Genomic DNA, 71,710 nt, shown 5'->3' with positions numbered 1-71,710 from the left:
GGGGTAACAGAAGCTAAGTGTCCACGCAAAGGATGGTGGAAGCAGGCTAACTGTCCGAAGACAGGGTCTGACTCTCCCAGAAGGTACAGGATGAGGGAGGTGGGACCCAGGCTCCCAACAAGGAACTGATCCAGGTTCTGTGAGTGACTCTGCAATGTTCTTATTCTCACTGTGGGGCAGGAGACTCCAGGAAACCATCATAAACCTGGCTGTGGACTGAGGGCGCAGGGTGCTGGGTGGAAGCATCCACAAAGCTTTTCAACTGGATGCAAGAGAGAGGGAACAAAACAAAAAGCCTCCCGTATAAAGTGAGCCTGCAAACTTTCCAGAATATACATAGGAAGTGAGTGCTAAGAAAAACAATCAACAAAATCAATAATTCACGCCAACTGAAAATAATTTTACAAAGCAGTCTGATGAAGGCTTAAATAGAAAGTTTAAGATAATCAAAGAGACGAAAAAGAAATTTCATTCATTAAAAATAAACAATTTAAGATAATAAGAATTCATAATTCTGTACTTGCAGTTGGATTAAAGGCAACAACTGAAAGCAGAGATTATCAAAATGAATGAGAGAGAAAGAGAAAGAGATCCAGCCATATACTAGTGACTGGAAAAATACACCTAAAACAGTATCAGTCCAAAAGACTGAAAACAAAGAGTGGGCAAGAGAGAAGATAGATCATTCAAATTCCAAAAGAATGTTGAGCAGCAATATTAATATTAGACAAAATGGAATTTATAGCAAAAAAAATGAGGAAAAAGAGAGACACCATATAGTACAAAATGAATCATCTGCCAAGATGATGTAGCAACCATGACTTTGCACACACTGAGCAACATGACTTCAAATGATACAAAAGGGGGAAACTGATCATTCTATACAAATAATAGATTTTTAACATTCTTCCAATAGAAAATGATGAATTGTAAAAAAAACCTTGTAAGACTGTAGAATATTGAAGAAAATATATGTAAATTTATTTAACAGCTTTATACAGAACACCCACACACAGTAAATAAAGATTATAATTGATTTTCATGTTAACATGGAACATTTGCAGACTTGATCATGTCACAAAGAAGATTTTAACAATTTTCCAAGAATTTATATCATACATATTTTCTGATCACTATGCAATTAAATTCCATACCTACAAGCCAGGGAAAGAGGTTTTTGTTTTGTTTTTGTTTTTGTTTTTAGTAAGTGGAGAAAAAAGCATGTCTGGTAGCTTAAAAATGCTCTCCTAAATAACTTTTGGGTTCAAGAAGAAATCATAAAGTCCAAAATAATTTAAACTAAGAAAAAGGGAAAGGATTACATAAACACATGTGATGCAGTTAGTGTAGACTTATAAGGTTCAATTAAGACCTAAATTTAATTTATAAAAAGAAAGAAAGGTAAAAAGTAAATGAGTCTATAGTCAATCCAAGAAGCAAGGGGGGTAAAAAACAGGAAGACCCTAAAAAGAGAAGGAAGGAAAAAATAAGGGTGAGCTAGAAATCTAACAATACAAAAGATCGATAAAATCAAAATTTGATTTTTTGAATAAAAGAAAAAGTTCTAGTACGCATAATAAAGAAAAAGGCACGAATAAACAATACCAAGAACAAAAAGGGGAACAGAACTATATTGCCTTAGAAGGGAGATTAAACAGATCGTAAGAGAAAATGATACATTTATGCAAATAAAATTGAAAATTAAGAAGAAAGGATTAAGATTTTTTTTTACAATGGAATAAAGGGAGAATGAATACCAGGGTGAAATTAGCAGTCTCAGCCATACTTTCTAGGCCTAGTTTATTAAGTTTTTTAAAAATTCGTTAAGTCAATGATAAATTTTATTGAATGTTTTTTCTTCATCCCTTGAGAAAAGCATACAATTTTACCCTTTACATTCAGACGGCGGTACAGCATAATAAGAAGAACCTGGATCTCTGAGATGTCCCCAACGGACTGGGTTTCTTGAGCATGAAAAATAAATTTCTATCTTGTTTAACCCACTGCCATTTAGTCGTTTTGTGTTACCCTCAGCCAAGCCTAATCCTAACTGATAGGAAAAAGGAACACGTTAACCTAGTAAAGAGTATTTATTAAGATATATTACAAAATCGCATCTAGTGACAAAGTAATGTGAGCTGGGCCCCTGGAGTTTTGCCTTGCAGGGGTCCTGAGAAGTGAAACTCAGTAAGCACCCATGTCCAAGTCAGGAGGAAACAGAACCGCTCACTCTAACTGCTTCTTTTCAGCCCTGTGCCAGAAGTCTTAGCTAATACAGTCAGATAAAGAATTTAAAAGGAAAACGGTCTTTATTAGCAGGTGATGTGATAGTCTTAAGAAATGTTATAGATAAACTTTTGGAATGAATAAGAGTGATCACTAAGCTGGATGTAAGGCCAAGAAACAAATCAGTAGCCTTCCTTAATCACCAGTCTTAGACAATTAGGAATGTAATTTTTTTTAAATGTCTTATTCGCAAAACTGAAGAAGGTGCTTGTGGAGAAGCAGATGGAATATTATTGAAGGAAATGATAAAAGACATGGTATATTAATTAGGATGCTTTCACATGCAAGTAACACATGCCGACCAGAAATGCCTTAGCTATGAGAATATTTATCATTTGGTGTAACAAGAAGTCCAGCACAGGCAGGTGCGGGTTAGTCCTGCGACGCAAAGACGTCATCAGACGCCCAGGATCTTTCCATCTTTCTGCGGCAGGGCTTCTACCCTCAGATTTGTCCTCTCATGGCTGTAGGTTGGCTGTATTAGCTACAGTCTAGGTGTAAAGTCCCCTTCGTACAGCCTCATTCTGAAGGAAGTAAAAGAAGTATCTCTTCACACATCCGTGTTTATCAAACTGTTCTCATAGAATGTCACCTCTAGTCGCACTCCCCGGGATTAAGTTGTGAGGTCATGCCTACCGGCAAGGGAGGCTGAGAAAGCATCTCATATTTTCAGTCTCTATCGTGGGAAGTATGTTCTTCCAGTAAGAAAGGGGGTGGGGTGGAGCAGGTTACTGAGGAAGAGGCCACCCCCAAATAAACGGACGGAGAGACCCGATAGCATTACTGCTCCTCCAATTTAAGTCTATGAATTCAGGGCAATTACAATCAAAATGGAAATGAGTTTTTTTCCCAGGCACTTGAAAAGCTTATACAAAAATTAATATGGGAGGGAAAAAAGGGCCGAGAATAGCTCAGACAATTTTGGAAGGGAACAAAATTGGGGACACGTGCCCAACTAGAGATCGAAATACCTTGTAAAGCCATAATAACTAAAGGCGAGAACACTTATGACAACACCCACTTCACAAAACTGTTACAAGAATCACGTTATAAGGCCTACGTGAAAAAGGCTTTGTTGACTGTAAAATGCTGTCTAGATGTGAGACGGTACAGAGGACAAAGGTGTATATTGCATCTCTGAGCTACAACGCTTCCTCCAGCAGTAAAATTAATGACATCGACTTCTTTACTCCCTACCTGCCATAAATTCTTCCTGTGAGTGGGCTCAAAGGAGGGTAAGAAAGAAGCACGAAATCTTCCAGTTGGAGGGAATCTTGGAGGTTATTATTTCAGTCTCCCACTCAGCGGAGGAATCCTATCTACAAATTCCGGCCCCAGGTGGCCATCCTGTCTTGGCTTGAACACTTTCTGTGATGGAAGGGTTACTCCCTCTCAAAGCATCTCGGTCCTCGGGCAGGCAGCAGTGACAGTTAGAGATGGAGCTGAAATCAGACTCCCTCCAACCTTTTTCCACTTGTCTTAGTTCAACCTTCGGGAACAACACAAAACGAATTCACTCCCTTCCACCCTTGACAGCAAATCAAGGGTTTGAAGAAGGCCATCAGGGCCTTTCCCTGGGATAAACATTCTCAGCTTTTTAACTGTCCCTCTAAGACCTTTCCCTAAACAGGCTGGCCTCCCCGGGGTGCCCACTCCTTGGTCAATATCCTTTTCAAAGCTGGTGGTACCTCCCTGCCACTGCCTCCAAATGGAAACAGCTTAAATGTCCACGAGTGAGTCACTTTAAACAAATTAAGGTATATGCATATGATAATGGATGGTGTGACTATTAAAACTGTGTTTTCAAAGAATATATAATGAGTTGGGGGGAGGAATTCAGGATATGATGTTAATTTCAAAAAAAAAAAAAAAATTTTCCCTCCATATTCCTCCGTCTCACACACAAAAAAGACTTGAAGGACACATACCAAAACGATACCAGTAGTTATCACTAAATGGTGACAGTTAGATCATTTTTGTTTTCTTTTTTTCACCTTTCTACATTTGTAGGTTTTCTACCATGACTATACTTTTCTTTTGTAATTAAAAAAAAAAAAATTACAGAGGCCCACAAAGCTGAATGTGAAGGAGAAACATGGTGCCTGGAACAGACCCGGATGCTCTGATGCGGGCAGCCAACGGGGTGCTCACCATCTTGGTGTGACCATGACAAGCATTAGTTTTTTGGAGCCATGTCAGAAATTTGTCAGAAAATTGAGCTTTTTGTTAACTAAAATCCTCAAGACTTTTTTTTTCACATGAACTCTCGTCAATAGTTTGAATAACTGAGTCTTTTTTTTTTTAATCAAAATGAAAATCTTTCATTTTCCCCCATTAAATTCCATGTGTTTGTTTTGGCTCCTTGCTTAGCAAACCATATCCTGTTTCTGCCATGCTGTGTATTACTTATACGTTTCCATTTTGTGTCAGCCCTCATTTATATGTTGGCCTACCGTTCACGTCATTGAAAGATATTTAACAGAACCGGTCCCCACAGAAGGACCAGAGGCATCTTGTACTGTACACCTTTATTTGGATGACTTGGCTCAATCATTCAGTGCTTTCTGGGTACAGTGGGTTGCCTAGTTGTGCCTTTACCCAGCTGGACATCATCTCTTCCTTATCTATTCATCTTACCATGAGAAATTTTGCCCAAATCCCTGCTGAAAGATTCAGTACCTCTGGGACAACCTGGTGATTTTTGATAACCTTTCAAGAAAGAAAAGAATATGAAATGATGTTAGTATGATGTGGTTTGTTGTACACAAACTTGTGCTGGCTTTTTGAGATTTCTGCTTCCTTTTTGAAGCGATTTCAATCTAACTCTTTAATAACCCAGGTTAAGGTTTGCTGGGGATCAAAGTTAAACTCAATGGTGCAAACTCTCCGGAAGCTACATATTCCCCCTTTTGATAACTCGGACCGTTTCCCATCACTAATCCTTTGGCATCACTCCTGAGATCCCTGAAAGATTACCGACAATGGTTCTGTGATGAAACCTACAAGTTCTATGGTCCCCGGGGATGAGATTTGTCAGGACCTGGAGACCTGAGCTTATTTAAAGAGGCCAGGTATTTACTTCCTGCAGAGCTTCACACCTAGGGCTGTAGTTTCCTTTTAACCATGTTGAAGATCCTTCTTGGAGATAGAGGAGATGACAGCTACTTAGGAGTGGAGCAACTCTGCTTTGTATCTGTCATCTTCTAGCGTAACACCGTCTGCCCCTGGCCCTTCCCTATTCTCCCAGGTCAAAGCACGCTCACACAAAGCTCTGTTAGCTGTTCTGGAGCATTTTTTTGCAAGTCTCAGCTAGATTCTGAGCCCCAGCCTTGCTAACACGATGGCTGCAAACCCATGACACTCTTTGCTGTTCTCCTCTTGTTCTGTGCTCCTCCCTTGCGCTGTTATAAAGGCTCTTGGAGAACCTGAGGCTGCTGGAGGGCTTCCTTTGCTGGCTCTGGGTCTTCCCTTTGCTCCATTGTCGGGATCGTGGGAGATTGTACTGTCAGAATTTAATTTCGGGAAGAATTTTTTTTTAAGTTGAAGGATAGTTGATTTACAATGCTGTGTTAGTTTCAGGTGTACAGCAAAGTGATTCAGTTATAATATATATGTATATATATACATATATGTATTCTTTTTCAGATTCTTTTCCATTATAGTTTATTATAAGGTATTGAATACAGCTCCCTGTGCTATGCAATAGGACCTTGTTGTTTATTTATTTTATATACAGCAGTGTGAATCTGCTAATCCCAAACTCCTAATTTATCCTTCCGGATCCCCTTTCCCCTTTGGTAACCGTAAATTTGTTTTCTATGTCTGTGAGTCTATTTCTGTTTTATAAATAAGTTCACTTGTGTCATTATTTTAGATTCCACATATAAGTGATATCATATGATATCTGTCTTTCTCTGACTTACATCACTTAGTATGAAAACCTCTAGGCCCATCCATGTTGCTGCAAATGGCATTATTTCATTCTTTTTTATGTATATACAGTAGTATTCCACTGTATATACATCTTCTTTATCCATTCACCTGTCGATGGATTTTTAGATTGCAGGAAGAATGTTTCTTTAACACATCCTCTGTCCTCTTACCTTTAAACAACAAAACACCAACATAATAAAATAAAACACAATAACAACGGCAACCAAAAAGCTCCCCTTTAGGCTTGCTTCTCATCACGGATGCAAACGAGGTCTGATAAGACGCTGGAAGTGGGCATTTAGGCTCCTCGTGGTACATTTTCTTAGAAAAACATATGACAAATGATGAAAAATGTTGCTTAACTTGCTTCAAATACTAATGTGGAGGAGCTATTCTTTCCTGTTTATTGTGCAGTGGTAAAGACGGGAGAGGAGTGATGGAGAAACAAGGGAAATTAGTATTGAGTACCAACCACGTGGTTTCATTTAATCTTCATATCAATCCTGGAAGCACCGTCCCAATTTTAAAGGTGGAAAAAAATGAAGCTCAGGCTTAAGTAACTTGAAATAACTTTGTCTGTGGTCCAAAAGGTAGAGCCAAGCGTTGAACTCAGAATCAGTATGATTCTGCCGTTCATGCTTTTTTCTACATAACAGGTTGTAGGTAAGCAGCTCACAGGACAATCCAGTCCAGAGATGTGTTTTTTTGGACCACCCTGTATTTTAAAATTTTTGAATATATTGCCAACATTTACAATGTAGGAGATTTTACATCAAATTCCAGATTTCCAGCTTCTTTTGAAAATCTCTGGACCCACATTTCTCCCCATGGTGACCACTGGCCAAGCTGAATAATGGCGATCCCTTTAGAGAGACCATGCCCCCTCCAGGTTGCCATGATCTCCGATCCTATCCTCATTTACATCCTCTACTTGGTCCTGCTGGTATTTGCATTTGCAATGCCCTAGGCCATGCTGATGCTCTACTGGTTTTCCTGGTTTCAGAGAGAAAGACTGCTGCCGTATGCAAAAGAAGGGAGCAAAGGATACAAAAATCACAGATATGTCTCTTACACTCAATTCAGCCTCATTATTGCCCTGGAAAGGGGGCTCCCAGAAACTCAAGATGTCCCCAAAAGAATGTGCTTGTTTGTCCCAGGCTCCTCTGTTCCCAGTTATGTACTCAACTCTCTGTACTCTTTCTTAAACCACAGCGTCTAGTAAGAGTATCATTTAAGACTTTGTAACCTCCGACAATGGGCAAAAGAGTTTGTTCCTATGACTGTTTAAACGGAGGTCTCAGGCATGATCAAACTCTGTGCTGTCCCAGAATCTCTGGCTAAGAGATCTCTCCATCCACAGCTGGATGCTACGGACAGAACAGTAAAAAATGTACGTAGGCTAAATAGGCCAGACAGTGGGGATATAAATAGGCCAGACAGTGGGGAACCAGGCTGGGGATCAGGAACCCGTTTCCTGCTCTTGGTCCTGTTCTTATAAGGACACCAGAGCGTAGGACATTACAGCGATACAGACCTGAAGAGGCAAGTCCGAAACTGGGGCTAGTAAGTTTGAATGACAAATGCAGGGAGAAATATGAAAATCATTTTGAAGGGAGAGATTCATTCATTCAGTCAGTCATTTGACACATATGTATTATGTGTCCACTACATGTCAGACACATTTTAGGCCGTGAGGATTCAGAAGTGAATGAGACACACAGAAGTTCCTGCCATCATGGAGCTTACTTTTTTATAGGGAAAGACAGACCGTAAACAACCAAACAAACAAGACTAAAAAGGAAATATATATAATGTCAGTTGATGATAAGGCTGTGGAAAAACTCAAGCAGGGCAAGGGAGTTAGGGAGCTTTTTCTGAACGCTCGTGAGGCAGATCCAGTGGAGCCTGGGGTGGGGGGAGGGGAGAACTGCTGGGCCAGTGAGTGAATTTGAGGGCTGGGACCCCGCACACGCGTGGGGGAGCAGGCCAGCCCATCCCTGGGGATGGTATAAAGGCAGAGACAGATAGGCTGGTACACGGGGTGACCGGAGCTTCTATAGCCAGGCTGGTCACCAGGCTGAACACGGGGCCTGAAGGGAGGGGACAACTCAGGAGCCGGGACCAAAGGCCCACGGAGAGGTCGGTAAGGGGAGACGTCTTTAGTTCCAGTAACTGAATCTAGAGGACAGACCTTTAAACCATGAGACACAGGAGAGCTGGGAGTCACAAGGAAATGAAGACCGTGGAAGCTTCCATCAGAGCCTGAAAACCGGGGAAGGGGTGAACCCTCTAAGAAAGAGGGGATCAGAGAGAGGAGCCCGGGCCAAGGGGGCGCCTTGCAGGAGCCCCCACTCAGGGAGGCGTGTGTGTGTGTGCGCACGCACTGGGGTGGAAGAGGAAGCAAAGAGCCTTGCTTTGTCAGTCGGTTCAGACCTACTTTCTTGCCTGAAGAAGTGGAGACAACGGAACCTGCAAAGGAGTGGAGAGCCTCGCTTGAAGGAAGGAAGGAGGCGCCAGCCGGGCCACCAGCCTCGGGAGGCCACGCAGAGGGGGATGGTGGCTTAGAAAGTCTCCAGACTGAGAAGAGGAAGGTCCCCGGCTTTCGAGGGAACAGCTGCAGTAGAGGAAGGTGGGCAGATGCCAGTCGCGGGGGCTTAAGATGTTGATTAAAGGACGAAGTGGAGCCAGCACGTGGGTGGGAGGTTCCACATGTTGAAGTGGTGTCCCTACCAAATGAACAAACAGAGGAAAAGCCATACGGTGCCTCCAAGGACCAAGCAAAACATTTTAAGGGAGTTGGAGGATGACATCAGGAAAGGGACCCTTGGAGAGGGCGGGATGGTGGAGACGGTGGTCACCACGCCCACACGCGGCCCGGGGTGTTTCTGTCTGGGCTTCCTCCCAGCAGATCCGGCAGCTGCAGGACATGTCCAGACCCTTCACTTGTCTCCGAGCCTCCTGGCAAGATGGTGCACAACAAGGACATGGGAAAAAGGAGAAGCACGGTGTCCTAATATCTCCCAGATCTGTCTGGATGGGAACCTCCACGGCTGGCACGAGATAGCGTGAAGCAGAAGGTGTAGGTATCGGTCTTGTGTTGCTTTCCTCATTCTCTTTTTGACTTATTTCCCCACTTGTCCCTAAGTCTGGATGCAAACGTGTGTCTCTGGGGAGCGTTCTAACAGAGCTCTATTCAACATGAGAAGTCCGACGGTTTCCTCTTGCGGATGGTGACTTCAGGGCTGGACCCTGCCTCATTTGGGAAATAATAACACACTGTGCTTTGGGTCCCAAAACATCCTCCTAGAACCACCTTACGAAGGCCTTCATGGACACGCATAGCCAAAACCTTCAGCCACAGTAGAGCAGGACCGCTTCACACCCCCCTTCTGCTATGTACTCCTCTTACGCTCTTAGAGAAGGTCTTATTAAACCTTTTAGAGCTAACGCACCAGTGAAAATGTTTACTCTGGGAAAGAACTTCTGTTCTTCTTATATTTTAAAGATACATGTACTTATTTTTTGATGCATTGATTAATTTATTCATCAATACGTTAAAGTGCAGAAAATAAAGTTTAAAAAAGATCGCCTCTCCACTTAAGGGAACAGCCATTTTCATGTAATAAAACAGATACTACTGATAGTACGTGAAACATGCCAATCCTGGGCCCCGTGTCTCATGTGCGTGATCAGATTTAATCTTCAGAACAAATTGATGAGGGACGTAATTACTGTCCCTATTTTATAAATGCGGAAAAGGAGGCTCAGAGACATTCACCGGACCAAGAACTGGTAAAGGGCAGAGCCAGGGCCCCATGCCCCATCTGCTCCCCTGAACGCATGTTTCTACATCATTGGGATCCCCTGATGGGGTTTAATGAGCATTTGTTCACCGCCGCGGTGATGAGGGGCTTCCCCGTGGGAGGAAATCCTGCAACCCATCCCTTCTCATCCTGCCCTAGTGATGCCCTGGTTCCAAGAGGACCTGGACTACCTCCATTCCTGTCTCAGGAGAGCCTCTGGGGGTGGAAAGAGGCAGGAATGGAGCCTCCTGCTGGTGGGAGGCCGGCTGTGTAGATGCTCAGGGGCTCACAAAGCAGCCCCGTCCTGTCCCGGGACCCCTGGAAGCCTGACCTTGCCCTTCACTTGCTCAGGAGGAAGGAGGGGCTGATCTTACCCTCCTCCCTTGAAAGATCCAGCAGGGGAGTGGGAAGTATCAGAGACCAAGCTGGAAGGGAAGGGGAAAGACCGGCACAGCAGGGGTCCAGGCAATAACCCGCCTGGAATTTGCAACCTGGAATGCTGGGGGGACGAGGGTCAGGGGTTCAGGCACGGGAGGGATAAGGCTGGCTTCCCAGGCGTAGGATTTCCCAGGGAAAGTACTTCCTTAGCTCCTAGTGACAAGCTTTGGCAACAGCAGGAGCTGTGGCTTAGGTGGTGTCATTTCTGGATGATCATTACATGAAAGGGAGCCAGGGTGCAGGAGTTTATGTTCCCACGTCTGACGATCCATCCAGCAACACATGTGGCTGGGCTGTTCCTTCACACACTTTTACTTTTGCTTTCCTGGAAGGAGTTCCAGTGTTATCATTATGTTTAACAGTTATAAACACTCCCATCTATTACGAGCTTACTAAGCACCGGTTTCACTTCTCTTTGCCTGGGAAATTTGTGTTTATCACCCCCAACCAGGGCAATGAAAGCACTGTACAAACACTGCTTTACAAGCTGGGAGTGACTTGTTAGTCTGCAGCTTCATTATAGCAAGTAAGCGATGCGGCCTCTCCGTCCCTGACTTCTCCTGGAGATGGAAGACTCCCCCTAAGTCAGAGGTAGTGACCCCAGGGAGCTGAGAGAGCCTCTTCTGCCCTGTGTGGGGAGGTCTTAGGAGCGGGGAGAAGGTGTTTGCTAGTGTGGCCCAGGGCACTCCCCACAGGAAGAGAGATGTTCACTTCCTCCTAAGTTCTGGGCTGTAGTCTCACTGCTCACTGTCACAGCTCTTCTCATATCACAGTTTTTTGGCAGCCTCTCCCCCAAGACTGTGAACTTCTTGTAAGCAAAGTCTCTGTATTTTTTCTGTATCTCTGCATCCCTAGCGCCATGTCTGCAGCAGGGTCTGGTCCCTGGGGAATGCCCAGTGCATGTGTTTCTGACATGCTCAGGAAGCATGTGAGTAGCTTATTTTTGGAAAGACTTGACTTTTCCTTTGTTACAGTCTCATCACAAGTCTTTCCTCACAACTCTAGTACTTTTGTGACAGTGGTGTGATCCTGAAGTGTCCTGTTAAGATTACTCACTACAGTTTACAACTTACTACGGACAAGTGTCTCACAAATGGGGTGCGGGGGAGAGCCCGTCCTGCCTTTCCATGCGCTAATGTCTTTGCGTGTGTACACCTGGTACTGATGTAGGACACACAGAAGCAGTTCTCCCTTACTAAGAAATGTAACTATACTATTTATTAGGTAAGTATAAACCTGGCCTCCGACCCAAAGCTTTAGGTATAGGAAAGGTTGGACTAGCATAGGCACCAATGAGTCAGGCTCCATCCTGAACCAATTAGTAATTTTGTACATTCAGCAACTTTTCTCCAATCCTTAATCTGCACTGGCTTCCAGAAGAAAGTGAGCCAGTTTGGGCTTCATTATCAACTGTGTTAGAGTCCCTTTTTTGTCTTGAAATATATCAAGAGGTCAAGAGTTCAACTACTGGAGCTTACCTTTCCTTGACTCCTAAGATGAAAAAGGCACTTCCTGGTGTTAGGGAATTACCTCGATGTTCTTTTTTTTTTTTACAGCATAGAGATTTTTTTTTTTTTTTTGGTTTAAAAAAAATTTTTTAACATCTTTATTGGAGTATAATTGCTTTACAATGGTGTGTTAGTTGCTGCTTTATAACAAAGTGAATCAGTTATACATATACATATATCCCCATCTCTCCTCCCTCTTGCATCTTCCTCCCACCCTCCCTATCCCACCCCTCTAGGTGGTCACAAAGCACCGAGCTGATGTCCCTGTGCTATGCGGCTGCTTCCCACTAGCTATCTATTTTACGTTTGGTAGTGTATATACATCCATGCCACTCTCTCACTTCGTCCCAGCTTACCCTTCCCACTCCCTGTGTCCTCAAGTCCATTCTGTATGCCTGCATCTTTATTCCTGTCCAGCCCCTTGGTTCTTCATAACCATTTTTTTTTAAGATTCCATATATATGTGTTAGCATACGGTATTTGTTTTTCTTTCTGACTTACTTCACTCTGTATGACAAACTCTAGGTCCATCCACCTCACTACAAACAACTCAATTTTGTTTCTTTTTCTGACAGAGTAATATTCCATTGTATATATGTGCCACATCTTCTTTATCCATTCATCTGTCGATGGGCACTTAGGTTGCTTCCATGTCCTGGCTATTGTAAATAGAACTGCAGTGAACATTGTGGTACGTGACTCTTTTTGAATTATGGTTTTCTCAGGGTATATGCCCAGTAGTGGGATTGCTGGGTCGTATGGTAGTTCTATTTTTAGTTTTCTAAGGAATCTCCATAGTGTTCTCCATAGTGGCTGTACCAATTTACATTCCCACCAGCAGTGCAGGAGGGTTCCGTTTTCTCCACACCCTCTCCAGCATTTATTGTTTGTAGATTTTTTGATGATGGCCATTCTGACCAGTGTGAGGTGATACCTCATTGTAGTTTTGTTTTGCATTTCTCTAATGATTAGTGATGTTGAGCATTCTTTCTTGTGTTTGTTGGGGATGATAATGGCCTGGAATTCATTCAACATCCAGGAGGGTTTATTGAGCACCCCGGGAGTGATGCGGAAACACTTCCCAAGGGAATTGGTAATGGGAACTGGGTCTTAAAGGAGGAGTAGAATCTGACTGAGTGAGGTGGCTGGGAATAATAGTCCACCTTGGGGAAGTGACCTTAGGCCGGGGAAGAGCCCACACACACTGAAAAGTGGGCATGTCCATCTGAATGGAGAGAAGGCTGGTACCTGGGGAACATGGGTGGGATGGAATGTCAGGCCAGGTATGTTGGCTCTGAGTGGCACACTGAGGTGTTTGGATTCTAAACCAAAATGTATCCTCAAAACAAAAAAAGGAGGACCTACTTACAGCACAGGGAACTCTACTCAATATTTTGTAATAACCTATAAGGGGAAAGAATCTGAAAATATATATATGTATATACATATATATACACATGTATATATATCTCTGAATCGCTGTACACCTGGAACTAACACGACATTGTAAATCGACTCTACTTCAATTAAAAGAAAAAGGTAGAACAATTTTACTGAGAGGACACTGAAAGCCAAGATAAATGAGAACAGTTAGTTAGAAAATGTTAGCTGGCTCGAGATGTAGAACAGAGACCATCAGACCTTGAAGGGGCCTTCAACTTCATCTGGTCCAAATGCCTATTTCCCAGATGGGGAAATTACAGCTGAAATAAAATCAAAACCTGCCCGCGTGCGCTCAGCGGATAAAGCCAGAGCTAGAAACTAGTGTGGTGTTTTTTCCCCGCCCCTGCCCCCTTAATAAATTCAAATCTCCAGACTTAGACAAATCACATCCCAGGTTGCTCAAAGAACTCCCAGAACCCTTGTCAATAATGTTTGAAAAAGCATGGAGAATAGCGGAACTGTTAACAGACAAGAGAAGAACAAAGTTGTCCCGATTCTCAAAAAAGGGGGAAAGGGGCACATTATAAAAACGAAAAGCCAGTCAGCTTGACAATTATCCCTGGCAGAATATTCTAGAACAGAATTTTAAAAAGCTATTTACTCCACGACCATTATTATAATGATAGAAACGAAGGGGGAAATAACCCACAATTTGACCACTTTAACCCATCAACTGAACAGATTATTAAGTAGACTCTTTGTAAGTCTTTAGAAAAGCAGAGATCGCTCAGAGCCAACCCGAAATCTCAGAAAACAAAACACGTCTTCATTTATTCCTTTTTTGATGGGGATGTTGGACTAGTAGAAAGCAGTGGCGTCAAAACCATACTTGCTTTTAGCACGGCGCTTGACAAGATCCATCATAATCTCCTTGTGGCTAAGACGTGAACTGGCTCACAGCCAGTGGGAACAGCCATGGCTGGTGTAAGAATTGCACCTAAAGGCTGCTGATCAGTGCGTATATCAGCCTGAAAGGACGCTACGGTGGTGAGCCATGGAGGTCTCTCTTTACTCTTCCCTGAGAGTATTTTTGTCTTACAGGGGATGCTTATCAGATTTTCACATGACACGGCCAAGGAGGAATAGCTAATATGAAGGACCCTTGCTGTGTTCTGTGAATTATGTTAAATATACTTTTCCCACAAAATTACCACGCTTAAATCGTACCACCCTGGGAGGCAGGTAGGAATGTTATCTCCATTTTAGAGATGAGGAAATTGATGACTTGAGGCGAATCGGTTGCTTAAGACGACACATCTCAGGAGGGGAGGGAACAAAATTTTGAATCCAGGTTTTTGTCTGGCACCAGAGTCGGAATGAAAAGATCGTGTGTAATTTGGACAGACCACAGCTATGAGCTTAAATCCACATTGTGTCACAGAGCTTAACACCTGCATTTTAATTCTAAAAATCAATTGCATATCCAAGGATTGGGCCGATCTGACCTACCACACCCATGGGAATGACCTGGGGGTTTTAGTTGCCCACAGGCTCCATCGAAAAAAAAAAAACACACAAAAAAAAACAACAGTGAAGAGAGTTAACCCAAATTTCGATAGTGTTTAAATCAAGGCAGCTAAGGGTCCTGCTGGCTATGTGATCAAAACATATTTGAAGATAAATCAGAGAAAAGTAACCAAGAGAGATGCAGAAACTATGTTGTATGAAAAATGGTTGAAGAAGCTGATACTATTCTAGGCTGAGAAGGCCGAAATCATCACAAATTCAATGAGGAGTCATATAAAAAAAAACAGCAGAACGGGATCCGGGAGTAGAAGTTATGAAGGGCCAGGCTTTGGCGCAATCTGAGGACGAACTTTCTAACTGTTGGAACTGTCTGGAAATATAAGACAGTGGTCAGTTTGCAGTTACCATGAGAGTTTAAGCAGACTGGAGAGCCCTCGTTAATGCGGAAGTGGTTACCGTGGGAGCTGAGAGGGAGACAGAGGCCACATATTCTTCCCTCCAAACCCAAAATCCCGACCCCGCTTAGATGTTCGCTTATCGGAACTTGGTTAGTCGTTAGAGTTCAAATAGTGAATTATTCATCAACTGACCCTTCAAATAATCCTCACACAGCTCCAGATTTGTTAAAACAATATGGTTTCTTGGGAAGTAGGAGAGTTCCTACTGTAATTCCTAATTTCATTTGGGGCTACCCGAATTCAGGTCAGCATCATCTCACTGGCAAAGACCCATCCGTATCAGAATAAGAATCTAAACCTTATCACCAACTCCGTTTTTGGGCACTACTTAGTTAAGAGATTTATAGTTCTTTACTAATACTTTTACCCCGAAGTATTTATACTGCTTTCATGCAGTCCGGACCATTTCGCTGATTTAGGGTAAAACAGTAGTTAGATCGTCGCTACTCCAGAAAGCTATTCTGACATGTGCCTGACAAAAGCTGATCTTGGTTATCCAGAAACAAAGGAATTCTCTGGTTTATTAGGAAGTTTGTGCTCACATTTTAACATCAGAGCCATTCTTGCCTGTCTGCCAGCGCCATCTAGTGATGCAATGAGCACATTTTTCCAGCCTGGGAGTAACAACCCAGCTTTGAATAATCTATGAGGGACCACCCTCCTTTTCTGGACCCCAGAATATTTGGATTGGAAGAAACCTCTTGGGGCCAAATGTTTAATACCCGTGTATCATCCAGGCAAGCCTTCCCCAAGATCCCACCCAGAGATATCAATTTCTAGTCTAGCCTCCAGAATGAGTATTAATCCAGGAGGCCAGAGCTCCCAGGAAGAGTGAAAATGAACAAATTGAATGGGAGAGATCATAGTGATTTTTCTCATCTATTTCCTTTTCATTTCAATTTTTTTAGAACTCAGGGCAGGTTAAGACTTGATGCAAAGGCTTGTGACCGGACACTTGCAGAGATGTTGCAGAAACAGCCCCGGAGAGTAGGTGGCACTAGATAGGAAAATGCACAAATATCTTACAAAGTGGTGTAAGAACTTAATTTTTTTTCAGGGAACTGATTTTTGAGAAGTGGTTGCTGGGCAGATATTGTTCAAGTCTATGCCAATGACAAGACTCGTCTTAAACCATTTCTTATTTAACCCACTGGGCTTTGAAGAGAAGCATATTATGTGCATTCCTGTTCTTGTTTCAGGATTATTCAGGATCAAGGATAATGTTGAGGATATTCTATCAAATTATTATAAGCACAAGACAAGCATCCTCCCAAGTGCTAAATGGAGATGGAGGTGTTTGGATTGGATGATGCTAAGATCCCTTTTCTCCTCTGAGAGTTTCTTATTTGGTGATTTGAGGCCATCCACAAGATCAATAAGGTGTGCCTTTGTATTAGGGACACCCAGCCCATGAGATCCAGGACTCGGCAGGGTAAGAGCCTCCTTGTTGCTTTAGGTGCACAGGTGAGTCAAAGCAAGGTGAACTGGACCAGAGATCTGATCACCCCTGATTCTCAGCTACTTCCTGTCCCTTGCATTCTTCACATGGTTTATCTTATATCTTTGTCAAGTCTTACATGTGGCTCTCTTTTTAGTGTCCTCCAGTAAATGAAAAGTTCCTCAAAGGCACAGAGTGTATCTTTTGCTTCCTGTATCTCTTGCCTGACATATCTGACCCCAGCATCTCCTTATGGCATCAAATCATGGGCTGTGAGAGCTGGCAGCCACCCTGGAGATTACCTGGTCCACTTATCTCATCAGATGAGAAACACAGGCCCCAAAAGGGATGTGACTTGCTTAACACCATTCAGCTCATCAGAACCAGAACTTGGATCAGCCCCTGAATCTCCTGACTGTCCTAGACATTAACATGGCACATCCCATAGTGGCAGAGAGGCAGGACGCCTCCCCACCCCCAGCTGGGAGCAGCTAACCACGAGCAAGAAACTGCTCCAAACCCTCATGTATGTGAATATTGCCTTCTACTCCATAATATGTCCGTGTTTGTTTTAACATTAAAATGTTAGAATTATTTTTTCTCGTAAGGAAAATTGATACTGAAGTTATAATGGGAAAGAGCCGTTTGTCTTCCTTGGCATAAAGCTGTAACCCTCAGAGTCAAAACAAAGTTGTAACTTTTGTGCTTGGAGCTGAGGAACCGTGAACATCTTTCCGAGTGTGGCTCTGGGTCCCTGAGGATAGAGGTCAGGAGGAGGCGAAACCAGGGAGGGGAAAGCCAAGATCCTATCTTTTTAAAAAATTGATTGTTTTAACAGCCTTATTGAGCTATAACTCACATACCGTACAATTCCTCCATTTAAATTGCATAATTCAGTGGGTTTTGGTATAAAGGTGCTTTGTCTTGAGTGAACAGCTACAAACACACATCCCCACACAGTGCCTGATGGAGTAGAAGGAAAGGCGAGATCTAGTTTTTAAATGCAATTTACGCTCCACCCTGCCTCCTCAAGATCTGTAGGGCATTCTTAATCCACAGAAGCACCCCTTCACTGCTCCCCAACTCCCCTTCCCAAGCTGAACAGAAGCTCTATCCATAGACAATTATTTAATTTTCTGGGCAGAAGCAATGGACCACAGTGATGAGCTTGCAGGAGAGGCAGTTCTAGGGTTGGTAGAGAAGGGAGCAAAGGGCCAGGGAGAGGGTTGTAGGTGATAAAGCAGGGAACAACACTGCTTTTTAAAAAAGAACATAAATTTGTCCTAGCGGAGTACTTGAATTCCAATTGCGATTGGGTGACGGGGCTGGTTGTAGAAGGGGATGGCTGGAAACCACGCAGAGTAGTGATTGGGAACACAGGTTCTGAGGCCAGGAACCGAGGTTCAGATTCTTGTGTTTGGACAGGTTCAATCATATCTCGGTGCCTCAGTTTCTTTTCAGGTAGAAGGGGTTAAAGAGAGTACCTACTTTACAGGGTTGCTGTGAGAATTCTATTTGTTAATTACATAAAGAGCTTATAACAGTGTCAGGCCCTAAGTTCGTGTTATACCAGGCCCTGTTCCACCTGCACACCTTCTCCTCAAACACATACACACACAAACACACATACTCTTTCTCTCTCTCTCTCTCTTAGGAACTCTGACCAGCTGTTCCCTCTGCAAGGAATCCTCTTTGCCCAGATATCACTCAGCTTGCTCCCTTACTTCCTCAAATCTTAGCTTCTCAATGAGGACCATCTTGAATACTCTCAACGTCCCTTACCCGTATCTGTGTTTTTTCTATAGCTCTTATCACCTTACAGCATACTATACAATGTGCTTGTTTATTACATCACGTTATCTGTGTCCATCCCCCCACACCCAAGCCCCAAGCCTGCCCCACCTCACCTTCCCCAGCACGTAAATTCCACAAGGGTAGGGATTTTCCTCTATTTTGTTCACTGATACAGCCTAGGAAGCTAGGGACAGTGCCTGGAACATTGAAGGAGCTTGCTAAATATTTGCTGAATGAAGAACCAAAGAGCAACTCATATTAGATAATCCGCTGTGGTTTCCTGACCTCCCTGGATGTGATTCTTAGGAATGTCTACAGTGACCCAAGCGCAAGCGGGACACCCTCCAGCCACCCTTTCCACCACTCAGGGCTTGTACTTGCCTCCCTGTCTCCTAATTTTAAAAATGATATCCTATTGACGCGCTTTCCTGCTTCCCGCTTCTCACCTTGAAGATTCTCACATGCTAAGTCGTTTCTGTTCTCTCTTTCCAGATCATTCCTATTAAGTCCTTTTGGACAATGCGATGACCAAAACCCTAGAGTGGCATTCCTGGAAGGAAAGCACCAGCCAGGAATGTCACAGCCCGAGAGCCTTTTCAGAATTCTGCGTCCTCTAATTAGGATGGCCACACATCTCAGCTGCCGCTTTGGACTGTGCTGTGAGCTGCATGTTGATGTCCACATCTTCCCCCCCCGCCCCCCCACCCAGCAGCAAAAACGAATCATCAGTGGTATTCGCAAGAGAGCCTTTCCGTTCAGTGTGAGTGAGTTATTTAGCACTTCATTTTTTTTTTCAGTTGAATTTAATTCCTTGTCCTGTTTCCTAATTAGGAAGATTTACAGGATTCATTCTGATTTTTTGAAAAAAAAAATTCCTTCCTAGGGACGCTTATCTCGGCTTCAGCAAATGTTTCATCTGCTTATCTCACCTCTTAATTCCTGCTGGAGTTGTTAACTGTCAGACTCCAGCAGCAGGGCTGATTCTGGCGCTGCCTCACTGTTGGCTCTTTTTCAGACTGAGGCTGGGTCTTTATATTCAGGGCCGATGGGCACAAATGCAGCTTTTTCTCCCTCACTCCTGGACCCTCTCGCGGCCCCTCATCTCTCCCTGTGCCTCTTCCCGTCTCCTGCTTCCCCCTTTCTGTCGAAAACAGCCTGTCCCCCATATACATTCCTAGCTAGCCCCCTCCATTTCTGGCTGTCCATGTGGCCGTCAAAAATAAAAACAATTATGAAAATAACATTTAAATAATAGATAATACTATATAATGCATCTCACCAGTTACTTGGTTCTTTTTTCTCTTTCTGTTGTCTTAGGGGAGGTAGATTCCCCCCCACCACAAATTGACCTTGCCATTCTCTTCCTTCATCTGCCTGTTTTCTCCATCTGATTATTTTCTTGCTTTCCAGACATAAGATAGGTCTCCTCTGCTCCATTTCCCCCCCTCTCCTTTAGTCCAGGGGTCACAAACAGAGCTAATTTCCCCCCCTCTCCTTTCCCCTTGGGCAATTCCTCCCTGCTCTCCTAGCATTCCAAGATCTAATCAACTCAACCAGGTGCGAGGGAGGCTGCCACCCCTCAGGATCCCTGGGCTGGGTTTAGCGTAGTTTAAGATATCATCACCCAGAACACACATAGGACACATGAAAGATAAAGGAAAATGTCTTCTATTTGTCTGGCTTTCCTGAGAAAACTAGTGACCGTGGTCAGAATGCATAGTTTCTACAGCTGTGGCACTTAGCCTGGAACGATGATGCAGAGGGAAGCGTCCCAGCCCCAGACCGTGTCACAGAGAGTCATCTCTTGGAAGACCATGAGAGGCTGAGCCCCATGTCTGAACCCTCCCTGGAAAAAGTTATGGGAAAGTGTATAACATTGTTTCCTATGAGAACAGTTTAGAAAGTCCCAGAAACATTCCACTTCTTCAGCAAAGTAAGAGGTGGATTATCATCAGTTATGAACCCAAATACCTAAGGGGCCCAGGAAGGTAATTTAAACGAGGAAAAGAGACACAGGTCAGGTAACTCAGGTAAAGCTAAGAACCCATTCCCAGTCCAAAGGGGTCAGTATGACCAGTCGTTGGCACAGGAGAATGGTGTGTAAGGGAAGCTGGAGAAACACATTATTTAATGTGAAATCTCCCAGTTTTAAAATGGTGGGCACTTATCAAAACTTTTAAAATACTTTGTGGGCTAAAGCTCATTAGCTCTGTTTGTGACCCCTGGACTAAAGGATCTAAGGTCCCTTCCCACACTTGCTCTCTAACAGTGGTCATAAATCCAGAATAATAAGAATAAAGATAATTACCAGACTTTTCACAGCTCTTTTCAGTTTATGAAATGTGTTCTCTTCATATTAGGGATATGGCAGTATATTTTAAAAACATAGCCACCTGAGATATATATCCACATCAGTTGTGTTCTCTCCATCTCCCTCTCTGACCACCAGCCCAGGCAACCCCAAGGCTTCAAGGAAATGAAGTATAGCTCCAACCCCCCCAAAAAGTCAAGGACTTCATCCTAATCTTTCCAATTAAACTTGCTTTGTAGAAATCCACTCCACCTTCGAAGAAGAGCTAGTTCCTAAATTATTTAAATTGCTTCTGTTCACTTTGCAAAACTTAAAGACAATCACCAAAACCCACCGATAACAATGGATCAATTTCATGACTTATAAATAAATTTTATTCCTAAATAAAAGATTAACAAATTGAATGCAGCAGTTTTTTCAAAGAATAATGAATATGTGACTAAGCAGAGTTTATTTCAAGAAGGTAAGGATGGGTTGAACATTAGAAAACCTACTAGTATAGTTCATTATATTAATGAGTCAGAATAAAAAAGGAATATAGTGATAGAGCTCAAGAGACAGTTGATAAATTTAACATCCTTTCCCAATTAAAAGCTTATAGTGAACTAGGAATAGAAAGGAATTTTTTTAAAGATGATAGTGTATTTAAAGAATATCTAGGGGCTTCCCTGGTGGTGCAGTGGTTAAGAGTCCGCCTGCCAATGCAGGGAACACGGGTTCAAGCCCTGGTCTGGGAAGATCCCACATGCTGCGGAGCAACTAAGCCTGTGCGCCACAACTACTGAGCCTGTGCTCTAGAGCCCACGAGCCACAACTACTGAGTCCTAGTGGCCACAACTACTGAAGCCCGCATGCCTAGAGCCTGTGCTCTTCAAGAAGAGAAGCCACAGCAATGAGAAGCCCGCGCAATGAAGAGTAGCCCCGGCTCACCGCAACAAGAGAAAACCCGCGCAGCAACAAAGACCCTACACAGCCAAAAAAAAAATATATATATATATATCTAGCACCAACCAGGGGCAAACGTTTGCCATACCTAACTAAAAACTGAATGCTCATTACCTCGTCCTGTATTCTTCAAAAATTTTCTGAAATTTTGGCCAATGCAATACTAAGAGTGAAAACTGCATTATTTGTAGGTGATGTGATTGTTAACATAGAAATTGCAGAGAGATTGGCTGACAAGCTATTAAAACTAATAAGACGTTTTCAGCGTGGTAGGATGTAAGATACATACACGTAGCATTTCATAGCTTGTACGCATGTTACACACATATACACTTGAAATAATCCACTGTGATAGTTAAGTAGTTTTCAATTTTTTACTATTCCAAAAAATACAGCAATAAACATTCTTGTACAGATTATTGTGTACATTTGTCTATTTACCTCCTTGAAATTAGTTCCTAGAAATGGAATTGTTTAATAAAAGATTATGGAAATTTCAAATTTTGATACATAATGCCAAACTAGACTCAAGAATAGTGTGTGTTGGGCTTCCCTGGTGGCGCAGTGGTTGAGAGTCCGCCTGCCGATGCAGTGGACACGGGTTCGTGTCCCGGTCCGGGAAGATCCCACATGCTGCGGAGCGGCTGGGCCCGTGAGCCATGGCCGCTGAGCCTGTGCGTCCGGAGCCTGTGCTCCGCAACGGGAGAGGCCACAACGGTGAGAGGCCCTGCGTACCGCAAAAAAAAAAAAAAAAAATAGTTCGTGAGCAACTAAGACCTAACACAGCCAAAAATAAATCAAAAATAAATCTTTAAAGAAAAATAATTTGCACTCTCTAATTTATTCTGGTAAATGGATTGGGATAGGGATCTTCACTTTACCTTTTTTTTTTTCCCCTCTTTAATTTTTGCCAAATGCTAAACCAGTTGCCCTATTATCACTTCTCGAATAATCCTTTCTTTCCCCACTACTTTGAAATAGAATTACTTTACATATTGGAATGAAGGATATCTATATCATAGTAGATGAAAAAATCTGTAGGTATTCTTTGATCAAGTAAAAAAATTTTAATGTGTGGAGGCATAGAAAAATTCAGAAGGAGCTTAAACTGTTCCTTTTTCATTTCCTATGGGTATATGGTGCTTCTTTGCCTGGAAGATTCTTCCCCTCTTGTAGCTCAGGTAACTTCAATAGGAGGGCATCCTTGAAGCTTTGGCTTAAACCTCTTGGTGGGGGGGTTGGATTGGGGGGCGGCAGACACCCTGTCCTAGGTAGGCACCCTCTCAAAGAACCCTGTACTTGCCATACTACCTGTAGACCATCCTGCACCTTTTAATTTTATCTAAATTACTTCTTACTTTTTTCTCTAGACTCTAAGCTCCATGAGGACTGCATATGGGTCACTTGCTCATTGCAGAGCCTAGCACAGTGTCAGTATCTGGCAAATAACCGTCACTCATTGAGCACTTACTGTATACCAAACACCATGCTAGGTGCCTTCAATGAGCACACTACACGCTTAGATACTATTATTATCACCTCTGAGCACGAGGAAACCGAGTCGGAAGCTTGTCCCACAGGCTATTAATTCCCAGGCCTGTCTGCCTCTTGGCCACTACACTCCCTATGCGGTGATCAATAAATATCGGAGGTCATCAATAAATATCGAGGCTTGAGGATCACTTGGAGGGGACTTTGCTGAAGGGATGCAGCCCTGGAGGGTGGCTGGGCTGGTAGCCCTTTAACAACCGCATTACAGGCCCCGCCCACTCCGCGCCAAGGCCGGAAGGGAGAGGCACTGGTGGGGGCGAGCTTCCGGGGGCGGGGCGGGGCGGGGCTGGCGCTGGTTGGCCGGCTTCGGCCGGAAGTCGGGAGGTTCGAGGGGGGTCCGAAGACGCCGGCTTATGACGGGGAGGCTTGCGTGGAGGTTGTCTCTGCGTTCTTTCGCTCCCTGGGCCCTCGGGAAAAACCCAGCACCCCGACCCCGTGGCCAGCCCCTTCCGCCAGGCTCTCTCCGCTCGATTTCGCCACCGTTATGTGGGAAGCGAATCCGGTGAGTAGCCGGGCGGGACGGGGCGGACCGATGGGCGGGGTTGATGGGAGAGGGCGGGAGGGTTTCCCGGGAACTACGCCCTCCCCCCCAGGCCGCGCAGACCGGCTGGTGAGTTCCGGGGACGCGAAGGCCCCGGCCCCGGCCCCGGCGGCTCGGGCAGTCGCCTTGCGAGCAGTGGAGACGGCTCGGTGGGTTCCCAGCGCCGTGCGGCTGTCCCGTCCCACTGATTGGACTCGCTGTGGTTTCTCCGCCCCCGTCCCTCCACCGTCTTTGTAAACTTGGCGTTTTGCTCTCTGGCTGGAGTTCCTGGGCTTCGGACCTGTGACTGACTGAGGCTCAGGTGTACTGCCAGCCCCACCCCCATCCCCGTCCAAAGCGAGGGGACTCGCCCTCCGGGTCCTGAAATGGGCCTAAGGGGGACCGCCGGGGCTCCTTTTCCCTTCCTGGTGGACAGCCATGGAAAACTGGGGTGGTCGAGCGTGTGTTCTAAGCCTCTAGATGGTGAGGTTCTTAGATTTTTTTTCTTCCCAGTGGACAGAAACTGATGACCTGGAGCTTTTCCACTGCAAGTCTTGTGTCTCCCTCCGGTATTTGCATTGTGTCTGCATGCGTTTTTGTTTACCTTGCTTTTGTACATTTATTTATTTAATATGCCGCCCTCAAAGAGTGGAATCCGCTTGCCAAGAGTATTCCATTAATCTGTTAGGATTGAAATCGCCTAGTTACACGGCAGATAGACACTGTTTACGCCTTTGCGTTGACTGGAAAAATGGCAGAATCACGTATCAGCAAATTGTTGGCCTAAATATGTGCAACTACCCCACGTGCTGAGATAACTTCCTAAATTTAGTTTAATAACCCTGTTTCCATATTTGCAGTAACTCCTTTGCTGTAATCATTACTTCTTTTTTTTTCCCATTCCTGGCATATATTTCCAGATAAGTTAGAGAGTTTGTCCGTAAATTTGCTTCTGTTTTTACACTTTTACCCGGTAGAAACTACTCTGTTGGTCTGGATCTTTTTGGCTGCGTATCATGGTTACATCCCAGGCCATCGAAGAGCGATGATCATTATCTAAGACCCCCCCCCTTTTTTTTTTTTTTTTGGTTCAAACATACAATCCTTTAAGGCTACATCAGAGGAAAGTAATTGCTGGGTTTCGATTTTAGCAAAGATAATTTCAAATTGTGAGAATGTGCTCTCTCCTCACATATTCAGTGTCACTTAAGCTTCACTTTCTGTTATTATGTGTGTGTTTGTGTCGTATGCAGTTTTTACTGGCAGTCCTCCTCCTTCCTGGCTTCCCCGTAAGACACCCTTTAGTCGTCCAAGTACATGTCTTGCCCAAAGTCACATGTCTTAAATCCTTCACCATGTTAGAAGCTTCATATGGGCAGAGACTTTTGTCTGTTTTGTTTACTGCGATATCCTCAGACTAGGGAACAGAGCCTGACATATAGTAGGCACTCAGTAAATATCCACTGAATTAACAAAGCGGTTGCACCAGTACTAGAAAGAGTCCTTTGCTCCCGTTGTTCATTCTCCCTCCTCCATCACATATACATCAGAACTGGCTACTGGGTCACTCGTGTGTTTGTGAGGATTATAAAGGCATTAATGAGTATCTCATATATTTGCTTTGTTACAGCATTATCTCACTTCTTTGGAAGGAAGGCTTGGTTTTCTCTGAAATCTCCCTAATGATTTTGCTTGATTTCAGTAGAGCAGACTGACTTTTGTTAATAGTGGTGAACCTTCCACCTCCAAGCCCACATTCTTCTTTTGACCCTTATCATGCTGCTCTGATAGATCTTAATGCTCCTGTGTTTTCTTACCGGTCCTGTTTTTCTTCCTCTGAGCATATGAATGTTGTCAATAAGGACAGTTTCATTTTGTAAAAGTACAGTGAACATTCTGCATGTGGATTTCCTCTTGTAATTTGTTAGTTTCTTTCACTAGAAGAGGCATCTGAATAGTCTGTCCAGCTGTGCTTGTGGGATGGAAATTAATTTTAATGTTTCTCTAAGCCAAACACAATTGGAAAGATGAAAACAAAACCCACAGTGCATCCTAAAGATAAACACAGATGACTTTTGTATTACCCACCAATTTAAATTATTGTTTACCATTTCTTCCCATTGAATGATACAATAAATTCTGCTTTGTGGAGGAAGGCCATAGAGAGCTGCTTTAACTGAAGACTTCTGCTAGTTTCTCCCTGTATTTTTTTAGTAGCTTCCATGACTTTGATATGCCACCTGTGATCTGCAAATTTATCTCCTCTTGCAAATACGCCTTCAGTGTGATACTGTATTCCGCTTGCAAGTGTTTTGAGGATATACTACACTGACTCTGGCCATGATAATGCTCAGAAGCAGTCGCCCCTTCTACGTGGAAAGTCTCCATGACATGCTTTGAGTATGGAAAATCACCGTTGAACTTGGAACATTTTCTTGGGCGGATAACCAAGGAGCTATAAATAAACTTTATCTCAGTACACCATTTTATTTTATTTTTCAAGACAGTCATGAGGTCAGTGATGATTCTGTTCAAGCCTGTCACCGACCAGGCCCCTTGAGGTCCCTGCCGAGGCAGAAGCAGGTTGACAGGGCTCAGGCACTCAGTTTTGGTGTGAGATCCTGGCAGTTCTCCACCCACCTGGGGGGGTGGGGGCATGGCCCTGGACTGATGTCCCCCAGTGTAGGAAAATGGCAGATCTGTAGGAAGGAGTTGGAGGGGATGCCATCACTGCCTTGACTCTGTGTACCCTGACTTTGCCCTGCCTTTTTCTGTATCTTTGCCGCTGTCTTCCCCCTCTTTGCAGGAAACGGAGTCAGTATCAGCATTACATAGGAGGGAGTTTCAGTTTCTCTCTGACGACAGAAAATGAAAAATGACAAACATCTGTTACGATAACAAATCATCTGTTGCAGTGATAGGACCTTACTTTGTAAAGAGTGACAAACTCTTCAGAATTCCTTTTCGCTTATTAATTCATACGATTAGAACAATCTAATGAGTTAGCTAAGGGAGAAGGAGGTGAATTCCCCAAGATCTCGCAGGTGGGTGAGCCACAGAGTCGTTTAGCACCCGTGTCCTCTCTGCCACCACCCTGCCGCTCGGTTGGGGCAGTGATGACGTTTGTAAATCGGTCCAGCGCTTTACCCGCTGAGCCTCCCTTTTCTCTGTTATTTTATATTCACAGCTGCTTCCACGCTCGCTTGGCACTGTGATTCTCTCCTTACTCTGTCCAGCCTCTTGAGAGAATAGTCTTATACTTCTTGTCCTTCGTACTCAGACCTCAGCCCCCCCAGCCCCGCCTCTGCCCCAGCACCTGACTTGCTAGGGGGTCACCGAGTGTTTCCGAATCACCACGCACAGCGGCCACCTGCACACCTCACTCTCTTCTGTCATTTTGCAACAGTAATGCCACTGGAGGTGTTTCTCAAAACTCTCTTTTTTTGATTTCCCGGGACTGTATTCCTTTGGATTTCTCCTTTCTATGATTCATCCTTGAATCATAATCTTGGGTGAGCTGCACTGCCGCCTTCTGCCCCTGAAATGTGCCACCTTAGCCTTTTTCTTCTCTCGGCACATCCTTTTTTGGTGAGCCCCAAGGCTTCAGATATCTCTTTAGTGACTCTACCTGCCAAATGGACGTCTTTAGTCCTGACCCCCTTTCTGAACTGGGTGATGGACAGCTCTACTGGTTGTCCCTCCGGGAGTTCAAAGTCAGCATGTCTAAATCCAGCTCCCTCAGTCACTGAGTCGTCATTTCACGCAGTCAGTCAACAAACACGGAATAAACATCTATTGTCTGGAAAACACCATTCCAGGCACTAGGAAGGGGCAGGGCAAACCTGGACCAAGTCAGAGCCTGCCCTCCAGGGCCTGGAGATACAGTTTGAGTGGGGACAGTGTTACCAGAGGGCATCTGGGGACCTGGGAAGGTTTGTTGAAGCAAGTTACACTTGAGCTAGGTGTCCAAGTCCCAGGAGTGGTCTTGTGGGAAGGGCAGAGGAAGCAGCATGGCCAAAGGCCACGGAAGTGAGAGAGAGAATGGCCGCTACAGCTTGGATGGAGGAGTGACGTGGACAAAGCGCATGTCCTGTGGTCGTCTCGGTGAGGACATCGCGAGAGGAGGGTGGGGCGCTGCGAGGACAGCAGCTGGCATCTGTGGGACATCCTGGCTGAAGAGGCAGCATATGCTATAGACGTACCTTCGGGCTGGAGGGGGACAGAGGTAGGATGTGTTCCTGGCAGTGAAAGTTCTAGAGAATGTAGTGTCTGTGAAGGTGTGTTCTTAGGGTCAGCGTACGCTCACAGGTTCATAACCGACAGCTTCATCTTCGTGGCATTCTTTGTAATTGTTCTAGCAGTGGGTTGGGCTGAGCTGACAGAGGAGTGTCGCGTGCCAGTGTTTGGCGGCTGGGGGCAGTCTAAATAGCGCATGGGGTCTTCCAGTACCTCTGAGGTGGGGATTTATAAATGATGGTTCTCTTTTTTAGTGATGAGACTAAGGCTCAAAGTTGGTGCACTTTCTGAATGAGGACAGCCAGGTTCTAAACCCAGAACTTTCTGGCTCCAGAACAGGTACTCTTCCCAGTCCAACTTAGGATCTGGGCTTTAAAGTGAGTAGAAAAGACCCTGTGGGAGAGTCACAGGGACTCAGAGCTAAAGGAAGGGCTCTCGAACTGCAGGAAACCTTGACATTTCTGGGACACCAGCTCCTGTGCGCCTGGACCTTTGCTAGTGACGCAGCCCATGAGCAGGAGAGAAGTACTGTGGCCTCTTCCCAGGAGTGGCACGGCAGATGCTGCACAGGCTAAGGAATGAGTCTAATAGTTTTTGGTATCAGGGGAGAAAACAGAGTTTGGGAAGCAGGCTGGAGGCACGTGTTTGTGGTCGAGGCCTGAGGGATGGGGTGAGGCAGTTTGCCCATTGTGACCCACCTGGTCTGATGTTCAAGCAGGGTGCCGAGGTCTTTGGCTCATGCAGCTCCCCCTCTAAGAGTTAGACCTGCTTTGGAAATAATGTCTGAGGGCAATACAATACTCATGTATTTATTTAGCACCTACTATAAGCCAGTCAGCTCTAAATCCCAGGGTTTACAGTGGTGAGCAGCACAGAACAGGCCCAGCCCACACTGATTTGCAGTCTGTGCAGGGTGGCGACGTTAAGCCGATAATCACACAGTACCATTGAGCTCCAATTGTAGTAGAAGCTCTGAAAGAAAAAGTACGGTGACGTGTAATAGGAGGAGCTAGTGCTGGACTTGGAGATCAGCTCAGGCCACCCAGTGAAAGTTACTTCTACAGAGATCTGAAGGATTGAGCAAGAGTTAGCCACGGAAAGGCTGGGTGGGAGCGGGGGAGGGCTGTTCAGACAGCCGAGACAGCCTGAGCAAAGGCCCCGGGGCAGAAAGGAGCTTGTGAGAGAAGCGGCGTGGCTGGAATGCGGTGAAGCAGGGGTTGGGGCCAGCAGGTAGGTAGGGACAAGCCGTGTGTGGCTTTGTGGTACATGTTTAGGATTTGAAATCTATCCTTGGAGGAGTGGGGGCCATCGAAGTGTTTCACACAGGAAGTGATATGAACGTACTTGCGTTTTGAAAAAGATCATTCTGGCTGCTGTGTGGACACGAGTTATTCATTAGAGAGTGTACGAGACAGATGATGGCCTACCACCGTAACCGTGTCCGTGCCACCGGGACTGGGGATGTGCTCGGTCCCAGAGCAAAGGGGAGTTGAGACTGCTGATCACCTGACTCCTGACAGGGAGATTATCTTGGATTATCCAGGCTGGGTCCTTAAAAGTATCCATAGAAGATGCAGACAGAAGTGAGTCGATGTGAGGATAATCAAGAATACCAAGGGCGGGGGGGAGGGGGATTGGGAGGTTGGGTTGACATATACACACTTTTGATGCCATGTCTAAAATAGATAACTAACGAGAACCTACTGTAGAGCACAGGGAACTCTACTCGGTGCTCTGTGGTGACCTAAATGGGAAGGAAATCTGAAAAAGAGGCGATATATGTATACGTACAGCTGATTCACTTTGCTGTACAGTAGAAACTAACACAACATTGTAAAGCTACTCTAATCCAATTAAAATGAATTTAAAAAACAAAGACATACAAGGTTGCTGGCTTTGGAGATGAAGGGGACCACGAAGCAAGGAATGTGATAAGCTTCTAGAAGCTTCCCAAGGAATGTGATAAGCTTCTAGAAGCAGGAAAAGCCAAGGAAATAGATTCCCGCCCCGCCCAGCCCCCCGCCGACAGCCTCCAGACAGGAATCACTAGTTGATTTTAGTCGGGTGAGTCCCGTCAGACTCCGGCAGAACTGTAAGATAAGACATTGTGTTCCTTTAAGCCACTAAGTTGGTGGTAATTTGTTCCAGCAGCGATTAAAAACTTAACACAGAGAGGGAGGGAGACGCAGGAGGGAGGAGATATGGGAACATATGTATATGTATAACTGATTCACTTTGTTATAAAGCAGAAACACACCATTGTAAAGCAATTGTACTCCAGTCAAGACGTAAAAACAAACAAAATAACAAAACTTACACAGAGAGCATCGGAAGGTCTGTTCGAAGACACTTAGGAACCTATAGTGTGGTCCGGGGTGAGGGTGAAGGGGACTTGGACTAAGCGGGAGAGAGACAGCAGTGGGTCAACCCAGGCTGCACTTCGAGTGATGGAGGCTGGGTTCCTGGCCCAGGCAGCCGGGAAGAAGGACCATGTCCACTGAGATGGGGAGACTGGGAAAGGGGAAGATGTGGAGGGGACCAGGAGTTTGGTTTGGGGCCTGTGATAGGTTTAACGTGCCTGTGAGGCATTCAAGTAAAAAGTCAAAGGGGCAGTTGGATAAGTGAGTGGAGCTCAGAGGAGAAGGCCGGGCTAGAAATGGCTGTTTATGGCCTCAGCCTGTATAGACAGAAGGTGCTTAAAACCTTGGGAGCAAGTGAGATCCCTAGGACAGTGTTTCTCAAATTTTCAGCACCCATGCAGATCACCAATTTTAAACAATATTTTATTGTTTATTTTAATTTTATATTATGTATTTTAAAAATGAATAATGTTTTTATTGTTAAAAAGATGACATTTTTGCAGCCTCTTACAAAGTATCTAACTTGATAGGTAGCTTGAGATGTGGGTTAGACCCAGACACTTGAATTTTTTACCCTATATTTCCATTAAAATAGGAAATCCCATGCTGTAATTATAGATTGTCAAGATTTGCAACTAGTGTTTGCTGGCCCTGTTAGATGTTTTGGAATACCAAGATAAAACACAGACTGAGAAATTGTGGGAATTCTGGGGCTATACCTAGAGCTGTGGCAGTTGCCAACTTGATGCACTTATAATATTAAATAACTGTAGGGGTGGATGTTTCACCCAGCCGGAATGTTTGGAAGCAGGGAGTGAATGGATTCTGGGACTACTTCAGTCTCCGGAAAATATCTGTTCCTGTTTTCTTGTACCGTTGGCTGTGCTCTTTATACAGCCACAATAGTAAAGTCAGTCTCACTCTGATGAGTAAAGAAAACCATCAGATTCTGGGAAGAAATCACAGCCCAGCAATTGAGCCATTTGCAGCACGTTTGCTGACTTGGAGAAATCTGGTATCTTACTCTCAGCGTTAAAATTTGGGGTATTTTGGCCTTGAAATAGTAGGTTCCAGTTATTTATGTTGCTGACTCTATTTCAGCATCTACTTCAGTAGGCCTCTGGAAATCAAGAATGACCATTGGTATTATTAGCATCATGAAGAAACGTTTTTATCTCATCCCTCCTTTCAGAAACTCTTGTCAGCACTTCTGTCCTTGACAGCTAGTAAACTTAGGTGGGAAGAGTAATCTTGCACACACTGCCGTTGCTTTCCTCAGCATCTGAGAGCACATACTCTGAGTTGCCAAGATTTGCTCGTATTCAGTTTTCACTGTTTCCTTCCACACTCGGTTACAATCAGGAGGCACATTGGTGCCTTCTGACTGGCCCAGATGTTTAAAACATCTTTTAGGAACCCAGCCGCACCTTTCCTTGCTATTCGTATAGCTCATGCTCTGTCAGTTTTGAATGGATTGCACCTTTTTCAGCCCGTGTCACACCTCACAGAAATACCATCGCCTGAATGAAAACTGACTTCCCTTGTACCGTGAGCTTCCACCCACAAGCAGAACAAAAAGTTGTCGAGTATTTCTACCCCGTTACATACTACCTGTACTGCAAGAACAGATTTGTATTTTTGCTCAGGTAGTTTGTTCAGTTTTAAAACTAAACATGTTGAAACACTCTAAGTGGTAATAATTGCTTTTCTATGTCATGTGCCGTTGATAAGATGTGACTTCCAACAGAGTCATTTAATAAAGAAATTTTGTCAGTAGTTTATTTTTTTTTGTTACAACAATTAAATTGGGCATTAAATTTGGATTGACAGCTTCTCAGCAATATTCAGATTTTTACCGGTTTTAGCTGGGTGATGCCCCTTTAGTCTTGGTCCTTTCTCTATCCTTATCAACAAAGCACATTGACTTGGGGCTCTGTTAGAAGATTATGTGAAAATTTATTTGGTTTTACACCATTATATTTGCTGAACACTAGCTGATATGAACTCAGTAACAGACTGAACATATTGAGATGCTATGAAAATAAAAGGATTTTTGTGAAAATTGTAATTAATCTTACATTTCAGCTTTGCAAACTGTATGTGATCAAATTTCTTTCATTACTTTTTTTGTGTGAAAAATGCCTTTGAACTACTTCCTAATTCTTGAGGACCATGTTTTAAAGATGCCGAGAAAGACAAAAAAGGGCTAAGACTGAGCTCCAGTAACCTACAAGTTATAGGCTGAACCGAAGTAAAGTTGCAGAGGATTGAGAGTTTGTGGCCAGAAATCTAAGATGATCTGGAGAGAGTGATTTCATGGAAACCAAGTTCATGGAAACCAAGAAAAAAGTAATACAGGACAGTGGGTAAACTGTGAAATGTTACTGAGAGGTCAAATAAGACAAGGTCTGATAAAAGTGCATGGGATTTGGTAACTTGAAGCTCATTGGAGGTCCTAGCACGTGCCTCCTTGTGTGTGTGTGTGTGAGAGAGAGAGAGAGAGAGAGACGGTGGTGGGAGATATTAGCCCAGAAGCTAGAAAAGCTAAATTAGAGTGGGTTTTGGCATGCATGGAAAGTGAAGAAATAAACAGTGTGTGTAGACACACAAAGAGTTATAAGCCACCAAAGGAGATAAAGTGGAATCCTGAAAAGAAGGTATATGATAAGGGGAGCAAAGAACAGATGGGACAAAGCAAGGTGATAAACTTAAACCTAACCATATCAATAATCATACCAAAATAAATGCTCTAAACACCCCAATTAGAAGGCAGATTGTCAGATTGGATTAGAAAGCAGGACCCAACTGTAAGTTGTCTACAAGAAACAGACACTGAATGCAAAGACACAAGTAGGGGGACTTCCCTGGTGGCGCAGTGGTTAAGAATCCGCCTGCCAATGCAGGGGGCACAGGTTCGAGCACTGGTCCGGGAAGATGCCACATGCCGCGGAGGAACTAAGCCCATGCGCCACAACTACTGAGCCTGCACTCTACAGCCCACGAGCCACAACTACTGAGCCCGCGTGCCTCAACTACTGAAGCCCGCGTACCTCGAGCCCGTGCTCCGCAACAAGAGAATCCACTGCAATGAGAAGCCCGTGCACTGCAATGAAGAGTAGCCTCTGCTCCCCACAACTAGAGGAAGCCTGTGTGGGACAATGAAGACCCAACACAGCCAAAAATAAATAAATAACAAATAAAATAAATTATTTTTTTAAAAAAGTAGAATAAATAGAAAGAGATATACAGTGCTAACACTAGAGAGAAAGCTTGCGTGGTATGTTAATATTAAAGTAGGTTTTTAGAGATAATATTAGTGATAAAGAATGTCATTTCCTAATGATAAAGAGGCCTGTTAATCAGTAACAATCCTAAACATTTATACACCTAATAATAGAGTGTCAAGATACATGAAACAAAACTAACAGAGCTGTAAGGAGAAACAGGCAGATCCCATTATAGTTGGAGATTTTAATACCCCTCTCTGAATAATTGATAGAATTAGTAGGTAGAAATAAGCAAGGATGTAGAAGACTTGAACATCATCAACCAACTTGACCTAATTAATATTTATAGACCAGTACACCAGCAACAGCTGAGCACACATTTTTTTCAACTACACAGAAAATATTTAACAAGATAGACCGTATTCTGGGCTATAAAAGGAGTCCCAATACATTTAAAAGAATTCAGGTCTTATAAAGTACACTATCTGATTAAAATGGAATTAAATTAGAATTCAATAAAAGAAAGATCTGTAAAATCCTCGAGTATTGGTAAATAAATAGCACGCTCTAAAATAACCCATTGATGAAAGGAATAAAAAGGGAAAATAGAACATATGAAAGCATATCAGATTTGTGGTGTGCTGCTACAACAGTTCTTAGAAGGAAATTTATAGCTGTACTGATGCTTATGTCAAAAAAATGTCACAAATCAATGACCACAGCTTCCTCCTTAAGAAATGAGAGAAGAGCAAGTTAAGCTCAAGCAGGAGCAAAGAAATAAAGTTTAGAGTGCAAAGCACTATAGTGAAAACAACAGAGAAAATGAAACCAAAAGGAAAGAGGGGATACAAATTACCGATATTGAGAATGAGAGAGAGAATATCACTACATAGTCTACAAACGTTAAAGGATAATAATGGAATGTTATGAACAACTTAATGTCAATCAGTGTGACAGCTGAGATGAAATGGACATATTTTCTAAGACACAAACTACCAGAGCTCCCTCAAGAAGAAATAAATCACATGAATGGCCCAATATCTACCAAAGAATTTAAATTTAAAGAAAAAGCCTACCCACAAAGAAAACTCTAGGCCCAGTGGTTTCACTGGTGAATTCTAACAAACATTTAAGGAAGAAATAATACCATTCTGCACAAACTTTCAGAATATAGAAACGAAGATAATACTTCACACCTCACTCTATGAAACTGGCATTACCCTACCTCCAAAACCAGTCAAAGACATTATAAGACAACTACAGACCAATATCCCTAATGAACATAGATGCAAAAATTTGCAAAATTTTTGCAAATCAAACCTAACAGTATATAAGGAGGTTAATGCATCATTATCAAATGATGTTTATCCCCAAAATACAAGGTTTGTTTAATATTTGAACAGCATCAGTGTAACTCATTATATAAGCAAACTAAAATGAAAAACTGTGATTATTTCAATGCATGCAGAAAAAACATTTGACAAAATCCAGTATCTATTCCTGATAACAGACCCTCAGCAACCTTGGACAAGAAGAGAACTTGTTCAGCCTGATATGGGGTGTGCAGAAAAGGTTAACTCAGCTCAAACCCTGGGTTGCTCAAACCTTGCACGTTCTCCAGAAAGGCCTGTTTCCATGACTGTCCTTTGCCTAGCTCCAGAGAACTGAACTCCTGGAATGGTTTGTCTCATGAGTGTATCTGCATGCCTGAGAACTTCAGCCATGCTCCACCAGTCTGTCCAGAAAGTTTATACTAGCAGTGTGATTTATGGTGAGTTCCTTCCCTCTGGAGATCTGGAACTTCAGCAGCTGAGGACATTCACACAGGCGCTATAGGCTTACATGACCAACTCCCAATAAAAACCCTGGACACCTAGGCTCAGGTGAACACCCCTGATAGGCAACACTTTGCAGTTGTCACACATGGTTGCTGGGAGAATTAAGTGTGTCCTGTGTGACTCCACTGGGAGGGGCCGCTTGGAAGCTTGTACATGGTTTCCTCTGGACTTCATCCCGCCTACTTTCCCCCCTGTGTTTATTTCACTTTGTATACTTTTACTGTAATAAACTGTAACCATGAGTAGAACAATTTCTGAGTTCTTCTCTTATGAACTAGAGAGTGGTCTTGGGGACCTCAGACACAAGGGGCATCTGCAAAATACCTGTATCTAATATCAAACTTAGTAGTCAAAGGCCAAATGCTTCCCCACTAAGATCAGGAACCAGGAAATAATGCCTGTTCTTTATTCAGCATTGTACTGGTGATTACAACCAGTGCAGTAAGGCATGAAAAAAAAATAACAGGCATCTATATGCTAGAAGAAGGAAGTAAAGCTAGCTAGCTAGCTAGCTAATGCCTATAGAAAATCTGATGGAATGTCCAAAAGTCTCCTAGAACTAATAAGTGAGTTTAGTAAGGTTGCTGGATACAGGAACCATATCCAAAAATCAGTGTATCACTATGTACTAGCAACATTCAATCAGAAATTGAAATTTAAAATGCAATTCGATTTGCAATAGTATCAAAAATATGAAATACTTAGTTGTGAATCTTGCATAAGTGATATGCAGGACTGTACACTGAAAACCATAAAACACTGAAACAGTTAAATAAGACCTAAATAAGTCAAGAGATGTACCTCATTCATGGGTTGGAGTACTCCATATTGCTGCGATGCCAGTTCTTCCAGATAGGTCACTATGCAATCCCAATCAAAATTGAAAAGATCTAACCAAAGCAGTTCTGAAAAAGAAGAATAAATTTGGAGTGCTAACACTACAGTGTAGTATTGGTATCAAGATAGAGAAAATGTTGATTAGAACAGAATAGAGGGTCCAGAAATAGGCCCACAAACAAACAGACAACTGATTTTCTATAAAAGTAAGACTCAGTGGAGAAAGGATAGTCCACTCAGTGTTTGGTCAGAGGTTATGCTTAACCCCCTTGTGCCAGTGAGGCTACCCCCCTGTGTTGATGGATCTGTGTGCAGCCTTGGGAATGCTGTCATGTCTGCCCCGTGACCTGCTCTGACCGCTCCTGGGTAGATACAGCCTAGAGCTTGTGCACAGCCTTCCCGACTCCCACCGTTGACTATAATCCCAGGAGGGCTTTCTTGGCTGTCCCTGGTTCTCTATTAAATTTCTGCCTACTGTGCCCTTCTGCTTGTATCAGAGCTCCGGGCCCCTCCTTAATTGTTTTTCATCAAAGATTTCCATTTTTTTCGATAATGCTCTTAGACGTGAGGTTCTCTATACTCGGTTACACGTAGAATCAGTCCCCTCAGGCAGAGTCATGGATCTCTTTGTCCTTAGGATGTGCTTTTCCTCCTGCAGTAGAACCCCTGTGTCACTGGAGCTGGAGTTGGGAGCCCACTCTTCCCAGAGTGACACCCTGGGCAGGAGGGGTGGTGGCAGCCCCTGGTCTACTTGACTTAGCCCTCCTGCCATGAAACCACTACCCTAGAAACCACCCTGTACCTGGGTGGGAGCAATCAGGGCCCAGTATTCACAGCTGGCTGGGCTTGGACTGGAGCTTCCACCAAATGAGTGGGGACCGGATAGAGGAAAGGAGATCGGTCCTCTGTGTTGCCTGCCCAGAGTAGACCTTCTGCACTTGTGGGCAGCCTGACCCTTCCAGGGTTAGGAGGGAAAGGGAGCTGGAGGGAAAGGGAGCCCCTGTCTTCTCGTCTGCAACACTGAGCGGGTGGGGTGGGGAGTGGTGGACCGGATCTTGCCCCAAATGCCTGTTCTGGAGATTTAGTAGATTTTCTTGAATAAATATTTCTCTATTTGCTAGATGACCTTAAGACAGTTTCCAGAGACGTTAAATGTTGCTGTTCTTTTAAATAATGCCCACCAGTTAAAATGCAGTTTTGCTGGGGAGCGGCCCACTGCACTCCTTACTCTGTCATTCCAAAAGTTCCACCCTGTTTGTAAGCTTTCAGTATCCAGTTTTGGACCTTCTTCCTATAAGAGACAAGGAAGTTTGCATTACAACTATGATTTCCTCAAGGTGTTACGTTTATCCTAACAAAATAAATTATATTCTGTTTATTTTAATAAACTCATCAGAAAGGTTTTAACCAATCTGGAAGGTGGCATTATTTTTCTCCCATAGAGCAGGATTTTGATTTTAAGCCCATCTTCCACCCGGCCTTTCAATTTGATGATCCAGATTGATTGCTCCCAGGCTCCATAAATATTCCGGTTGGAATAGCTAGCATTGTAGACAGGTTCCACCAGCATATCCATTGCACTGGAAAATTTACAAAACGCTTTTCCAATTTATACTAGCTTTTTTGTCCTTCTTAGCCTGAAGTGCAGGAATTATCATCGTCTGCCAATTAAAAACCAGAAAAGCATGGCAGATTATGGTATCGTGGCTGATCTAATTCATTCCACTAACATTCATTCACTGCCTTTTCCCTGGTGGACACCTGGCGCACACTCCTTTTGTTGCCTGTAAATGTATTCTATCCTAGATCCATTACTACTCTGGTTACAGTATTTTAAAGTTATGCGTTGAAACTTGACTTAACTCTTTGAGCCTAATTATACAGAATAGCCATTCCTTTGGAGGATGAACTTGTAGAAAACCATGAGTCAGTCTTATGAACTGAGTCTGAGTCTTTGGAAAGAAAGCCATAGCATCTGTGAAGCAAAGCAGTCACATTCAGCTTTGGCCCCAGAGGAAAGAAGGAACAACTGTCCATGTAGGAAAACGAGGCAGGGGACCGACAACTTAGGGAAGAGCTGACGGTCCGGAGGCCTCGGGTGTTTCTAGAATCTTCTTTGAACTGCCAGCTCCATGATTCTAGACACATAATTGTATCTTCTCTGCTTCGTTTTATTTCCCTAAAGTTAATTGGAGAATGACTTCTCCTGTGCTTTGGGTTGTAGAGGAAAAAATTAGTGTAAACTGACAAGGAATTTTATAAAATTTGAAGCACTTCAGGGCAGTGGTAGCTGTCTGTGGTGCTGCCCTCTCCGCATAGGGATGAATATGAGATGAGTCTGTCCTACCCACCTCCCCCTGCGAGAGCTGCTTATGACAGGACGCTCTGAAAGGACTTTTGTGAAACACGTCCACTTGTAACCTGGCTCACGGTGTGGTCTTGGGAACAGTGTGACATAGCAAAGCACACATGTTGCATGTATGCTGTGTAAAGGGGGCTTTCCTATTTCCCATTCCCTTTTCTCCTAGATGGAACTCATAAGCCACATATTTATCTTAACTATTTCCTTGAATCTCATCCTTCCAAATTTTTCTGGTTATTTTCAGAAGAAAAATAAATTTAAGTCACTCTCGCTTTCTTTGTCTCTCAGTAAAATGAGCAAATTATGTGAACAATAAGTAATAGAAGGAAGAGCAGGTGTTGTGAACAGTTAACCTACACAACTGATCTTAAATCACTGCCTTTTTTATTGGGTTAAAATAGATAAGGTAAATAGTGGGCCCCAAATCTGCAGCTCTTGCTCCTAGGGTGTTCTGGTTTTCATTTCTTAGTGGCCAATCCACTTTAAAACATGAAAGAAAAATCCCGAACATAATCACAGAGCATCCCTTGGAGAGAGTTTCCAAACGTGAATGAGAAAATAACAAGTCCCATTGCCTGAGCTCAGGTACTGTGCCTGGTACTTCACTGCAGTACCGAGCATCACCTCTCCCAGCAGCCCCGGGAGGAAGGAGCCTTTCATCTAGGTTCTTTGAGGAGGAAGCTGTGGCCTTAACAAGGCCATGGAAGCTTATCCCAGGTTACACCACTTCTGTACACTTTAAACAATGAAATTTAAAGCAGATATTTTCCAAATTACCCAAGTATAGTACATATTCTTTGTTAAAAAAAAAACACAGAGATATAGGAAATCACATTTTTAACAAATCAGCAGAAACCATATAAGTTTATATGTGTGTATATGATGAAACGCGCACGCACGCACGCACGCACGCAGAGAGAGAGCAAAGCCTGACAGTCGCACAGTAAAGCAAACAGTACTGATTAACCTGGCGAAGGAAGGCGAGAGGCGCCAGGAATGGAGGTGATAGTCAAAAAGAGTCTAGCTTTATCTTAAAGGTTCTGGTGTTTTGCAAGGAGAGATTTTCATGTATCAGCTGTGCAAATTTAAATTAATAATTTAAAAACCCTTAAAGAATGAGGACAGAATGCCGCATTCCAGATAAAGTTGAATCTTTGACTAACTTGTTCGTCCCTTTTCTGATGGCCTTTTCTTCATCACGGTCTCCACCCAAGAATGTTTAAAACTTTTCAAAGATAATGTGTACATAATATAGGCAAGATTATAAAGTCATTGATAAGGAAGTATAAGGTAGTATTCTGTGGTGCTTCCATGGACAGACCCTGGATCCAGACTGCCTGGCTTTGAATCCTGGCTTCCACGTTGTGTGACGTCCTCATTTATAAATTTGAGGTATTAATAGTACGTATCTTAAAGGGTTGTTGTGAGGCCCAAATGACTTATTATTTGTGCAGTACTGAGGACAGCACCTGGCACATAGTAAGAGCCCTGTAAGGATTACTATTATTATGATCCTAATATTCAGGGAAAACTATGATAAATGTTTATGTATCATCCAGACTTTTTCTGTGTGTATGTACATATGCGTATACCCACATCTATATTTCATGTGGGTAAATATAGATGTATTTTTTATTAAAATCGGATCATACTATTTATCGTAACATTCTTTGTACTCAACACTCTATGTTATAAACATCTTTCTGTGCCACTAAATGAAATATGGATACTTTATTTATTTGGCCACGCTGAGCGGCTTGCAGGATCTTAGTTCCCCAACAAGGGATTGAACCCAGGCCCCGGCAGTGAAAGCGCTGAGTCCTAACCCCTGGGCCGCCAGGGAATTCCCACAATATGAATATTTAAAACAAAAATCAGTTGTATTTGGTCTTAACTAGTTGTGATAGTGGATCCTTTTGACCAAATATGTGAACATTTGATAAGACAGAAATTTCTTGGCATTAAACTGAGAATCTGGAGTGCTTATAGGTGTTGATACAGCTTGCTTAAGTGGTTGCGTGGACATTGATATATCCACCTAAGTGTCTGATTGTTTGTCTTATTTGTTAAGTGTGAGGATATTCAACATTTTTTAAAATAAAGACCAGATTTTTAAATCAGATCGTGGACAGTTTAAACAAAAAATTAAATTTGTGGTTTATTTCATAATCCCAAACTGAATCTTTCCTTTTTCTTTCTAAACAGTCCACTATGGAATTTTTCCTATAAGCAATTAACCCAAAAGACCCAAATCATTTCTGTAGCAGTTGCTGCTAAAAAACTGGAATGTTAAGGCCCATGTCCAAGAAAGATGTGCAGATGTGATAATTTAACATTTTAAAATGTTTATCTTCAGAGCCAGTATGCGAGATAGAATGCTATTTGTCAACATCACTGTTGGAATACAGCTCTTTGTGAGAAGAAAAATGATATGTGAAAAGCACACTGGTTATTAAAAGAACGATTTCTTCCTCTCCCTCTTCCCGGCACTTCAGGAGATGTTTCACAGAACAGAAGAATTCTTATCCAAGACTACAAACAGCGAGACAGATGAGATGGACACGTCGGACACGCAGTGGGGCTGGTTTTACCTGGCAGAGTGCGGGAAGTGGCACATGTTTCAGGTAGCGCCCCTCGGGTGGAGCAGGCGGGGTTTAGACTCACCGAGCACCGTTGTGCTGGTGTGAAAAGGGAGTCCGGGCGGCACCCGAAAGAAATCAAACCTCAGGGAAGTCAGAGGGTGGAACGAAAAGAAAAATCAGAAATTCTTCTGGTCCTTTTCCTTTCCCCAGGTTTTCACAGTGTTTACTTAGAAGAAACGGTGTGTGTTTTCTGTGTGTCCAGAGTGCAAGCGTGACTGAGGGGTACGTGGTCTCGGCACCTGGGAGCAAGGCCAGGCCTGCTTTGGTGGACAAAGGGAAGGGGAAGCGACCAAGCCGGTCTTAAACGCCTCTGTGCTCCTGGTGTTAGGTTAGAGGGTGTAGAGATGTCTTCTCCTCCAGCCTCACAGCAACCCGAAAGCAGATGCTAGCACTCTGTCTTACAGCCAAAGACAGTGCAACTCAGAAAAGTTACTGTAGTTGGTCTTGAGTCACACAGCTCGTTAACGGTTAAGCTGAGACCTGAACCCATATTCAAGACCTTGGGTTTTTTTTTTTTTTTTTTTTTTTTTGCTTACAAGGCTACTTAAAGAAGATTTGATTTGAGCCACTTAAGATGTGTAATTTTGGCAATAATTTGGAAACACTGTAATACTTTGGAAAAAGTCCTTATAACCAGTTATCGAAGTTTCTTTGCTGGAAATCCTTAAGCTATTTTCCATATGATGTCTTAGCTGTGATTCTCCCCGTGTGTTGGGAACTAGAACAGGTGATTAGTAAGTTTCCTCTGTCCCTCCACTCTGTCTCCGTCCCCCATTACTGCCTTTGTGGCCAAGCCATTCCTGTGAACAGCTGGTAAATGAACTTTCTGGTTTGTCTTAAAGCCGGATACCAACATTCAGTGTTCAGTTAGCAGTGAAGATATCGAAAAAAGCTTCAAAACAAACCCTTGTGGCTCCATTTCTTTTACTACTTCCAAATTCAGCTACAAGATAGACTTTGCAGGTATGTTTTTTTCCCTAATAGTTGTGTGTTCTTAGTGTGTTGATATGCTGAAATCTGCAGTTCTGAAAATCAGGATTAGTTGACGTACTTGCGAACAACAGAGTAAATCCTTCTTGTAACACATCAAAATACCTGTAAAAAAATTCAACATTTAAAATCTTTTTGAGCAACATTGCCTTTTATAAAGGTTATTTATATGCTTATAGATACTAACATATATGGAGACTGTCATGTATTTTCCTGTAATGCTTCTCTTCTAAGGAACACAAAACACCTCTAAGCCATTGTTTTATTCATCATCCTTTCAGCTTTTTGAAATAGGTAGGATCAGTCAGATTTCAAGGATCAATCAGAGAGGTTACACGCAGAGTCATAGGTAGCTGGATTGAGTTTTAAGGCCACAGTTCAGCTGAATGACCCATCTCTTGGTGTCTTTCCTAGAAAACTACTCTTCAATGGACATTGCCTCCTGCCACTTTCTGATTTTGTTGGCTCTTTCACAGATTAACCAGCTAATCTGGAAATCAGCCCCGCTTTATATTGCATCCATGATACATGGGCATATTTTTAGGGACCCCACGAGAAACCTGTTGGACTCACCCTGCAGTTTCAAGCTGCCGGCCTCAGCTGTTTACTGCTTAGAGGCAAACAGAACCTGGAGGGGGAGGCTTTCTTAACAAAAGCACCTTTGGGCTGCCACACAGCTCAGGCCTCTAGATGTTCTTTCCTATTTTCTGTGAGTAGAGTCCTTATGACAGAGTCAGTGCTATACTGTGGTGAGGGAGGGTGTTGAAACCCTAGGAGATTCCCTTGGAGGATCCAAGGCCCAGTCATGCTGCAGGAGATTTGTCCACTAAGACACTGATGGAATCAGATCTCTAATGACTGTTGTGCCCCTAGAGTTAGTTTTTTTTTTAAATCAAGAGTTAAAGCCATTAGATTCTTACTCCTGACTAAGCATAACATATTTTACGACGTTAGGCAAATAGGCTGCCTTTAAGGGGGCCCGACATTTGTCTTAGACGGAAGGTGTCAGCAGACACTTCAGTCTCGAGTACCCCTGTCAGTGTTGAAGCCATACTGAGACATCGCAATGTGCAGACATCAAGCTTCATGCAGAGCACGGAGTTTGTCAGAGCTTTTGGTAGGTAGCCCAGCAAGCTGCATTTTCTGAAAGAATATTTTCTAGTAAGCTGTATTTTTTGGAAGTTTTCTCTCAGACGGTGCAGTTTATTTAAGTCTTTATCAAAGAATTGGAGTCACACATAATAGCGCCAGCTCCCGCTCCTCTGTGTGATGACACTGTTTCAGAGGCACAGGTATTAGCATTCCCCGTGTACCACGTGTAAAGTTAGCCCCCATGGTTCTGCCACAAGCCAGCTCGGCTTCTCTATAAAAATGGTGAAAAGCAAACTCAAAACGAGGTAGTATGAGAAGAACGCAACACAGGCTTCAGCGCATGTGCTGGGATGACCTTTCTTTTTCCCTGCGCGGTGGTCACGCCAGTGTGTGCAGAGCCTAGGAGAATACGGAAAGGGCAAACGCACTTCACACAGCATTGGCCTGGATGGGTGAACCCCTTTATCTTGGAGTGGAATGATGCCAGTGAGACAAGGTAGACTGACGAGAATCTCATATTAAGACTTAGCACCTAACTTTGTGGGAATGAAGAGGGGGACCTAGTAAATATTGCCACAGCTGAGGAACAGAGGAAAGAAGAAAATGATACTTTAGTTAGTTCATTAGTCTTTCATCACTAGAATCTTTCATATAAGTCTGTGTTGAGTCTAGCTAGGTTTTCTGTTTTTTTGGTTTAGGTGTACAATTTAAAGAGAAGGCAAGAAATGTACAAATTTTTGAAACTCTGTGAATTGTACATGTTTTATCATGGTAATGTATCTTTTTATCATTTCCAAAATTTTTGGAGAAATCAGAGTAACACTTTTCACTTAAGAAGCCAGCCAGAAGATTCAGTACTGTAATTTCTTTCTCTTTCTAGTACTCTTAATTTTCCTAAGTTGAGAACTCTCCTGTTTTCAAGTCAGTTTAACCCAAGTATGGTACAGAAAGGGATAGACCTTACATACTGAGGCATGTATGAGGTTAGCTTCCTCCTGTGTGAGCTTAGATCAAGCAATGAAGCTGCTTTTTATGCCATGATAAACAGATGTTGGTCAAGTATCCCTAATATACTGTGCTTAGTAGCTACTCCCAGAGCTCCATGATTCCCTGACCATCATGTAGTGTGGCTAGAAATTTTCATGACAATTTATAGCACAGTGTGTTTCCGTGACTTATCTAACATCTTGGTCTTTTTGCACAGAAATGAAGCAGATGAATCTCACCACTGGAAAACAGCGCTTAATAAAAAGAGCCCCTTTTTCTATCAGTGCTTTCAGGTATTGTGGAGAGAATGGGGTGGAAAGCAAGAGTGGGCTTTTTCTCTCTCTTGTCTTCCTTAATATTTAACAGAGGAACAAATAAACTGAAAATGTTTCGGTAGGTTATTTTTAATAATCTTAATATCGATCTTTTCTCTACTGAATTTCACATTCATTGATGCAAGAGCAGTGTTGTTATTTTCTGCTGGCATTTCCTTTCCTGTTGTTCTTTTCATTTCCCCTTATATATTTGTATTTTTCAATTCTTTAGAGCACTTTGCATGGTAGTTACAAAATGCTTTATGCTCTCTGCTATAAATCCTTAACATAACCTACTGAGGTAAGTTTTAATTAGCTTGGAAAGACTCTCCCAGGACCATCCAGTTATTTGGGCCATAAATCCTAGGTAATTACCCACTTGGTCTTCACCTGCACTGAACCCCATTGGGCAACTCCTAGAAGTAATTTCAAATCTGTAGTGACTAAAGGGGACCTGGGAAGATGGGAGTGCATGGGACAAGGGCACAGCCTCCTGCCCCCTGGATCTGGGTGGTGAGTTTTCCTTTTTCTGTCTCCTGCCGTCTATAGCCTGAAAAGAGAGTATAAATGCCAGAAGAGAATAAATATTTGTTATTCATATGAATGGAGTTGAAGGGCATGTCTCCTGTTTTCTGGAACGATTCCTCAATCAAGTATTGAAATTCCCGTTGTTCAAAGAATTTAAAATGAAACAGAAACAATGCTAGCATGTGAATTGTAGGAGATGCCCATTTGTTCCTTTCAAGGAGATATTTTGAAAGGATTAAAGATAGAAATTTTTAAAGTTTCCGTCAGTTAGCTTCTTGAGACTTTTGGCTTACATTTTAGGGTCATGATTTAAAAGTTACTCAAGTACTTATATAATGAATGCTCCAGTACTTCTGTGGAAGGGAGAGAATCTTACTTCCTTACCAGCTACATCACATCCTCATTCTTAAGTGTAAGCATTTTAATAAAGGAATTACTTATCTTCAAAGGGTATGGAATCTGGGAGAAAAATGAGACATAATAATGGAAAATTGTTACTGTAACTGTGTGTTATTATATCTGGTACCCTTTGGTGGGGAGAAGCACTTAATGGGGTCAAGCACTTTGTTCTCTCACAGACTATACAAGCCATAGAACAAAGATAGGAGAGGGAGAGAATTAGCGACAACAGAGGACAAAAAGCAAGATAATAAAAGAGGAAGAACAGTTAGGTAGGATACAGCAGAGTGATGAAGATGAAGAGGTATTGATATACAAATGTTTATTTATTACAGGAATACATTGGGCATTTTTTGACATGCAAAGTGAATAGTACATTTCCTATTGACAAGGAATTTATAATTAAGGCTACAAACATTAAACAAACAAACAAAAATATTTTCCATAGCTAAAGGATACATCAGGCAAAGTAAAAATACAAAGAAAACAAAGAAAACCTGGGAAATGTATTGTTACTCGGTATCACAGTCAAAGGGTTCACCTGTATAGTATTTGAAGTACTTTTTGGAATCTCTGAGTAGAAGACCAGCAACCCCTTAGAAGGATGAGAACAGAAGAATTCTTTGAAGAACTTGAACAGTTCATGCAACCTCACTCGTACTAAGAGAAATACAAATTATACCAGATTATTTCTTACCATCAGATTGACAAAAATTCTCATGTTTGACAGCACACTCCTTTGGAGAGGTTGTTGGCAAATAGGCATTCTCTCCATTTCTGGGGGAAATGCCAATGAGTATAGCCTTCGAGGGGGGCACCTTGGCAGCTTCTGTCAAAATCAGGAACAAATATATTCTTTGACTCAGAAATGCCTTTTCAAAGATGTAATCCTAAAAATTGACACGTGGCCATGTACAGTGACAAAGGGACAGACTTGTTCTTTGCAGCATCCTTAACAGTAGCAAAGAGTTGAAAAAGGCTAAATGTCATCAGTAGGGGACTTGTCATCAGTAGGGGTGGTATCCTTGCATATCAGTAGGTAAGACAGCATCCATGCAACAGTGTCTGCCGTGTGCCAGGCTCTGTGCTAGGATGCTCACTTACCTACTGATATGCAAGGATCTCTAAGAACATAGTCAGTGAAAAAAAAGAGCAGCTGCAAAAGACACCTGATTATGCTACCGTTCGTGTGTGCCGAAAAAAAAAGGCTTGTGTTAACCTAGAGAAGTTCTGGAAGAATACCCAAGAGACTAAAAGCAGTGATTACTTGGAATGGAGGCCAGAGGTGAGAAGTGAGAAGAGCAAGAGGTGAGAAGACCAAGGACTGGAGTGGGAGGGAAACCACCCACCGTTCACTTTTTTATACCTATTCATCTTTAAATCAAACGATTGTGTGATCTTCCCAAAGTTAAAATGAGTTAAAGCATACGCTAAAGATAGGCTTGAAACTTATGAACGTCTTCCATAGCCTGCAGTCACCAGAAAGGATTCATATCACTATTATCAGTCACAGCCTTTTGCCATCCAGCTCGCCAAGATCATTGTCTTTTTCTGTGTTCACGTCCAGTGGCTTACACATGGTGGATAACTTTGCTGGCTTCTGCGCTGAGTGAGTTCATGAGGACCGTGCCGGGGCATAGTGGACAATAAAGAGAGAAAGGTTTAGGTTTGCGTTCGATCTTGAAGGATGTTGAGCATGCGGCCGAGGGTTTTGGATGGTATTTAATAGGCAGTATACATCTGTTAAAGAGGTTTGTTTTTTTAATCAAGAATTTTTGATTTTCTTCTTGGAAATTCCTTTTCTTCACCTAAAATCTTCCTACATTTAAAAGAAATTCTGAAAAAATAAGAAAAACAAGACCGAATTAAACGACTCTTTTTGAAATTTTAATGTTATGTAGGATTAGACGTTTCCCATCAGATTTCTTAATTCAGCCCCTAAAAAGCTGCACACAAGCGGATATTCAGTAAATATTTTAAAATAAAGAAACCAAGGACTACACTTAATTGCATTTGTCACAATAGCGCAGCATGGAAATTCAGCTTGGGAGAAAACGTCTAAGTCATTGACAGTGATTCTAATCAGCTTCTAATATTTTGTTTTGTCTTTTCTGTTTAAAGTTATATCTGTGAAAATGAGGCCATCCCCATGCCACTCCACTGGGAGAATGTGAATACCGACCTGCCCTACCAGGTGAGAGCAGCGCTGACCAGCTGCAGGTGGGAGAGATTGGAAAGGACCCCAGTAAAACTGTGCAAACTTCTCTTTCCAGCTCATTCCTTTGCACAGTCAAACACACGAATACAATGAAGTTGCTAGTCTCTTTGGGAAAACAGTGGATCGCAACAGAATTAAAAGAATTCAGAGAATTCAGAACCTAGACTTGTGGGAGTTCTTTTGCAGGTGAGACAGTTTCTACTCTGAACCCCCTCCTTGGCCTCTGAGACTTTTACAGTCTCAGAGACAGTGAAGCACAAATGTTTAATCATATCCATTGTCAGTGGCACCACCACATGAGCTGTGTAGACGCACTGTGCGTGTTTTGACCTGGTTTTTCAGCTCTCTTCCTCATCCTCAGGGAGAGCTGCTCTGTAAGCCAGCACCAGCATCCCGTGCAACACTGTCTGACAGCCTCTTCTGCACTGCTTTCAGAGTTTCGAGCTGGGCATCGTGGCTGAATCAGCATTACCAGGGGGTCTGGGGAGCTGTTTAGTTGTGTCACTATGACTTTGTTGGCTCAGACTTCCCAGCCTGTAAGTCATTTGCTTGTTTTTAGTTTTGAAGGACATTGTAAAACGTACCTTCAGATTCCCTGCTTAGCCCAGAGTTTATGTTCTAGATTTGAAATCTCCATTCGTTAACTCAATTTGGGTTGGAAATGACCCATTGGATTGCTTGGTGTGCACTTAACCTAAAAGTAAAGCCCATTACAAGAAACTTAACAGGTATTTTCCACATGAACACATTGTGCTGTAGTTTTTTGAATAACATGGTAATATAATGTAATAACAGTAATAAGCATTACTTAAAATAAGTGATTTTCTGAAATACTTTTATTAAATCTGTGTTCAAGGTTTGACTTCTAATATTTTTTAATACAAGCATTTAACCTTTAGTCAGGAAAATTTCAAATAATAGAGTCTAATGTCATGAACCCTGTGTATCCATCATCCTGATTTAACATTTATCTCGATTTACCGTCATAATCTATCTCCTCTTTTGCTATGTTATTGTTGTTGCTGAAGTATTTTAAAGCAAATCCCAGGCCTTAACTCATTTCATTCTCATATACTTGAAAATCAGGCTGACTTTTGTTTGGTGATAATATGCGGAATTCTTTGATGCTTCTGGTAGGTCAGTTCCTACAGCCTGAGTAAACTCCAGGTTTTATTCTCATAATAGTTTATATTATAAAATAAGGGTTTTCGGCTTGTATTCTTTGTAATTTTGAGTCTTTGGGCCCAGCCCACTTTTATTTCTGACAATACTGTGTTTAACTGAGTTTAGGTTTTTTTGTTTGTTTGTTTTAATTTATTTTGGGCTGTGTTGGGTCTTCGTTTCTGTGCGAGGGCTTTCTCTAGTTGTGGCGAGCGGGGGCCACTCTTCATTGCGGTACGCGGGCCTCTCACTGTCGCGGCCTTCTCTTGTTGCGGAGCACAGGCTCCAGACGCGCAGGCTCAGTAGCTGTGGTGCACGGGCTTAGTTGCTCCGTGGCATGTGGGATCTTCCCAAACCAGGGCTCGAACCCCTGTCCCCTGCATTGGCAGGCAGATTCTCAACCACTGCACCACCGGGGAAGCCCTGAGTTTAGGGTTTATTCAGGGGATAATGGAGAATGGAAACCTCCGTCTTCTTTGATCTTATTCTCTCAGTGAATAAAGTAAGTTTTCCTAAAATGTTCTGATGAAGACTTAATTCCTTCTTCTTAATCGGGCCTCTGAGGTGGAATTCCTGTCAGTCTTCCTCGTAATTTGAGACCTCAATTTATTCCTAGTGGTAGAAATGTTCCAGCGAATCCCCAACACATCATATACTAAGAATCTCAGTGGAGATGTTTTTACTCTGTAGATGCCATTCATGATGTTATGTGAGGTCGGCCTATAGAAATCTGTGATGGGAAATGAACCTGCCACCTGCCATGACAGCAGAAAATACTGAGTCGCATTTTAAAGACAGCCTGTCATTCTGATCTCTGCCTGAAGGACGAAAATAAACTCATCCACCCCATTGTCACGTAACCTGTGACTCACTATACAGGCGGGAAGCCCACATGAGTCCAGCAGATAGATGTCAGTTTGCATGTTGTCCAGGCCTTCCTTCCTTCCTCCCTTCTTCCAGAAACATGTTCCAGAACCAGTTTTGTGCCAGGCACCGTTCTAGGCACTCGGGATGTAAGAGTGCACAGGACCAGAGCTTGGACAGAAGTAGGTTGTGTGTGGGGTGTCACGGAGCACTTCCTAAGCCAGTGTCATCTAGGCTGGATGCGGGAGGAGAGGGGAGGGCACCCCAGGCATCGGGAGCAGCATGGGCCAGAGATCGATGACAAGAGGGAATGTAGAACATTGAGAGGATTTCAAATAGGACAGAAGATAGGATGGATGGCGAGAGAAGATGCTAGAAAAGGACTCAGGAGGTAGAGCGTGCAGGGGTTTGTGGGAGACCCACTGGGTGGTCGTGTGATTTTCTCCATCAGCCTTATGAGTTGGACTGACCTGGCGTCTGGGTCAGAGGGTTGGCACAGGCCAGGCCACGCGGGGCCTTGTAAACAAACTAAGGGGTTTGGGTTTTTCCCTGGGATGGTGGAAAGCCACTGCAGGACTTTAAGCAAGACAGTGATGGAGCTGATGTGCATTTTAGAAAAGTGATTTATCAGCTACACTGTGGAGAAGGCGTTTAAAGCACTGGTTCTCAGGGGTGATTTTGCCCACCAGGGGCATTTGGCAATGCCTGGAGCTGTTTTTGATTGTCGTGGGGTGGGGTGGGGGGCTACCACTGCATCTGCGGCGTGGAGGGCAGGGATGCTAAACATCCTGCGATGCACAAGACAGGCCACGCAACAAAGAGCTCCCCAGCCCAAAACAGTCAGCAGTGCTGAGGTTGAGAAACTGGTTTAAAAGGATCACAGAAGGGTGACCAGCCAACTTAGGAAGTTGTTTCAGTCGTTACAAATGTGACACACTGGATGGCCTGAGCCAAGGTGCTCTCGGTACCACTGCAGTGAAGAGGACTGTTCTGAGATATTAAAGATGTAGAATGATACTGCCTGGTACTCGATTTAATGTGCGTGATGGGGACACGCACATTAGGGGAGGTGGGGGAGATGGGAAAGATAACTCCAGGGATTCAGACTTATTTGTTCTCATTGACTGAGGGAAATGGGTAGGAACGGGTTTTGGTCTGGGGAGGGCGGGGCGGGGTTAGCAGTTGATACATGGGTTGGGAGCTCAAGAGAGCAGTGTAGACAGAGATAAAGGTTTTGGAGTTACTGGAAAGTGTGGGGTCATAGAAGCCAAAGGAATTGATAAGATGACCAGGTATTTTATGTCGATTAGGAAACGAAGGGGGTAAGGACCAAACTCTGAAAGGGATGAACAGAGGAAGAGAAAGCTCAGTGAGGAGACTGAGAAGTAACCACATAAAGTGGAAGAAGACCCATAGAATGTGGAGTCACAGGAGCCAAAGGAAGAACATGGTTGACACAAGTATGTGTCATCCTCAGGGTCACATACGGCAGAGATGCCAAGAAAGATGAATGTTGAAAATGTCCTTTGGATTTTGCAATAAAATGTCCTTGGTACCCTAGGCGAGAGCAACGTTGGTAGATGCTATACTGTGTGTACAGCAAACGCTGACAACTCTTTCAAGGCGCTCGACAGTGAAGAGTGAGAGATGTGAGAAGATGGTGATGTGGGCGTGGGAAGGGTGCTTGGTTTTGTTTTTCGAATTTAAAGATGGGAGAGACCTGAGGATATTTACGTTATTATAGGAAAGAACCTATGCAGAGGGAGAGTTTAAAAGACAGCAGAGGGCTTCCCTGGTGGTGCAGTGGTTGAGAGTCTGTCTGCCGATGTGGGGGGGCGCGGGTTCGTGCCCCGGTCCGGGAGGATCCCGCATGCCGCGGAGCGGCTGGGCCCGTGAGCCACGGCCGCTGAGCCTGCGCGTCCGGAGACTGTGCTCCGCAACGGGAGAGGCCACAGCGGTGAGAGGCCCAGACAGCAGAGAGAGGGAGGGGTAATGGGGTGGGATTCAGAGAACTCGGGTCAGAAGGAGAGAGACAGGGTGGTCCAGTTAGATTTACAGATGAAGATGGGGAGGGGATCAGAGATGAGGTAGGTCAGGGAGTTCTTCCTGATACTTTGTTTCCTTGGGGAAGGAAGCAGTGAGGTCTCCTGCAGAGAATGAGGTGCTAGGGAGGGGGATGTGAGGGAGAGAGAGGAAAAGCGGAGAGAGGAAACAGCCACTGTGGAACACGGAGGGGAGAAAGAGCTAACCTGGGAACCATGGGGTCTCCATCAGTGTCGAGGGCTGAGCTGACGTGGGGACGTGCGGATATGGGGTGGGAAGCATGGCGATGTTGTTTGATTGATTCCAGCACTCACAATACTAGAGCAGTGAGGGGAGACAGTTGGATTGGTCCAGGGTTGGGAAGGATAAGGCAGCAGGAAATAAGAGCAGGGAGGGCTGCTGCTTTGTTAAGAATGCTGATTTAGGTGCGAGGTTCTCCATCCTGGCTGCCTGTCAAAATCACCTGGGGAAGCTCTTTAACCTGTATGGGTTATCTGTCACCCATCCCAGAGCCACTGAATCAGAGCCTCTGCGTTCTGACAGTTTTATCTTTAAAAAGGTCTACAAGTGATTCTGGTGTTCAGCCAGGAGGGAGAACCGCTGGTCTAAACTGGACGAACCTATTTCAGTCCAGAGCGCGAAGCTCTTCCTGCTGCATTTGGAATGTGGGGCACACCCAGCCTGGCCCGGTTGGCACCCTAGTCCCTGGGGGGGAGGGTACTTTTAAGACATCTTTGAGAAGTGGGTGCAGCAGCATTTTCAGTAAGTTCAGAGATGAGTGTGGGGCAAAGGTGGGCAGGGTGGTGGAGAACCTAGTTTGGTTTCAATCTGTGACTTTCCCTGAAGGTTTAACTGGAGCCCCAGAGGCCCTGGAACCCAATGTTAGCCTTTCTAGATCAAGGTCGTAGTGTGAGTCTCCACATGTCCTGGTTGCCTTGGCGATGGGCACTAAAGTAAACTGTGCACACCATGGGGGGTGCAGAGCTGTGATCACCCCATCCCATAGACGGTGCACCTATCCAGTGACTGAGCAGAGTTTCAGTGCCCACACTTCCGGCTCTTTCACTAACCACCACTTCATTTATCTTATCTAAGAGAGACTCGAGTGAATTTTCAAACCAAAGTTCATTCTGATCTGCACCTGGAAAGTAGTGATGAGTGAATATCCTGATTACGGTGTGGATTCTAGTCGCTACAGACCGTGAAGCTTAATATTTGAAGGACATATGTTAAAGAAATGTTTACTTAGAAAAAACCCGAATGAATTCACTGATGCTCCACTAACTAAGAGGACTGCCATAGTGGTAGGTGGATAAGCCCCTTAGACAGTGTAACTTGATTTCTACGAGTGGTTGAGAAAGGTCCTTACGATGGAGGCGAGATGGAGAGATGGGTGCCGGGTGACCATACAAAGGGAAAAAGTAATATCTGGTTAAAAGTCGTATCAAAGAGTAACTTGAATGGCATGCATGCTTTCTTCTTGAGCCCTTCCACATCTCTGTCAGGAATTTGGATGAAAATGTAGGAGGCTTGCTTATCACACTTGTGGAAGGTTCAAAACTAGAAGGGGAAGCTTACTTGTAGGGTGAATTAATCAGGAGTCAGAAAGACCTTGGAAGATTGAAACAGTGAGTCTAAACAAATGTGATTATCTTCTCTTAAAAAGATTTTTTTCTTAGTTAGAAAAGCAACAAATGTGCATTGTAAAAAAGACAAGGCAGACAGTACATAAAGGTCTAAAAAGAAAGTTGGCATAATTTGTTCTTTGTGAAAACATGCTGGCTTTTTCTGAAATAAATGTTTGTTTAATGCACATCCTCCTAACGTCATGCTTAATGGTCTGAAAAGACTGTCTCCAGTAGATGAAAGCGTATGCATTTGAATTTTGATACATGCTGCCAGAGGGCTCTGAGAAGGACCGTATACATTTCCATTCTCTCATCATTTAAGGGCAAGCGTCCTTCCCCCCAACCCCAAACAGTCCCTAAGCTGCCTGCTCTTTATAAATTCTATACTTTTAAAATTACTATATCAAGATAAAGCTTAATTGAGATAAACCTATTGCATGAGATTTAGAAATCAGTTGCACAAATCTAGCGAGCGGAGAGAAGCCTGCTTTGAGAAAGCCCCAGCAGTTTTAACTGACTGCAAGCTTCCATCAGTAGCATGATGCCTGGTGCAGAGCGAGCTCAGCTGGGCGCCGTCCCACGACATCTAGGCCCTGTTTCTGTTTCTTCCCAGCATTTTCGGACTAGAAGGTGTCCAGCAGATTCCTGCCCACTAAAGGCTGTCCAGGGTGGAGAAAGGCCTAGAAGCTGTGCCATGGGAGGAATAGTTGAGACAGTGGCATCTGTTCACCTGGGGAAGGAAACCTATCAGTGTCCAGAGTTATTCCTGGATACTTGGAGTTGTTTTGTGTTAAGTGTTTGGTGGTTCTGTGTTCGGAAGGGAATAACTAAGACGACAGTAGAAGGACCAGGGAGGCAGGTTCTGGTTCACCGTCGGGGTGGCTTTCTCACTATTACAGCTGATGGCCAGTAGATTGGCCTCTGTGCAGGGCGGGGAGCACCGGGGGCAGGGCAGCTCTCATTGCAGAGCTAATGGGGGAGGGTTCTTTTTCATCTTTAAGACATCTTTTGAATGAAATATGTTTAAATGAAAATGCAGCCAGCAGTTTACAGACACCCATGTACCTACCAATCAGATTTGACATTTTAATATTTGTGACATTTTCTTCATCTTTGTGTCTGGGTTTTTTTTTTTGTTTTTTTTTTAAGATACACAGCATTAGAGATCAAGGTGGAGTGTTTCCCCCATCCCCATCCTCTCCTCCTTCTTTCCCCCTCAAGTTGCTGTGATACCTTCTTATCCATGTTTTTATATTTGTTACTACCTATGTTTGTATACCTCTACAATATGCATTATTATTTTGAGATAGAGGTCTCTTTTTACATCATTCTTTTTATATTAAACATTATTTTTCAAGAGGTATCTATGTTAATACATATAGATCTAGTTCATTATTTTAACTTTCATGTATAAATATATAATTATTCATTTTGCTGTGAAAGAATTTTAGGCTGTTTTCAGTTTGTTTGTTTTTTTACTATTACAATAAGTCCTACATTGAATAGCATTTTATGTGTTGGAAGAGGATTGTCCATTGGCAAGAGGTTTGAACTGGATGGCTTCATGTCCCTTCCAGCCCTAAGATGCAAAGTTCCGTTCAGTTTAACCAACATGTCCTACTGTGGGGATAAAAAGATTAAGGCATGGTCCATGCTCAAGGAATTCACTGTTTAAAGACTCTGTGAACTATGTATTATTTACTGTTTGTAGTGTCATTTTTAGGCGTCTGTAAAGCTTGGCTGGTTTAGGCGATCAGTCACTTTACTATGATGGGGCATTGTCTGGGATATCTATAGTTTTTGGTATAATTTTCAACATTCAGTGTCAAAATTAACTAATAATTTTTGATGAGATGATTTATGTGTCCAAGATCATTTGAGATTATTTTTTTTTTCCGGAGCTATTTGTCCACTTATGTTGTATGTTAAAGAACTGTGTTCTGTTTTACCCTTTCTATTGAGGTTTGCTCCTTGAAAAATTAATAATGCCACTTATGGTAGATATCTGTGTGTTTTGTGTCTGTGTATTGTGTTTTTAGGAAAAAGGCTCAGCTCAAGAAAAAAAGAGGTGTGCCTCAGATTAATGAACAGATGCTGTTTCATGGCACCAGCAGTGAATTTGTGGAAGCAATTTGCATTCATAACTTTGATTGGAGAATCAATGGTATACACGGTGCTCTCTTTGGAAAAGGTAACTATCAGAATCCAGTTGGAGCGCTAGAAGAGAATCTCCTCTCCTGAGAGAGGATTGACTGTTTGTATCTCAGGGGCTTGAGAGTCACTAAGTTAAAAGTTACTGTACTGGGTTCCTGGCACACCCTCAGAGTTTCTGAGACACCGAAAAGCCACTTCCTGCGTGTGCAAGATGGAAGGAAGACTTTTTACACCTCTACCAGATTAGATAACCCTCCAAGTCCCAGTCATTCAGATGGGGCATCATGTCCAGATTAGCTGATTTTTGCATTATGACGTTTACTTTCCATGCATAAGTCCTTTCCATGGATAAACCCATACACTGAACTGTTTTATGTCAAGTACATAGAGCACTATAAAATAAATCAATTAATGTGTACATTGTACGTAGGTCTATTTTTTTTTTGTTTTGTTTTTAAAAAAATGATAGGTAGGAATATTAATGAGCATGGGGGAAATCCTCACCTTTTTTCTAATGTTGTGAAAGTCTGAGTTCTCCAGTTTGTGCTCACTACTCAAGCAAATTAAGGAGAGAGAGGAGGGGAAAAGGTAAGGGGTGGACATTTCTTTGCTTGGTCCTTATTTTGTACCTTCCCTCCAGCAAGAGAACTGGCTACCACTCAGGATCAGGAGGTGCTACATTTTTTTTTTTTTTTGCGGTACGCGGCCCTCTCACTGCTGCGGCCTCTCCCGTTGCGGAGCACAGGCTCCGGACGCTCAGGCTCAGCGGCCGTGGCTCACGGGCCCAGCCGCTCCGCGGCATGTGGGATCCTCCCAGACCAGGGCACGAACCCGTGCGGCAGGCGGACTCTCAACCACTGCACCACCAGGGAAGCCCATGAGGTGCTACATTTTTAAGAGTAAATTAATTTTTAAAATAGCGACTTTAAAGGCCATCCCATTTATTTAACTGTAAGAGGATCAGAAAGGTGTTACATTAAGTCCCGTCGGATTTGGGTAATAGGAGACTTCGCAGTTCATTTCCGAAATGTTTTAGGGTAAGTATTCCCTTCACGATGTCAGCCTCCTAGGCCTACCACTTTGGAAGAGTCGGACTCTTCGTGGAGGTTTCCTCTTTAGGCAGCGGACAAGTGAGCTTGTCCTTTTGGAACGTTCAGGTGTGAATAGGATCACACTCTCCAGAAATCTTTTCCTGGATATGGGGTTCTCTCAGCTCCAGAAATATTATTGAACAGTTACCCGGTAGCACAGAAATGTGGTTTCTTGGGGTTTGAAATCACCTCTGCAGACCCATGGTTTCACTGTGCTCCCCAGTGGATGCTTAGATGGGTGGGTGGTGGATGGGGAAAGGGTGGAAGGAAACAGAAGTGGGAGGGAGGTTCGAGCAGTGACAAGGCAGGTCCTGTCACTTGTAATCACAGAAACCATTTGTATCCATCTTACGTATTGGATTTCTTTATAAGGCTCTTTTTGAAAACACAAGTCTGGTTGCTACGTTTTGGTGGGGACGGGGATGGTGGTGGTGGTGGTGGTGGTGGGGACTCTGGTCTGTACTAACAGATCTATCCCAGTGGCAGCCTGCATCACAGCTGTCCATAACAGACGGATTTCTGTTCTTTTCTTTAAAACCTACCGGCGAGGAAATTCCATGTCTATTCCTGTTACACAGTTCTGTGTGTCTCTCCCCCTCACAATCGCAGTGTTTTTTTGCTTGTGTTTCCTACGCTCCTTGGAGTAATCTTGGCTCTTCGGGCTCCTTTTGTTTAAGGAACCTATTTTGCTCGAGATGCTGCTTATGCCAGCCGCTTCTGCAAGGATGACGTAAAGCACGGAAACACATTCCAGATTCACGGCGTAACCCTGCAACAGCAGCATCTGTTTAGAACGCACAAATCTATGTTTCTTGCCCGAGTGCTGATTGGAGATTACATAAACGGAGACTCCAAATACGTGCGCCCTCCTTCCAAAGACGGGAGCTACGTGAATTTGTATGACAGCTGTGTGGATGACACCTGGAATCCCAGGGTCTTCGTGGTGTTCGACGCCAACCAGATCTACCCCGAGTACTTGATAGACTTCCATTGATTTCATTTCCAAGCTGCCATGGCCGAAGAAGTTTTATTTTTCGCAGGGAGATCTGCTTGCCGGTCACCTAGCTGCTCAATGTTAATTGTCTGATCGTTTTGAAACAGATATGAAAGAAAGGGGCCGCCCTATAAAAAGACATGCTGACTTTAGGGTTGGTTTGTTGTTTGTTTTTGTCCATTACTCATCTTTGTTACAGATCGATACCATTGCTGTTTTAACACCTGGGGTGAAAGGCAGCGCTCAGAACGCAATCAGCTGAGTCCCTCCATCTTTAACGTTTACATCCGTGTCTTCAGGGTAAATGTTTTCAGCTCAAATAGACTGATTCATATATATGTTCAAAAAATAAAAATATAGGCATAAAGGTGTCCCTTCAGAGGAACTGAGCCTTTGTAAACGAATTCTGAGATGATGGTGCACCGATCTACGTGTTGCCGTGTTAGTCTTCCGAAGGGGGGTGGAATTCAAAACCTTGAAGCAGCCTGAGTACCTTGAGGGAAATAGAAACAAGAGAATCGTTGGCAGTGCTGCCAGACAAGCCAGAAGGGGAGGGTCAGGACAGGGCGCCCTGCTCCCGGTGCCTTCGGGCGGCAGGCTGCGCATCCGGCCTCGCCCTTCTCCTCCTCTTCTGCTGAAATGACTGTGATCAGCCCACGCGTCGTCCCCCAGCGCTCCTGAATTCTTGCACCAAGACTTACTGCACAAGGCTTTTATTGCATCTTCAGAATGAAACTTTTATTTATTATTTAAAACACATACTTTCCCTTTGTTTTGGGGTCCCTACAATGATTACTTCTAAGAGATTTTTTTACCTGCTGCCCCCACACACACAGCTATTCAGCAATGATTTATAAAATTCACACTTCTAAATTGTGCCTCCCCAGAAAGCCTGGGATGCTTGGAACAAGTCTGGGTTATTCTTTTGAGCAGCAGTTGACAATCTGCTAACTCTCTTGAAAAGTTAGGTATAATGCATAATCACGCCCAGTGGAAGTTTGTTTACCTGCTGCATCTGTTTGGCTATTCTGTTTTAAGGAGGGCTAAGTGATGTTGGAACAGCTTCCTGCCCCTCAAGCTATTCTAGCAGAGGCTGGACGGCAACGAGGCAGAGATGTTACACAGGAGTTTGGGTGTCAGGTGGGGGAATTGGCCATATGACTGTTAAGTGTTTTTCCAACCTTGATTTTCTATGATTCTACCTGAAAAAAAAAGAACACTGGTATCTTTTCTGAGAAACCTTTTTCTAACTCAGTTTAATACTAAGTTCCCTCTCCATCATCTTCACTCAGTTTGGGCTGAAAGGTAGTGAACGTAATTTAACTTCTCAAGAAAAATCCAGTAAATGTCTATGCCTGGGACGCCCGTTCCCTCGCTTGAACTGGGAAGGCATCTAGAAATAATACAAATAAGGAGTAGGGAGCATGATGAGGTGTGTAATTCTTCAGCTGCCACATACCCCCAGATCCTCATCGTAGCCCAGAGCACACGGGATTGTGCAGCCGTGCACGGGGAGTACCTAGTACTCAGGAAGTTGCATGTCCAATACTTTGCAGTCAAGTGACAACAAACGTTTCCCAATTCTGATGTGCAGACTAACAGCCGGTTTCGATGAAGCGCTGTTAGTGTTTGGAAAGGACACATCTTAGAAACACGCCGAGGTCATCAGGGAAATAAAGGCGGGAAAGTCACCAGGCTGCCTTGTGGGAGGTGGCACACCGCTGCTCCGGACTCGCTCCCAAAAGAGGACCTTAGAGACATCAGGGAGTCAGATTCTGAAAAGCTCTTTCTTCTGCTTGCTTGTTATTTGCATACAAAATGATGTCAAAATGGTCCGCACTTCAACCCGGCTACCTTTTTTTCTTTTTCCAACTTAACATGATTGCCTCTTGTATCACTTGAATGGGGTAACTGTTGTAGCTTTGGGGGTTGTTACTCCTTTGGACACGTGCCGATCTGATCTACAGGAGACTAAGAGCCCAAGGTTGAAACTTGCAAGGCAACCGGTGTGAACTCTGCACTTCGCTAGCTGGCTCATCTCTAGTAGGCAGAGTGCCCTGCAATAGACACTGTAAGTAACAACTGTGCTGTTATTCATGTCTGAGACCCTACTCCAACTCCCCTTTTATAAGAAAGGGCTGATCGTGATGACCTTTTTAAACGTGGTAGTGTTGAGTTCATCAACGTTAGTGTTCCCTTTGTTCCCATCAGTAGATGGAGTTGAGAATCGTATCGTCAGTGTAATCACACCGGACGCCGCCGTTTGCCACCTTTCTCTCGTCCTCACGTAGTGTTGGGGGTGGGAGCGGGGAGAGAAACATTCCAGAGTCATGAGTAAATGATTTTTAAAATTCTGCATTACATACACTCCAGCTGATAGTAACTCTTCTTTTCCACTTTGGTAAAATCAGCCTCAGGGTGAAAAAAAACTGTGTTTATAAGAAACAGTCTCCTAAATCTTGGCCGTAACGAACAGGAAGGTTTTGTATTAATGCCAAATACAAAATACAATAGACTGCTCCAGTGAGGGTGGTCAAGACTTGGGAGCCATGTTGGATGTATGAATGTATTGTTTCTACGTGGAGTGATTAAAGCTTTCCGTAGCAGGTCCTGGAGGTCTGTGTGTGCCATATATTTGTTTCTGTGATTCCTGTGTCTCATCTCCACCTTGCGTTATTTAAATCTAAGTTTTCAGCTCAAACTTAATGGACTCCAGAGGTGGTGGTTTCCTGTAACTCTTATGTAACCGACTTGCAGGTGGGGGAAGACCCTTGCTCTCAATTTGAATCATCACGAGCACTAGCTAAGCATATAACCCGTGGGGAACAGCATTTACTCCGTGCAACTGAAAATTCTGAAATAGACCAAGGCCTGGCGCCTTTGCTCTCAGTGGCTTCTGGCACAGAGGAGCATTCTGGAGGGTGTCGGCCGTCACCCGAAGAGCAAGCTTCCTGAGTCCACCAACGTCCAGCCACTCCCGGTATGTCCTTTTGAAGTACGTTAGACATTTCACTTAATCTTTTTTTTTTTTTCACTTAATCTTTTAAGCTTCTGTTGGCCAAAAAGGAAGGTATCAAAGATACCTTAATTGTAGAGCTGCGAGAAATGCAAAGCAGAATGACTAAGGCTTATCTACCCATGGAAACAGTCAAGATTTCCGTTCGCTAAAACCGTGTCCCAGTCTGTCTAAATGCCAGACTATTATTGAGATTCATTATGATGAAAATTCACCTGAGCTTTGATGATGTAGAAAAGTGACATCTTTACAGAATTGTGCCTAAGCCATCCAGGCATTTGAGGTCACCTCCCGGGTCACCAGGAGCAGTGCTAAAAACAGTCTTAATAGTGAGCGGTCCTGGTCGTGCTTCTGTCCCAGACTGCCCTCTGGCCCCAGGGAAGGCGGTTTTATTTATTTTTCAACAAACATTTTATTTTGCATAAAACAGTCCACTTCTAGATGAAAGTATACATTCTGTACTTGTAAAGAGAAAAAGGAAAGGTAATGAAAAGATAGCAAGGAAAAGAAAAACAAAAGCCTTGTCAAACATAATTTTTGATCAGAAGCTTTAGCAAAGTGATTTTGCTTCATTTTACCCCTTTGCACTAAATGCAGGAAGAGGTTTGGTGAAACAAGCCGCCCTGCCTCACTCCCTGTGAATAATTGGATCATGATGCTTGGGCACCGCTGATGGAAGAAAGGAACGTTTTAAAGAAATATGAGGTACCTGGTTCTCGGGGGCTGCCTGGTCAGTGAGAGTGATGTATAAGGGAGAGGTGAGCCCAGAGAGTGATGTGTAAGGGAGAGGTGAGCCCAAACGTCTTGGAAAGGTGTTCATAGCTCATCCTTAACCTTCACTATTCCGCAGGAGTAGTTTTCTTCTCATGTTTTCCCAGACTCCAGGCTGGGAGCTAGCTGGGGAGCTGGTTTGGTCCCTCTCTTCCCCTGCCCCCTCCTCTGCTGCCCTGGGCTCCATCCATCCCAGGTCAGAAGGTGTCTTGCTTATATTCCTGACACCTGCCGGCTCCTTCCTTGCTGTGACTCAGCTCGGCCTCCTGCTGTAAGATTATGTAATGCGTTTTCTCAACTCTAATTTCCTGGCTTCCGTTCCTCAGCCCTGCAGGCTATGAACTTGGCTTTTATTTGAACTTTCTCCCTGTGTGGCTGTGGATCTAAGAAATTAGCACTGGTTTCTTGTGAGAACGGAGCATAGGGCCTTGCCAAAGACATTTGTGTTCCCTGCAGCCTTTTAGCTTTGCTGTACCTTCTGTGGAGACGCTGCACAGCGAGCTGATTCCGGCTCTCATCTCACTGTTTAAGCCAGCTCAGGAGAGTCACAATCCAGAATTGAATTCAGATCATCTCTGCAATCTTAACCATAAATCCAGATGGTGCTTCTTGTGTTTTCCTGTTCCTGTTTAAGAAATACCTTGTCCTGAGAGGCTCCTAACACTTTAGTATCTCCTTGGGGCACACGTGGAAGCTGCAGGCATTCTAAGTCCACACTCGATGGCATTCTGAGAGAATCAGTATGCCGGCCCAGTTCCTCCTCTTTATTCCTTTAAGAAAAAGATCAAGGAACTTCGCTGGCGGTCCAGTGGTTAAGACTCCACGCTTCTACTGCAAGGGGCACGGGTTTGATCCCTGGTCTGGGAACTAAACTCCTGCAAGCCATGCAGCCAAAAAAAAAAAAATCAAGCCCCACCTTTTTTTTTTTAACATCTTTATTGGAGTATAATGGCTTTACAATGGTGTGTTAGTTTCTGCTGTATAACAAAGGGAATCAGCTATACTTATACATATCAAGCCCCATCTTGAGAGCGCTGATCTGAGTTTTCTTTCTGGCTTTGCTCTTTGGCTCCGTGTCACCTTGGATAACTCACCAGAGGGGGAAGGTCACTTCTCAGAAGGTGAAGTTTGTGAAGGACTGACCGGACTCTTGTTAGAAGAAAAGCCCGTGGGTGGATTTCTCTAGGCAACACCTGACCTGACTGAGGCCCAGGAAGCAAGCGTTTGGGACGGGAAGGGAAGGGATTGACCTGGTTCTCCCCGAATCTCCCGCCACTCAGTCTGTTCCCCCTTGAGTTCACGACTCTGAGTTCCCGGGGTGCGCCCGGCAGTGACCGAGCCCAACACAGCCCTGCCCTCGCGGGACCTACCGTCCAGCAGGAGGACACATCCTGAACTGTCACAAGAGCCACCAAAAGGGAAGCTGAGGCCACTCGGGAGCCTGTGACAAAGAGATCTAACCTATCCCGGGCGTCAGAGGAGGCTTCCCTAAGGAGTGACATCTGGATGTGGAGACCCAAAAGAGGGGGGTGGGCGTTAGTTAGGTGGATTCTGGATTCTGGCCACACCCAGCTACCCTACCAGGCTCCGGGAGATGAGGGACGAGGTGTGGGTGGAGGCCCATGGAGCACTTTTTATCATTAAAGTGAATGTGACAGGATCAAAGCCACTTAAAGAACCAGAAAGTGTTGCCCTAATGCCTGCACTGGCCCTGGCCCTGGGAGCTGGCCTTCAGGGAGCCCGGCCAGCACTGGGGTTACCTGGGGACAGCAGCGGGGCTTGCGAGGATGTTTACTCAACTTACTAAATGTCCAGATGCGCGTTAGGCAGAGTTGTTACTTCCTGCCCCCGGGCCTTTGCTCATGCCTTCCTGTCTGCCCCCTCCTGCCCTCCCAGAACACACGCTACATACCTCCTTCTACCTTCAGAGTCCTGTTTATCTGAGGCTTGGACTCTGGGGTCAGAGGACCTAGTTGAACCCTAGCGCCACCACTTGCCAGCTGTCTGACCCGGGGGAGATTACTTAACCTCTCTGTGCTTCACCTCCTCATGTGTCAGTAGGGATAGTAATAGCGCTACCTTGCGTGATGAAATGACGTCTGTGAAGTGCTTAGGATAACGCCTAGGGAAGTATTATCGGGTGTTAATATATAAGACCCTTCCTCTTTCAGGAAGTGTTCTGTAACGAACACAACCCTCACAGCCCTGGGATCCTTACAGGATCCACGCTGCACTTGGGGTTCTTTTTGTTTCTCCTTAACATTTACTTGGTCAATGCGCTTCGGCCAAACACTCGCAGAAGCAGCCCTGGAGCTAAACAAGCAGGGTTGTAGTGAGTGAGAGTCCAGACCAGGAGCGGTGGAGTGTCCCAGGAAGAGGGGCTTAGAAAGAGCTTATTGAGGGTTTGGGGGAACATCTAAGGAAATGGGGCTTTGCCCTAGATTGGAGGCTGCCAGGAAGCAGACAGGCAGGTCTACGATTAGGTCTTATCTACAGGAGGGAGAGACAAGCCTGTGGTTGTAAAGAAGCAGCAGCCCTCGCTGTGGCTGAGGGACGGGTGTTTGGTGTTCTGTGGGTGGCACACTGACCTTATTTTCGTCTGTGCTTAGACAAAATTATGAGGTGGCCTTGCTGTGTCTCATTTGGTCATAGTCGCCTCGTAACCTTGCCCAAGGTTGGCATTCCGTGAGTTCATGAGCAATGGGAGAATAACATGGCAGTGCAGTTGCCAGGCGAGGTTCTGAGTGTCAGGGGCTGTTCTCTTTTTCTCTCTCAACCTATTAATTAACTATTTATTTGGACTAGTTTTCTTCTCCCAGGGAAATTGTAAGTGAATATATTCATTCATTCAACAAAGCACTAGCTGAGTATCTGTCTGGACTAGGTACCAGGCACTGTGTCAGGCAGGATACAATGGTGAAAACCCTGCCTTCCTTCAAGGAACTCAAAGTCAGGCATAGGGGGAGATTTAAAGACTGTCTGTGTCACTCCATTTTGCTAGTTGAAATGCCTTCTTCAACTTGCCCACCAAGAAATTCTCCATCCTGTCTGGAACTCCCAAACATCCAACCCCTGCACCCACGAGGCGGGGCTAGAAACTCAGCATGAAGTTTAGACCTGCCACCCCTCCCCGTACCTTGCACCCCTTGGACTGTGTCTGCCCAATAAAGATACCCAGACCAGGTGTTCTGCGTGTTCCCCACTGCACCCCTGTGCGGTCCACACTCAGGGCCGTGTAAGGGAACTCGACATCCTCACGTCCCAACACTGGACTGGCTCCTCTCATAGTTTTCTCAGAAGGATATTTTAATTCAACAAACAGCTTAATGTTTTCTGAATGGCTTTGCTATGTAGGGCGATTCTGTCTGGGTGGAGGACCGACACCACGATGCTGGGGGTTCCTAATTAGACTGGCATCTGGGCAGTGAGATGCTGTTGAGGGTGGAGCAGCAGGGCACTAGAGGGCAGCATCTCACCCCAGAGCCCAAGCCGCAAAGTCAGGAGCTGAGCTCCTGTGACTAAGCCTCAGAGAACAGGGTGGAAGGTCCCTCCAGAAAGTACCTGGTCTCCTCTGCCACGAGGTGGCGCCGTCCCTGGTCAAGTCCATCTGGGTCTGTGTTCATCCCTTCTGTAATAATTGCTGGGAAAAGCAGGCCCTTTTCCAACAGTAACCTCTTCAAATGTTTTAGAATCTGGCCTGTTGGAAAGCGCTTCCCAGATAACCTCTTTACGTACTATCATTGAATCCTATTTTCTTTCCTTTTCTCATATGAAATTTTATGTCATCCAGCAAATAATTTGGGGATACTTTCTGAGTCCATAAATACAAAGATACCCTTCAAACCTTCCCTCTTCAGGCATCAAATAAAGTAAACTCACAATCTCTAATCCTATAACTTCTCTCTTGCCTTACTCTCCACCTCCTTATCTCCCCATGAGGCTACCTCCGGGGATGCTCTGTGTCATCATTAAGTTATGGAGCCCCAGAGTTTCACCATCCTCCTTGGCACAGATAAGAGACTCACTTTCTTACAATTGTAAAGTCACCACCTCGGAACACTGCATATCTGTGCTCTTTACCAAATGTGTGTCCAAAAGTTGGGCCGTAAACTTAGCTTAAAATTGGAATCTATGACATATCAACACACATTTCTGAAATACTTCTCTCAAAGTCCGAGGAATTGAACTTGGTACACTGCAGATTTTTTAAAGGTAAAATTTCATACCGTTCCTGTGAAACTGAGGTGGGGTCAGGTAGTAATTTGTCACTGCTGCGAGGACAGGAAAAGCTGACTCCCGAGGTCATGTGTCAGTCTCAGAGCTGGCCGAGATCCCAGCCACAGGCTTTGTGATCACGGGGCCAGCGATCCATCTTTTACTGTAACTTCGTTGTAATGTGGCTATAGTTGCCTGCTCTGGGCTCTGATATCCTCCATTTAAAAACTATATGTATTACAAGATCAACATTTAAAAAATATGTGTGTCCTGGGTTTAGCATTTTCTGTTTGCAGAGCGATGTGATGTAATGAAAAACATAAGTTTCAGAGTCAGACCACTGCGTGTTACAGACCCAGCTTAGCCACTTTCTAGCCACGTGGGCTGGGAGAAGTCGCCCAGCTTCTCTGAGCTGCTGTCCCCTTGTCTTTTAACGCTGCTGTGAGAATCACCCGAGACTGGGCTATGAAAGCGCTTGGTACAGTGTCTGATGCACACTGGCTGCTCCACGCTTAGATACAGTTTTATCCCTGGCTGAGCTCTTCCCAGAGGAGGGCATCTGTCAGGCCAGGGTGAAGGCCCAGAAGCCTGGGAAAAGTGACAGTGGAGAGCTAGTGTCAGATATCAGCACAGGCCTTCGTCTCTCAAGGAGCGTAAGAGCACAAGATGCAGGAGAGGAAAACCAGGCACGGACAGGCCAAGCGGCACGAATAAGAATCCATCTGTGACCTAGATTCCATCCCCCGGCTCCAGACAGCCTGGTGGGCTGGGGGCGGAGCAGTTTGTTGATAAGAGTTCCTTCCAGCCTGAGGACTCTCTGTTGAGAAGTCTTCATACATTTTCATCATCAACAATGACAATAGCACCTAATGCTTTGGCTCTTCCTAGATTACCATGGCCTGCGTTAAGAACCTGCCATCACCGACTGTCAAGTCCTCAGGGCCAGTTGTAATGTTTCTTCTCTTCTCTTCTGGCAGAATCTAGCTCATTGTCTTAAATATGCGCGTGTATATTCGTTGGCTTTACAGTGACCTGCGTTAACTTGAATCTCATCTTGGCTCTTCCCCAACCTTGGCAAGTCACTTCCTCTCCCTGGGCCTCAGCTCCACATCTGTAACATGAGGGGGTGGTCTAAGGCCCATTCTAGCTCTTGTCTTCTGTGATCCACAGCTCTCAGTCTCTGAGAGCCGCCAAAAATAAAAACAAGGTCACTTCTGCAAAGCAATTTATGTTCCCAGTTCTCCCAGTTTAGCATCAGACTTGGACCATAAAAAGGAGGGTAGACAGAACACTAAATAATAAGCAAAATGTACTAAAGGATGAAGTGGCAGAGATTGAGGGTATTTCAGTGGAGCCAGAGGTTTTTTGTTTTTTGTTTTTTTTTTAATATTGGCTATATTACCAGTGCTGTACAATATGTCCTTGTAGCTCTTTTATTTTATTTTTATTTTTATTTATTTTTGCTGAACCGGGTCTTAGTCACGGCACGTGGGATCTTCGTTGTGGCATGCAGAATCTAGTTCCCTGACCAGGGATCAAACCCAGGCGCCCTGCACTGGGAGTGCAAAATCTTACCCACTGGACCACCAGGGAAGTCCCTAGCCAGAGGTGCTTGAGAGAAAGTGGACGCTCTTGCCAGGTGACCTTTGAGAGTCTGGTCCATCGTAATAAGAGGAATGATACCAACGGGGGTGTTCCCTGCTGCCATGCAGGTTAGATGACATCCACAGGCAGGGAGCATCCTCATAGGGAATCTAGATTTCGAGGAGTTCCCCCAGACGTCTGGGGCTGTGAAGCATAAGGTAACTGGCACAACTCTGGGTGCTAAGTCCCCACCTAGAGCAGAGGGAGTACAATGGCTTCGCGGGAGCTGGCTGGCTGACTTCATGCCTTCGTCTTCTATGTGAGAAAGCAAATTGCAGGGGAATGACACGGGGGGTCATTCTGAATAAATTCTAACGCGTATGCAAAGTTAGATCGCTCAAAACTAAATGCTCTTAATCGTAATAACAATTTACACAGCACAACTGTCTGGAATCTTTGCGGCTGAAACCTGCTAATCTAGGGAAAAGACTCAGGACTGAAAAACAGGCATTTGCCTTGTTTAGCATGTAGCCAGCTCCACAGGTACATTGTCCATTCACTTGTCAGCAGTGCAGGGTGCACTTTGGAGCCCAGGGAAGATGAAAGTCTGTTTACCGTTCGGACTAATATGACAGTGAAGAAGCTTCGAAAGTGTATGGCAATATGGGGCAATGGTTGTTACAATAGCATTAGGCGAACTTGAATAAAGTATTTTGGATGGAAATAATGAAACCAAATTCACCCACTCATTAGCCTTTAATTCACTCTCATTTCCTAGAGAAAAAAAAAGGAACTAAGGAGTTTTGGTAATGTGAGGTTTCAGCTATTAAAACTACCAAATGAATTCTCGAAAGTAGAAACTGTTCATTGTTGCTTTAGTCGTTAAACATCACAACAGCGTCCTACCGTAGAGCGCAAAGAACTATATTCAATATCCTATGATAAACCATAATGGAAAAGAACATATAAAGAAAGAATGCATATGTATATATCACTGAATCACTTGGCTGTGCGGTAGTAATTTACACAACATAGTAAGTCACCTGTACTTCAATAAAAACATTTCTTAAAGAAACCACAAAACACTGATGACCATCCACTATGTGCCTGGGGATAGCCTTTCACGTACCAGGCCCAGTGCTAGAACTGACTTCAGAGATGAACAATGGATGGTCCTTGCCTTCCAGGAGCTCTTGGCCTCACAAAGAGACACACAGGTCAACAAATAAATGATAATTCCTTGTGATAAGTGTTGATCAGAGAGACGAATTCACATGTCCGGGGAAATACAAAGGGGTCAGACGCACCTGGAGAGCAGGGTAGGTTTTAACCTAAGGGTAAGGCCACTTTCTACCTCGATCTTGAAGGAAAATACAGGTGACAGAGTGAAAAAAGATAGTCCAATCCAGGCAGAAGTGAGCGTGGGTGAACACGCGGGCGGGGGGGGCTGTGTGTCCGAGGAGTGGCGAGCAGGCGTGGCCGCCACGTGTGCTTGTTTGGGAAGCAGAGTGGGGCAGCTGAGTCAGAGGAGGCATGGCCAGGGGGGTGGCTCGGGCCAGGTTGGGATGGGCTTTGTGTTCTAAACCAAGAAGTTTGGATTTTGTCTGGGGAACTGACCAAAGTTTTTAGGAAGTTCAGGCACAGTCGGCAAGACTGGATAAGTAGAGACGTCGTTGGTGGAGATTAAGGATACGGAACACAGAGCATCACTGGAGAGCGTGGTGGACATTCACGTTTTATTTACCTGGTGCTGTTCCCATCTCCTGGGAACAGCAGACACACCTGGGCGCACCTGTTCTCTCCTGACCCAGCTTGAATAAGTGAGCCTTAACAAGAGCTACCTTTTTAATTTAAAAATAATAAAAATATTTTAATACAAAAGGCATCTCCTTGGCTATAATGATTGTTCTCAGGGTGGATACCAGATACAAGCTAGTTCAATCATATTGTCTTATTTTCTCCACTGTCCAGAGTGTTTGACCAGCCTATGGGCATGTGACCTAATCTGACACCTTCCGTGATAATTCTGAATTTTGACTTGTCACTAAGGGTAAGGGCCTTTTTTTTCTGATGCTGAATCTGTCAAGTTCCAAACCTAGAGATGCTAATGGTTATGTCTCTAATATTTGGGAAAAGCTCATCTTCAGTAGGAAAAAAAAAAAACAAAACCTAACATATGGAGAGAAGTAGACGTGAGAGACGGAAGGAAGAAAGCTCTGGTGGCCTTCCAGCCTCTGGTGCCAGGCATCCCTGAAACTAGTTTCATCCCTGCCTGTCCTCTGGTTTGATTAACACGAGCCAATAAATTGCCCTCTTTGCCGTAGGTAGTTACTCTTGGGTTTCTGACACTTGCAAACGAGAGTCCTGACTGATGCAGGCAGGAAGATAATGAAGTCTGACCGTGATCCATTGCAGTTTAAAAGACTCTTCTCTGGGTGCTAATGGAGCTCAAGGGCAAGATCAGGACCAGGGATAGAGGTTTGGAGGTCATGTTTGGATTAGTAGCTGTCTGAGCCACGGAAGCAAATGAGCTCCCCCAAGGCGAGCGTAGGAAGTGACCGGCGGTGGGAAGTGACAGGCGGTGGGAAGGCATCGTGAAGAATGCCAGCATGCAAGGGCACAGGAGGACCAGCTGCCTCGCTCTCAGGCCTTTTCTGATTTCACCCAGCTCTTCTGTTCTCATGGTCCTCCGCGGGGAGAAGGCAATCTCTAAATCCACGAGGGGCCACCAGCGCGCTCGCTCTCTCACTTTTAACTGTTCTAGGGCCACATCTTTTGAAATCTGCCTCCTATAGCTTTTAGGCATCAGAGCAATTCTAATTCTTCTTCCCCCAAACGCTCTTCCTTATCTTTGAAATCTGTGATCTCATAGCTTCGGTCTTCTTCTTCAGGGTTAAGTCTCTCACGTCTTTCAGCCGATACTCATCTGACAGTGATTGGATTTTCCTGAACCCTTCGGGTCTTTTTCATGGATGGTGGTTCTGGTGGTTCTGTAGATGTCGCATTGTTGGTGTGCTCGTGACAGGAGGTGAGCTCGGGGTCTTTCTACTCCGGGTCTTAGCTGCTCTCTGAACTCTTCTAGATGCTTGTCCATGTGGCTTGGCAAGGGTGGTGTCTGGAGCAGATACTGTTTCCGATTTAATGTGCCCAGCACGGAGCACAGTGGAACTAATGTCTCCCTGACCTGAGCACCATGCTGGTTGAACAGTTGGGAAATACTGCCCTTGTGAACAACCAAAAGGTCCTAAGGCTTTCTTTTCTTCTAGAAATTGCTGGGAAGCCAGCCAGATAGAATCCATAGTGGTGATCATGTTCGAGCCTAAGTAAAGGCCTTTACATTCTTCTCTGTGACATTATTTTTAATATAAAAAGATGATCATTGTAACATTATCTTTTAAGACCAAATACAAGCACACCTCATTTTACTGCACTTTGCAGATGTGTTTTTACAAATTGAAGGTTTGTGGCCACCCTGTGTCGAGCAAGTCTGTCAGCGCATTTTTCCAACCGCATTTGGCTCACTTCGTGTCTCTGTGTCACATTTTGGTAATTCTCACAATATTTTAGACTTTTTCATTGTTATTATATTTGTTATGGTGATCTTTGATGTTACTGTTGCAAAAAGGCTACAACTCACTGAAGGCTTACATAATGGTTAGCCTTTTTTAGCAATATAGTATTTTTTAATTAAAGTATATATATGGGTTTTTCTAGACATAATGCTATCGCACAGTTAATAGACTACTGTGTTGGATAAATACAACTATTACATGTACTGAGAAGACAAAAAATTCACGTGACTCACTTTATTGAGATATTCACTTTATTGCTATGGTCTGGAACCAGGCCCACAGTTTCTCTGAGGTCTGCCTGTAATTAGAAACAACATACCTGGTCAAAATAGGAGAATGAAAAATATATTTCAGTACATACATAAGATGGAATATTGTGTGTCTGTGAAATGGTCTTTCTGAAGGAAGGATTTAGGAGGTAGTAAATGGATTTAAAAAAAAAAAACTGCTAGTACCACCTCAAATTATTTAGGATAAAATTAAAATATAACATTGATTTCTCTCTTTATTCCTCATTTTGCCACTTGCCTCTCCCTAAGGAGGTGGCCATCTGAGTGGGGAGCAGACTTCCCTTGCCCCCTAAAACTGCAGTTGTAGAATGAACTTCTGTGGGTTTTAATAGCGATGACGTGGTCCCAGGGTGCATCCTAGTCTATTTATTGTCTTTGGGAGAAAATCACTAGCCACCTTGC

General features: G+C 44.0%; 1 protein-coding gene and 1 long non-coding RNA gene across 3 annotated transcripts in view; both read left to right on the top strand.

Moving 5' to 3' along the window:
* The window catches only part of LOC114885005, a 10,284-nt gene extending 8,283 nt beyond the window's left edge, over positions 1-2,001 (top strand). Inside the window, exon 5 of the long non-coding RNA XR_003790985.1 lies at positions 1,903-2,001. This is a non-coding gene — a long non-coding RNA (uncharacterized LOC114885005). The remainder of the gene's footprint in view (positions 1-1,902) is intronic.
* A 21,698-nt stretch (positions 2,002-23,699) lies between these two features.
* Positions 23,700-58,012, top strand: PARP11 (poly(ADP-ribose) polymerase family member 11). 2 transcript variants are annotated; one of them, XM_029204736.1, is made up of 8 exons: positions 23,700-23,877; positions 41,251-41,379; positions 42,240-42,360; positions 44,684-44,759; positions 47,829-47,901; positions 47,981-48,111; positions 55,661-55,812; positions 57,544-58,012. In XM_029204736.1, the coding sequence occupies exons 1-8, from the start codon at positions 23,860-23,862 to the stop codon at positions 57,858-57,860; spliced, it is 1,017 nt and encodes a 338-aa protein (XP_029060569.1). In that variant the 5' UTR covers positions 23,700-23,859; the 3' UTR covers positions 57,861-58,012. The 2 variants fall into 2 exon arrangements, with proteins under 2 accessions (XP_029060569.1, XP_029060570.1); XM_029204737.1 differs by lacking the exons at positions 23,700-23,877; positions 42,240-42,360 and having other exon boundaries at positions 41,266-41,379.
* The last annotated feature ends 13,698 nt before the right edge of the window (positions 58,013-71,710 follow it).

Source organism: Monodon monoceros, unplaced genomic scaffold (genome assembly GCF_005190385.1).
Source record: "Monodon monoceros isolate NGI ecotype Baffin Bay Population unplaced genomic scaffold, NGI_Narwhal_1 Super_Scaffold_6, whole genome shotgun sequence".
NCBI classification, from domain to species: Eukaryota; Metazoa; Chordata; class Mammalia; order Artiodactyla; family Monodontidae; genus Monodon; species Monodon monoceros.
This window is presented reverse-complemented; position numbering and strand designations above follow the sequence as displayed.

Excerpts from the sequence above, each read along its gene's own strand:
- PARP11 (XM_029204736.1), top strand. Across the intron at positions 48,112-55,660 it reads TTGTGGGAGTTCTTTTGCAG|GAAAAAGGCTCAGCTCAAGA; the intron begins GTGAGACAGTTT and ends TTGTGTTTTTAG. Across the intron at positions 55,813-57,543 it reads CGGTGCTCTCTTTGGAAAAG|GAACCTATTTTGCTCGAGAT; the intron begins GTAACTATCAGA and ends CTTTTGTTTAAG.